Genomic DNA, 72089 nt, shown 5'->3' on the forward strand with positions numbered 1-72089 from the left:
TTGGAGGTCAGAAAGGAACCATCTGCAAAACCAGAGCTTTTTTATTAATACGCCTTTTACTCTGAGGTGTTTTACTACCTTGTCAGGTCAAACACATAAATATTAAATTTTGATTTATTATTTATTTAATACTATAAATATTAGATAGATAGATATCACAGGATACAATCAGTTATCATATGAAGACTGCTATCAAATCAATACATTGGTATCAAACCTCAGACACTGTGGATAGCTTAAATGCCAGTTTTGTCATCTCTTCTATGGTTGTGTCTATACTTTTGCCAACTGTCGTGGTTTAGGCCAAATTGTCCACTGAGGATGTGGGGCACCCCAGATGGGACCAACAGATACTCTGCCCCACCTCTCTTCAAAGAGAGAGGCAGAGGAGGGAAAAAGAGACTGATGAGTTTAGAAGGAACTAAACTACTTTAATGAAATATTAATAATAACATTTTTTTAAAAAAATAAATATATACAAAACCATATCAAGCTCCCAGGATGACAGTCACGACACCAGCTGGCACTGCAGAAGTCCCAGACTGGACTCAGTGACAGACGGGAACTGGATTCCGGATGTAGATTCCAGATCGGGATCAAAGGCAGATGAACAGACAAAGTCCTCCTCAGACGTCGGCCATTGAAGGAAGAGAGCTGACCCTTTGATCCCTCAGCTTTTATACTGAGCATGAGGCAGATGGGATGGAATACCCCGTTGGTCAGTTTTGGGTCACCTGTCCTGTCCGCTCCTCCCTGCAGGTGGGACCCCACTATGCTTTTCCGCTTCCGACCCTCCAACGGGGCAAATAACAAAGTTGGTTGGCCTTGGCTGTTAGAGCAATAAGTATAAGCAGGAGCCTCTCTGCCTACCATGCCTGGGCATCAGCTATAAACATTGGTCTTATCACTCTCAGAGAGAACAGTTTCTGCACAATATGCAGTTAATTTCAGTAGTTAGAAAAGGCCCAGCTAAGAACCTAATTACTGAACAAAATTGGTCCTGTTTTACCTCAAACCAGGACACCAACACAAAAGAACAGAGATAATCTGAGCAGGCTTTGAACCATGGCACTTCAGATGCTTTAGCAACCTCATAATAACTGCAAAATTGGCTGCAGCTTGAACATTTCTCTGGAGTATCATTACGCAGTGACGCTGTTGCTCTGCTGTACCCGTAAATGCACGGGTAGCAGTGTGGGGAGGAAAGGAATTTCTTTTGGGAAATGAGGGAAAACTGAAGACCGGGTCTTTTATCATCGTTGCGTGTGTGAAATTTTCATCAGACGAGGAACACTGCGGACGAGACCTGCTTGAGACTTCTCAGAAGTGCTTACAGGAACAGAGCTATTAGCTCACCGTACTGATAAGGTCAAATTCCCGTTTCTTATGGTTTTATGTCACTCTGTTTTCCAATGGAGAAGTGACAAATCACACCACTGGTCCTTTCTCCTGCCTCAGCAGTTCTCCCTGCCACAACTGTCTGCTCCCACCTGAAAAGGCACATAAAAAATATTGCGGTGGGGAGGGCACTTTTTGTTTTTTCTCTTTCTGTGATATTCAGGAAGATGTTTCAGTTTTGCAAACTGCCCACCTGCCAGCAACAGAAATCTCATCGAGGCCCAGTGTGGTCACTCATCGACATCAAAAGAAAGGATTTTGGGACTGGATTTTCTAACTGTTTAACCTGATGGTGCATGAGCCAGAACAGGATGCAGATCTTCCACCTCTAGATTTGAGCACGACACTTCAAAAAACCAAATTGAAACAATTATAGGGAGGATAGGGGATACCTACAAAGCGTTTGGACGGGACTTCATCCGGTTGCTGGGAAGCATTAAAAATGTCAGGTGAGGTTCGCCCTCCACTGCGTGCTGAGCAGCGTGCCGGCACAGCCTCGGTGGTGCTGGGCGAGGGCGACCTCAGCTCTCCGCTCACGTAAATAACAGAGGGCTTCAGCTTCTGTAGTTTCCCAAGCTTCGTCTTTAAAGCCTAAAGACGCGGGTAAGCATGGTGCTCTGTGTGAAATGCTGACCTGGGCTTTGCAATGGTTTTGGCCGTCACCTTATTTTGTTTGTCACTTCAAAGCGCTGCAAATTTGCTGCGGGCAGGGAACTAAAATATGCCAATGTACATTTTGGCTGCCTCGGGCAGTTGGAAGGACTAATAACTCTCTTCTCTGGTTCTTTTTCCCATCTAGTTAAGAGATTTATAGACGTGCACACAAGTATTATGGTATAAATGCTTTAACCCACAATTCCTCTCACATTAGAAATATTTCTAAAGAGTTCAGGGGCATAATAGCTCTTGCTTCTCAAGTAAGAGGAAAAAAGTATTCAATTACTTGTGAAAGAACACATTAAAATGTGCTTCATGGTATACTTCTTGAAACTTGAGGTAGCTAAAGTTTGCGAGGTCATGTGTTTTGTGTTTCTATAATATTGGAACCCAAGGCAGTCATGGTAATGGAGTTATTTAAAATTCAAAGGAAAAAGATTCATTAATTAATAAAAGGTGTTTGATCATGGGGAATGAAAAATTAAGGGTTTTTTTTTGAAAAGAGACATACATTGTTCCTGTTCTAATGTATAGTTATTTTTTATTTAATGTGTTTATTATTCTGACTTTCTAATTTTGCCATCTAAAGATGCCAATGATTTCCTGACGTTCTCCTGAAAATAAGCTCTCCAAGTTGTCCTTGTGACTAAAATTCAGTATTTCATTCCCTAGGAAGATGCCCCCTCTGAAGTGCAGACTGAGGTGTGAATCCCTCGTCTCTCAGTGCGTGACTGATGGCATCCTTTCCAAAATCACACAAGCAATTTGCAGGCTTTACAAATTTTAAAAGTATTTATCTCTCTCCCTTAAAAATCAGTAAGAGTTGAGCATGATGAGTCTTTTCAAGACATGCTCGTCTGCAAAATATAAGGAGTAAAACCAGATACAGTGCTTAACACCTCTGGCCAAAAAAAAAAACCCCACCAAACCCAGAAAACCTCTCATCCCAGCGATTTTGAAAATGGGACTTCAATTTAGGAATCCCTGCCATGATTTTTAACATTTTGCTCCAAAACTGAGCATGAGAGATTTATAAGACCAGCAGTTATTTATTTCTTTCTGTTGCTACTAGGTCAGTACGAGCAGGTGCGTGTCGGACTTTATGCAAGTGTATATCCTCATGTAATGTTCACTCTTCGTGATGAGGTTTAACAGCGCCGGCTCAAAGAAATGCAAAGTAAATGTTGATTGAATTCAAAGTGTCAACTAGCAACCTCATTTACTACTGATCTCTCAAGGTCATGCGATTAACTTTCTTGTAAATAATTGATCTGAAAATAATTCAAACAAATTATTGGCTTGTGAACTGAATAAAATATTGCCTCTTAACGTAAAGATTATAGACTGTAATATTTTATCTACTGAGAAATTAATCTCTTTTGAATTGTAGATCATTGTTGAATATATTTGATGTCTTTAAAGCCGATCAAGCTGGAAAATGTGTATGTGTGGGTATGTATATTTGTATACATATATAACCTTCAAAGTATGAGCTCTGTAACAAGTGATACTCCTTAGGAAAAATATATTTCTGTATAGATTATGCTTTAAAAATCCCACAGAGGGGTGAATGAAATAATGCAATAAATGAGGGGTTAAACACAAGTCTGTGAAAAGTGGCTTTGAAGACCAGTGAAACGAGCTGCAACTGGAGCCCACAGGTTTTCAGCAGAGAGCTAAACCCAATATGTATGCAGAAGCCCCGGTGGAAGAAAAAGTATGAACACGTATGAGACACAAAGATGCCCTCTGGTTTGCTCTCATTTTCATTGCTTTTTGCTCTCTGGCCACATCTGTCGGCTGGGTGGGCGAAAAAGGACAGAAATGCTCCCGGCAAACTTTCCTTCTGTTTATAATCTCCTAAAGGTTCAATACTTTATTGTTTTGGCAGTTTTATTGCTTTAAGTCCGCACAGTGTGTGTGACAAAAACATAAGGAAATTAAGTTTTAAAAAAGGTAGCTTGTGGAACATCCATTCTTGAAATCTGCAGGGGGAGGCACACTTCTCTTTTGCAGCTTATGTCTTCCCAGCAAGCGAGAAGGATGCTCTTTTAGACCTGTGATTTGTGATCCTGTCTCTGCCTGATCCCTTGAAGCGTCAAAGGATGTGATCCCTGGGACAATGGCAGACAGGCTCCGCTGTGTTACTCGGCTGGAAAGAGATTGTTTAGTGTCATTTTTCCACAATATTCCCCCCACCACTAAGAATTTGCAGTGCTGGGACCATCTGAGGCAGAGATGGGTGTCAGTGAAATAACTAGAACCTGGAAGTTTACTTATTTAAGCATCAAGTAACCACTGACAGATGTTGTCCTCCTAAAGGCTCTTTATGCGGGGCGTGAGAACAAAATCTGCTGACAAACAGACTTCTGGCCTTCCCAAATCTCTTCCTCCAGCTCTTGTGTTTTTCCCCAAATCCTTACCCTGCTCAGAAGAGGAAGAACAGAGGATATGAATCTTGAGGAGTGCACAACACCTTTACAGCACTTCTCTCGCTGACAGGCTTGTCAGTGTGAGAATAAGTGTACGGTGACCACCTGCTTCCCTATGGCCTATATTGATGGCTGTAATGCTTTTAATTAGGTAAACCACCATGAGGACTTTCTGAGAGCATCCTGACCACAAGCCCTGGCTGCCTTATTGACTCATCCGCTTACAGACTGAGTCCTCTGCATCACTTGGATGCAGACATCCGCCGACTTCCACAAACTGTAAGAGCCAACTATCTGTCCCACCATAGAAAGCACTCAGATATTTTTATTTTGAGGAGCAAGTTGAGCAGAACAATTGTGAAGACCGTGGCCGATGGGTTTGAAACTGGCCATTGCACATGAAGAGTGATGGTTGATCTTTCTTGTTATTTGTGTTAAATACTTACTTACATTTATCACAATATAGTGCCCCGAGTACCACTAGCAACTACTTCGAGATCAAAAATAGCTGGATGTCTCAAATATAATGTGAAAGATGGTAATTTTTGAGGTACATAGAGAAAAATCTGTTTATTGTATACAAAGATCCGCAATATCAAAAGTGGCAATTTTACAGGCACTTAACAGAAGCAAGATTTTCGATTAATATGTGCTTGTGCTAAAAAAGACCCAGTTTACACACCTGGAAATGGACTCTCAAAGTCACTCATATTATTGGTAAATTCAAGGCAGTGGAACTGGATGGAGGTAAAACAAGGAGACACCCGTGTCTGTACCCACAGCTGCGAGAACAGTGCAGCCTTGGGCTCCCCATCCACTGAAAGAGGATGACAGCTCTAACTCAGCTGTAGTAATTGAGAGTCAAGTAATTGTGCCATAACTCAGCCTAATTATTCTAGTTTTCAACAATGTCTTGTCAAAAATAGGCACATTTTAATTTTCCGTAATGAATGGCATGCAAGTACTTTCCTGTCAGAAATCCCCAACTCATACGGTCATCAGTCTTGTGCTCATTTGGCTATAGGCATAGCTTCCCGCTCAATCAAATTGATATGTCCAGAAAATGAAAAGGTTCTTTTTTTTTTTTTTCTTTATTATTTACTTAGCGATGCTGAAATGCTGCAGACAGAGTTGCTGGCGGGGTAAGTTTAGGTTGGACCTAAGTGAGCAAAGCAGGAAGGAAAGAAGAAGAGATGGGAATTTTCATGACTTCTTGCGTGTGGGAACTGAGAAAAGGCTTGAGCTCAATTAAGTGAGAAGAATTTTACGTATATTACTATGTAAGTAGAAGTTCCTGTCCAAGTAGGAGCCTTGGTATTATGCATACAGGTACAGGCATGCGTGCCTGCATACATACCACCACAACCCCAACCATCAGAGCTCTCATACGTGGTAACTCAGCAACCACCTCACTGTTTTATAACCTTTGCCTTTTTAACTTTTCACTTCCTCTCTTCCTCTTCATTTCCTTCCTCCATTAAGTCTAAATATAGGCTGTAAAATGATCAGAAAGGCTACTGTGTTTCCTACTGTTTTTTTAAAGGCACTGAACAAATCTTCAGGATTCAAAATCAATTTCTCATTATGCATTCAGTAGTAGCATGCACTCATGTAGCTAATTCCCTCAAGCAATGTGATGGAAGAGATTTTTTTTCCAATAGCATTTACAAGGCAAGAGGTAGGCAAACAGATTTCTGAAGGAAGTTTCAGGTAAATTGGAAAGAGGAAATTAAGGTGGCGATGGAAGGAGGACACAGAACAGACTATTGAAGCTGACGTCGCTAGCAAGGCAGAATTAACAGGAAGGCAAACACATCCCAGTGTCAGAGCACACAGTATCACAGTATGCTAGGGATTGGAAGGGACCTCAAAAGATCATCTAGTCCAATCCCCCTGTCGGAGCAGGAACACCTAGATGAGGTTGCACAGGAAGGCATCCAGGCGAGTTTTGAATGTCTCCAGAGAAGGAGACTCCACAGCCTCCCTGGGCAGCCTGTTCCAGTGCTCTGTCACCCTCACTGAGAAGAAGTTTCTTCTCAAATTTAAGTGGAACCTCTTGTGTTCCAGCTTGAATCCATTACCCCTTGTCCTATCATTGGTTGCTACTGAGAAGAGCCTGGCTCCATCCTCATGACATTCCCCCTTTATATATTTATAAACGCTAATAAGATCACCTCTCAGTCTCCTCCAAACTAAAGAGACCCAGCTCCCTCAGTCTTTCCTCATAAGGGAGATGCTCCACTCCCTTAATCATCTTAGTTGCCCTACGCTGGACTCTCTCCAGCAGCTCTCTGTCCTTCTTGAACTGAGGGGCCCAGAACTGGACACAATATTCCAGATGCGGTCTCACCAGGGCAGAGTAGAGGGGAAGGAGGACCTCTCTCGATCTACTAACCACCCCCCTTCTAATACAGTCCGGGATGCCATTGGCCTTCTTGGCCACAAGGGCACAGTGCTGGCTCATGGTCATCCTGCTGTCCACCAGGACCCCCAGGTCCCTTTCCTCTACACTGAGGAGCAAGCTACCAGAGCTACCAGAGCAAGGAAATGATACAAGGCTCTGAAAGCAAACATGGGATGCCGACATAGTTGACCTTACCCTGTTTAATATTTCATCCAGTTTATTGCTACCTGTATTTTATTCCAGAAATTTTACATTACAGTGATGTCAGCTTTGGTCCTTTCTCTGTTGTTTGAGTGGAGTGTTGGTCCAGTGGAAGGTGCAGCAGATGTGCAAACAGTGATGCTACTGCAAAGCAGCTTTGAGACCTCAATTTACAACATCTCACTCAACGCATCTGTCAGCGTTCTTTAAAAATATGTGCTAAATTTTGAAATGAAAAATGTTAATAGGAGTATGAGCCAGTGAAAACAAGAACACAGGGATGAGCTGAGCTTTAGAAGAAACATTTTATTTGGTAAAAAATAAAAGTAATAAATTATTTCAAGACAATTTTTGGTTTGTATCTGTACATACATAGTATATCCATAACATAGCTGCTATGTAATCCAGGAATTCCATCTGAGAAAAAGGATTTACTTATCAAGTAACAATTTTAAATGAAACCCACACAGTCTTTTACATCTGTCAGTACTGAAACCAACTTGATGGAATTCCTTTTTTTTTTTTTTCTTTCTGCAGATATTACCCAGTAATATCTATTCTGGGTCTTGTGTGTTCATAGCACCCCTCATGCTTGTTTTGCACCATCTAGATCAGTGTTTCTCAGCTTTTTTAATCAAAGAGCACTTGATTAATATTTTTTTTTCCTGCAGCATTGGTGTACCAGCTTTCATTTTCAACTGGTAGAAAGTACATTATGAACGTTCAATTACAAATTTGTCTTCTGATTTTACTGGCTTCCTTTGCTGTATGTAGTAATATGCATAAATGTTTCTCTGTTTGGTCTGGTTGCATTTTTTAGTCACCTGAATTCACCTCCACGTCATGTTTTGAAATCTTATGGATCACCAAGGATCCATAGACCCTGCACTAAGGAAGATTGATCTCAACTCTCAAACCAGAATACTGATATTTTAACAGCAGCATATGTGACATTTGGAAGAAACATGCCAGACACGATGCCAAAACATGGAGTTGCCATGGGTCAAAATTAGACGTGGCCCAATGAAAACAATGAAACTATATATTCAACAGTTTCCCAAAATACACCAGCTAGGACTATGCTTAGATTTGGACTACACCAAATATTTAATGCCTCTTTGGATCGGTTCTTTGCAGTATTATTCAGGGGCTTGGGAAGCTGTAGAAAATCAGTCTGAATTTTGAGCATGTTAATTGCTAAATGAGGCAGGAACAGACAATGTACAACAGATGTGTAAGAGTCCTGTATTTGAATGCTAATAAATGAGTTGCAATAATTTCTCAAACACAATAAAATATTGCCCCCGGTGCTTAGGCTTTAAAATATTTCTGCTTCAACTGTCATAAATTTTGTCCATTTTGGAGAGAAAAGAAGCATTTTTTTCCCAGCTGTATTTACATACGGAAGCAAGACTATCAAAATAAACATGTATCACGGGCCTTTTATCAGAAACAGTTGTTTTTCTCTCCAACTATCTTTTGCACTTATCCATTGAATTCTTAGTTAGTGTAACACACATGGTGGGAGAAAGATGCATAGTCTTCACAGAAGCTTCTTCTGAAGGGATGTCCAGTCATTTTTAGATTCTCTTCCAGAAATATGCAAAGATATTTTCAAGATATACAAAGATTTGGGAATCTAGCCCTCTATAACCCCCTGGATTTTCAGAAATAGGACTCGACCACTTTTAAAAGTGTTACATATATGAAAATTTCTTTTAAATACTGACCTGGGGGGGACCACTCTGAGCAAGAAGGAGGTTAAGGGGATGAAAACTTAACGAGTCAACATTGCTAAAGTAGAAATCCGCACTAGTAGCTTTGCTAAACATCAAAGCAGCTCTGTTCTGAGCTCTCCAAGAGCACATGTTTTCTTCCATCCTGTTTCTCAATACAGCAAACAGCTCTCAGAACATGCAACGTGTCTTGGGCATCATGTCAAAATGTGAAAAATTGAGACCTAACTGGAACTCTCAGCTTCAAGTTGAAAATGATGAAAAATTTCAGACCCTATAGAAAGTTACCAAGGCATCTGTAAGCACCTGTATAAAATAAAGAATGAAATGGCAAGACGGCCTTTTGAGCATTGCAGTCTTCTCTCTTGTCAGCGGGGTGCTAATGGAATATGTACTCATGCAAGCGAAGACAAAATGGAAGTAACATGTCTCAATTACCCGTGAACTACGGCAGCTTTATGTTGCTCTAACTCTCCTGACTTAAATGAAAACAAACTAAAAAAAACCCCAATACTGTACTGTGCAGAACAATATTGATATGGGGAATATATTACAGTAAGTACCACAGTAACCATACTGATCTCTCTGCATTACACAGCTCAAAATCTACTTGGTTGTACAGCTTATTCCACCTAATGCTACAAATAAAATATATATATATTTATTGTACAGCTTAATGGGGCCATTTTAAATTTTATTTTTAAATTTTATTTTTACATTGTCTTGCAACAGATTTTGGTATTATTTTTCTTATGACTTCTTTTATAAACCACAACATTTCCTAATACATTTCAGAAAGCTGAAAAATTATCATTTTTTTCTCTAAATAGTAATTTTTCACCTACCAACACACAAACATCTATTGCCTGATAAACTTTTTGTTTCTCTCAAGGTTTGTAACAAATACAATTACCCCCACGTATTAGACAGCTGGAAATTTAAATTTTTCTTAATTCTTAACCTCTCCTTACACCTAGCTCATGTTTGTTAGCATGAATAAAGAGTGCAGTGCAAGCTCATTAATAAGAGAAGAACCAACATTTTGCAATCTGAGAGGCGGTAAAAATTGTTTATTACAAGGCTGAAGAAATGAAGCAATTTATTCACTGGGTGTTATGAATGGGTAGAGGAGGTTTATTTACGATGTGAATGGAATGGGCAGCGCATGAGGAGCCTGTATCTCTCAGCTGCTCTGCCCTACGTCGCTGACGGTGCTCCGAAGGGCCACGCTCAGCATTGCATCACTCCGATCAGCTTTTGCACGACCACCCTACCGGATCTATTACGGTGCTAATGGAGTTTTATTTAATGTGGAAACGACACGCCGCTTTTTATGGGTTTCACAACTCCCAAGCCATTTGGCCAAACGACCATCGTGCACGGCAACAGCTATTACTTCACAGCCTTACAAAACTGGGAGTGCATTGGGTGTGTGGGGGGTGTAACAAACTTGCAATGCGCATTTAGGACACATTGCATCTCCTTGGTAAAGCAGAAACACCAAGACCAGCTCTGGGAAAAGGAAGTTCAAAAATGTAAACTCTAAAATGCGCAGATCCCTTTTTCTTTGCTGATGCAAAGAGCAAGTATCTCCTCCCCCCCCCCCCCCCCCAATATTTTTCCTTTCTGTTTTATGAAACAGCGAGGTTCCCACAGAGACATGAGGCAAATCAGAGAGGACTGGATGAGCATTGTTTTCCCACCTTATGACAAAATCCTGGAGGGAAGAAAATAAGTTGGTCCTTGCGCCACCTATGGAGCTCCCCAGTGTGCTCCTCCACCTCCACAGCTGCAGTGGCAGACAGGGCATCCGGCTGCTCCCCCCGAGGTGCCAGAGCCCCGTGCTCCCCAAATAGCATTCCCTCTTGTAACTTTTCTAAAATAGTGGTGTCAGTTCATTAACTGTCTGATCCTACTTCCACTGGGGTCCGTGGTGGTCTTTTGCATTCATTTCAGTTAACCTCGGATCAGGCCTCAATGTAGCAACGTTCCTATGCGGGGCCTCTGAGGAGAGGTCTGAAACTGAAAAAAAAGCTAATTCTACTGAGAATATTTTTTTGCATTGTTAAGTCTATGAGCAGGCTCCTCACTGAAGGCTCTCGATCTTCTGTGTAGGTACAAAATAGCAGTATATACCTATAAACATAGATGAATTGGTAAGTTAAGATACCTGCCTTCTCAGGACTCTCTAATTAGCAATCTACTTTGAAAAACACAATAAAATATTTCCAAACTGCAGCAAAATAGATTTCCCAAAGTTTACTACAAAATGGAGAGCACTGTCACTTCAAAACTTGCCCCAAGACCCTTGTTGTTCCCCTGTAATTTCCTTTCCAAATAATAGTACTGCCTACAAGTGTTATGTCAGAGCTCATAAGAGCAAAAGGAAAAACTAAAGATCCTCCTAAAAACTACCCATGCTGTTTTTAGCACCACCTGCATCTTGATGAAGTTCCCTTGCTGCACTGTTAATTCAGGCGCTGTTAATTCAGAATAACTGTCTGCCCTGCTAAAAAATACTAAATGTTATAAAAAGTACAGTATTGCACTGCTGTTTGCTGTGGAAGTATGTTGTGCCTTTATTGAAAATAGGCCTGAAGCACTAAGGAGACACTCCTTGCCTTGGGTCTGAAAATGCCACCTCTGTCCAGACAGAATATTTCAGTATAAGTGTTCATTTGGGAAAAATACCAACGATGGCGTTTCAGCAAGGAGTGAACAAAGTGACCAGTGCTCATCGAGAAGTTTGCGAAGTCTCTTCCGCGGTCACAGGTGAAGGGGAGACTGAAACTTCCAGCAGACTGAGATGCAAGACTTTGCCACGCTGATGAATAAATACCGTCCCCGCAGTGAAACAGTTACCGCTATGACGCATCAACCTAATAAGGTCGCCTGAGAAACAGTTTGAACAAAAAGCTGACACCGCTTCACTGAAATCCCTCATAACTATGGTGAGTTCACAGGAGCTAGAGCAGATTCTCGGTGAGAAGCAGATTTCCATATAAAATCTCTTCCCAGGGCAACAGGTAGGAGAGACAAATGAACTCAATCTAGCTAGTGCATGAAATGCCTCGTTGGTGTTTCTTCCTAAAGAAGAAAGCCAAGACCTTCCTACTAGGACTGTAGGACCTTTCAGACCTAAGAGTGAAGTGCTCTCCTAAAACATGCTCCTGAAACATGAAGACCCTGCGTAAGGATTATAAGCTTTCAGCAATGAATTTTCCTGAATTTCTGAATTTGGAACAAAACTGTTGCAGAGCATCTCACAGCTAAATGGTTATGGCATTCACCTAAAAGGCAAACTCCACATTCAGGAGGGTGTGAGCCAGATGGATGTTCTGGCTGCACGTTGCAGACGAGAAGTGGATGCCATGTTGCTGCCCAAACACCCTGCCTTTGTTTTTTGTAAACACTAACCTGGCATAGGCACGTAATATGAGGAAATTTTTTATGACTGAGAGGCTCGGACGAACAAAAATGTGTCTCTTAGACAGCAGTTTGGTGCCTAAATACCTCCATTAAGGTTAAACACTTGCTACTATCACCCTTGACTGACACTTTCTTTGGCTTAGGAGAGGTGCCTTATTGTTTGACATGGTGACTTTTATGAATCTCATTTTTGGGTGCCTAATTGTAATACTCATATGTGCATAAGGCAGCATTGCAGGGTTGAGCTTACAATCCTCCTCACATGCCCAGTCTGAGCACTTGCAACCTTATTTTAAAAACTACGTTATCAAAGCCAGAGTTGCAAATACGTCTGGCAACATTTGAAACAGACTGTTGCGTGTGAAACTCAAAAACTTACCTGAGAGATGTAAGTCCACGGACAACTTTTTTTTTTTTTTTTTTGAAGCACCAAATAGAAAAATGTAAAAAAAAGCTATTTTTAGAATACATTACAGAATACTGGCATGTTATAAAAATGTTATTAACCCATAGAAATTTAAACTAGTGGTAAGTTATGTTCAAGGCATCTTTGTTATAAATAGCTTTTTAACTTTCATCCTACATTCACACTAGTTTAACCATGTAAACAAGTCTGTGAAAGCTCAGATTAAGGTCACTTTAAGATCTGTGTGCTGAATACTTTAGAAAAAATATCATGTTACATGGAAAATTCAATAAAGTAAGACAGATCCATCTGCTGCCCAAACAGTTTGATAGATGCTATGGGGTAAATTATTATCAAGATAAAGCCTAAAAGAGGTTTTAAAAAATTAGTTTAAAGATAAGTAACATGCAATGCATTAACATTCGTGTTTATCATTTGAAAATGTACATAAATGCTGAAAAAAATGCAAGCCACTATTCCTAGTGCTATCCTATTTTAAAAGGGAAAATCTTTGGAAACAGTATTATTTGAAGTTTAAAAACATCCTCCATCTTTTTTTCCCCACGCTTAATCTTTCAATATGCTAGTGCATACTTTCTTCACAAGGAAAATGTATAAAATTAATCTTACAATATAAACACTATAAACAACTCCCTTGAGACATCTTCTGGACACAGAACCTCTGTAAAGACTTAAGTATAACAATTCTAGGATAATTATGTAAAAATATGTACATTCGTTCCAATATCCTAGACCCAAGAAGAAACCCAAGTAAGCTCTACAAAAGTTGTGTCAGTCTTGTCCAGTTAAGATTATGTCCAGCTTTGCCTCTCTTGCTGTATTTCAACACAATCAACAAAAGTTTTACTTGCTTTTGTGTAGGAAGTTCCCAAACTTTTGCATAAAACCTCTCAGCTTATTTTCATTAGGCTGCAATGGATGGTAAGCAGTTGAGTTGTAGCCGACCATGTGATTACTCCTGCTGTAATTATTCCCTAAGGTCTTGCTTTTGATATCTGAGAGATGTGAACTGCTGTTGGGTGCATTTCCTGCAGGTTGGCTAGGATTTTCCATCTTACAGAATGGCTCAAAGCGACTATAAACACGCCTTTCACTCAAACGCGGTCTTAGCTCCTCTTGGCGTTTTGAGCTTGCCAGCTGCGGTGTCACCGAACTCGCTCTTTGAAGAGCAGAAACAGGGGCACTTTCAGGAGTAGTATTTGTGGTGATTTCCTTTACGTCTTGATACTGAATCTGTTCTGTATTAAATCTTGGGGTAGATGCATCTCCTGCAGTTTCTATGAACTTACTTTCAAGGGGGCACAAGAGAGGACATTTTTTACTGTTTTCATCGGATGGAGGTTTTTGAGGTTTTGGTGACTTCGGAGACTTTGGAGACTTTTTTGGGCTCCCAGTGACATCTTCTTTACTTCTGTTCAAGCTACCTTGAGAATTTGATGATGTGTTTCTCTTTCTCCTTGGGGAAGAATCTGTCTTATTCTCAGAAATCTTTGGTTTTTGATTCTCTTCTTCAGAAACCAACGTATCAGAACTACTACACATTCTGTAAAAGGCAGTACCTTTGTTTTTTGACAAGCTTTCCTTCTTGTCTGGTGTGAGATTAAGAAGTGACCGCAATTTCTGGGACCCTTTCTTTAGAAAACTTGGGGAATTCTTACTTTCTTTCTTTGATGTGCAATCCTTACAAGACTCCTCTTTGCTAGCTTCAGTGAGAGCAGCCATAGAGATTGCCTTGCTAGCGGTCGGGCTCTTCAGCTCCCCTTTGAGGTTCTTTTCCTCCTGTGGCAAGTGGTTGGTCACACTGTGCAAACTTTTAGAGCTCTTCAGCGTGTCTTCTGGAAGTTTTGGACTAACTGGTTGCTTAAGTCTATGCCTAGTCAGTGTGCTGTAAACGTAACTGGATGCATGTTTGTTGGCACCAGGGTCTAATATGGACTTCGAATTAAACATAGGAAAACTTCTCCTTTTTAGCATATTTTCATTTTGAAGGTTCTTCAGATTTTCTGCATGTTTGTCTGCACACAGTGTTGTGTACAAGTAGAGAGATGAGTCGCCTGTTGCATTTGAATTTACACTAGGTTTCGTGTTGTCTGCAATATGAATTCTGTGGTTTTTTGGTGCATCTGATTTAAGTGGGATGTTTGTGCTAAGCTCTTCTAAAATATTATCTGTTCCATTTTCCACACTCGGAGCATGATTAGATGTCCCTTTAGGTGTTGCGCTTCCTTCTGACCCAATTATAGTTGAATTTGAAGAACTTGCACAACTGCTTACTTCCTGCTGTTCAGGTAAAGTTGGCTGAAACACCAGTGATGATCGTAAGCGAGAATGAGAATACAGCGCATGAGCTTTAATATTTTCAGCTGTGTCATAGCTATCATATCTGTCACCCAAGGCCGACCCATTAGACTCTACTGGATAGTCTGACTGATCATTCAAATATGACTTAATTCGCCAGTTACGTAGGAATGATTTTGTTGTGTGTTCAAGGGTCGGCATCCTTTGCTGCAGATGGCGGATATGATTATCTGTCCCATTAAAAGACCTCCGTACAATTGAATTTCTTTCTGCAAGATTTACCTTTGGTCGTGAAAACTGATCTGCAAAACTTTGCTGGGGTGTATTGTAGTTATTTGCATATCCTCCTCGTAATGAAGACACAATACTAAGGCTATCAGATGGCATTTTCCAAGTATTTGATGGATTGTTGGCTCTATTAATAGCTCTGTTGAGCAATAGGTAAGGTGTCCTTTCTGGCTTCTCCCCAGCATAACTATGTCTCTTCCAGTGCTCATTTTTTTCACTAGGCTGATACTGCTGGATTGGATTTTGCATATTAAAACCTGGATGAAATGGTTGTTTATTATAGGCTTGATTTCTCAACCCATATTTATCTATTTCATTTACTGCATATCTTCCACGAGTTTTCCAACAAACAGGATCTATCTTGTGAACCTTGTCTTGCCTACCAAAAAGGTTTCTTTGGCTAGAAACTGAAGCCAAGGAAGACACCGAGTGTTGGTATGTATCATTATCCCAGAGTGTCCTTCGACTGTTGACCCGCACTAATTCTGGGGCAAATGAACTAGGAACAGAAGAACGGGCATACAGCGTCCTGAACTCTTCATCAAAGGATTCAACCAGCTGTCCTGTGATAACTTGAACCATACTGAGGTTGGTTTTTTCAAATGACCACATAAAGCTGAAAGAAGAACAAATGACCATTAGAAACAGTTCTTTTGAACTAACGTATTACACTGGTCCTTCCTGATAAGAAAGCTTTCACACAAACCTGGGTTTTGTACAAATACTTTCTAAATAAAGAAAGAAAGAAAGAAATTGTAGGCATGATGCATGTAATTTGGATCGGGAAGTTCTAATCTAATACCAGTTGAATTCAGCTGGAGACTTTCCACTGTTTTCAGTGGGAGCAGGAATTAGTCTATAACTACTTAATTGCCCTTATAAAAAGTGGATATTGCAAAAAAGTATTCAGAAATGTAGAACAGTGGAGTAAAAACACCTAACGGCGCAAAATTACCTCTACAAAGACTAAGCCAGGATTGACTAGAGCCACTGAGTCAGAGAATGTTAATGTGTGGTTATGTTGTGAAACAAATACATTTTCAAATAATACGCAGAACTGCTTCAACAGTTCTGAATGAACTTCACTCTAAACACATTTTCAAAAAAATGCACCTCAGAATTGTTAAAATGTTTACGTTTTTTACTATGCTCATCAGATTGGATATGAACTTTTAATTGAAATGATGATATTCTGATGAAGGAAACTTTCCTTTTTTCTATTGTACTTAGAAAGGCTGAACACATGCTCAAAGCTAAGTAGCCATAGCTACTTTACAGGTACAAAATGGGATAAAATACATTAACGTGTACATTAAGGATGTTTCAACAAGCCTAATAGCATGGTGTCAAAAGCATGCAATTTGTAGATTACAACAAGAAAAAAAAACTGTTTTGCAATCCTATTTTAATGAAAAACAAGTGAAAAAAATAAATCAAATCAATGAATTTACTTGCATTTGTCTTCTGGATGTTAAAAAACAGGCCTATTGTATTCACGCAAATAGCTTGCTGATTTAATTTTGTTTGGTTTGTTAGTTTTGTATTTTTCAGGAAATAATAGTGTGCTGAGATTAAATTAAATCACGATGCATACATTTTTTTCTATTTATTTTCAAAATTAAGAATAACATATTTTGTAATATTTGAAAAAAAACTTACACTTTAAATTGAGTTCAGAGAGCAAGAATTCAGAAAGACTCATCTTTCCTGTTATAAGTCACTGGATTCTTTTACAAAGCAAGCTTAATTTTTACAGAAATTGATGACTCCAGTCCCTGTGGTTCTAGGTCTTCAAGCAGTGTTATTTTTCAAAATGAAATGAGAAAAACTATCACATTCTCACAGACTCCAACACTGTGTGTAGATGTCAAAGCAGGCAGACTCTCCCTGGACTCTCTTACACCGATTCATTTATGAACTTGTCACTTACCTCACCACCATTTATATACATCAGTCTGAATTTGGGGCTGGCTGAGTCTCAGAGGAAATAAAAAGCCAGATTTTAGAAAGCTTACTGTGGTGGAAATCTATGAAAGTCAGTGGCTGTGGATCTGGCACCCAGGCACTATGTTGGCAGAAACTAATTCAGTAGGCCAAAGGAGAGATGTGTAGCATGAAAAGAAGGAAAATATTTAATAATGTGTGAGATAAAACTGTCCCTGCTTTAACTTGTTTTTTTCCAGCTCTGCAAAGCTGTAAGTTCTTCCAGCCTATGCTTTGCATACATACACTGGAAATGAAATGGAAAGTAGAATAAAGAAACTTAGACAAATATGCAGAGAGACTATGTCAACTTGAGCAATTCTGAACTTGTCCATGATACACTACAGAGTTCCATAGAATAGGTCTATAATGTTCACTTTAGAAGATCATTGTGAGGAGGAACTCTTCAAGAGAGCTTATGAAGTAATTTTGGCAGCTTTTTCTGGAGTGAATGTTAAACAAGAATAATTCAGACATTATAAGACAAATCAGGATTTTTCTCTCTTTTTAGCAAGCCTTTAGCTGTAGCAAAAGCTGTATCCTTTATTTCTTATTTGTGAAAAACCAACAGAGGATCTCAAAATTTGTCTCTGTGTTAGTCTAGATAGCCTAGATTATATACTATTATAACTTGTTAAATCACAGAAAAGATAATAAAATTTGCCCATGGAGTTTCCTGGAAGAATTTTTAGAAACAGGAAAAAAAAAAATGCAGTAGGAGAGGTACTGAGATGACAGGTTTTCTACAGACACCTCAGTCATTGATCTTACCTGTAAGAACCATATATGACTTTCTTACAGTCAACAAGAATAAATTTTTGTTCCATTTTTCCATGGAATTTTGCTCCTGTTTTAGAATAGTAATCTTGTCCTTTTACTGTCCGCACCCTCATGTTCTGAAAAAGACAATTGAAATACTTTAATTGGTGTACTATATTCCATATTTAGCATCTGGGGGCTTAAAAGTCAGAGGTACAGCAGGAAAAGAGTTATATTATTGCATATTAATAACGTCTGCAGGGATGTAAACTGTGATCAAACTTGTCCCCTAGGGACCCAAAAAGGCAAGTTACTGCTTTGTCTTGAAGACTGATGAGATTCCCTAGGCCACAAAAAAATGAAATTCTGCTTTTCCATAGACACCACTCCCAGAAATGAGGTTCTGGCACAGGAAGTCTTCAACAAGAGAAACAGGTTTTGTACTGTAAAGAAATAATTCTTTTCATCATCTGATGTACAACATTTAGAAGATTTCCAAGCACCTCGGCTAATCAGAGACAACACCTAAAGAGCCAGGCTCACTTCTCTTTTAATGGAATAAGGCTGCTATATCTACAAACACAGATACCCCGCTCTGAGATGATCCGTTGAGTCCAGCTGGCACCAGAATCGCTTGCAGTTTTACCACCGGTAAGATTTCTCAATCAGCTTTGCACCACGGGATCAATCATCGCATTTCTAAATTCAGCGGTGCTATCACAACATGCATAGGTAACTCTCTGCAGCAGCTTAATTTGAATTCTATTAAGCAGCTTTATGGTTTACTCATGCAAACTCAGGAAATTGCACTTGGGGAAATTTTCCATGTTGGATGTCAAAAATGTGGTCAATTTTTCTCCCAGACTGTGGAAGGAAGAAATTGATTTAGCTAAGCCAGTGTCTTTTTTTTTCTCTCCTTCTACTGTCGCTTTTTTTTTTAAGCTCGTAGAAATAAAATAATTCAAAAGAAGTGTTACAACACCTTGTGGACTGTACTAATAATGATTTTCAAAAAGTTCTTACCTGGACGTAGGGGAAAAAATCAAAAAGCATTTATCAGAAATTGTTACAGAAAAGTGCTTATTTTTAGTAAAAATAAAATTTATATTCAACGCAAACCAACCTACAGCATCTACCTCATGTGGCTGTGAGATACAAAATGCTTCACAAGACATAAAAATAGCTTGGAATATAGCCGTGAATGATCACAATATTTACTGTACTTTCTAGCCTTGCAATATTTGTTCCAGCAATGCCAATTTGTGGTAATTTACAAGTATCCCAGTGGGAGTGAAATCCATAGTTTAGCATTGGCAGTAAGAAAACAGAATCTATATGATAAGTAAATAGACTTCATATACAGAAATAGTGGCATATAAGACTTGTTAATACAAAAGAATGTCTTGCTTCATGGGACTGCTACAAGGACAGTCGAAAATCACAGCAGACGTTCTACGTAAAGGCCAGGTACAGACGGATTGGGGCTGTTCATGAAACAAAGTGAATAAGATTGGGTACAGGGTGATTAGAATAGAATAGAATAGAATAGAATAGAATAGAATAGAATAGAATAGAATAGAATATTTCAGTTAGAAGGGACTGACAACGATCATCTGGTCAAACTGCCTGATCAATTCAGGGCTGACCAAAAGCTAAAGCACGTTGTTAAGGGCATTGTCCAAATGCCTCTTAAACACTGACAAGCTTGGGGCACGGACCACCTCACTAGGAAGCCTGTTCCAGTGTTTGACCATCCTCTGGTTACAGAAATGCTTCCTGATGTCCAATTTAAACCTCCCCTGGTGCAGCTTTGAACCATTCCCACACATGTTATCACTGGATACCAGGCAGAAGAGCTCTCCACGTTCCCTCCTCAGGAAGCTGTAGAGGTATTTAAACTTACAGAAGTATTTAAGACTCCAGTCTATAAAGTACAACTTGAGTTTGCAATACAGTTACATAAACCTTTACTGTCTATGGGAGCACTTACACATTTACCTAAAACATACAAAGCTGTATGAGATAGAGGTTGTAGGATTTTTAATGATACAGTGTCTACTACAATCCAATGAACTTTATCTTTCCAAACAGAAATCTCAAAAAAAGGAGAAAATCTCCATGAAATTAAAGCATATTTCCAAATAACACATGCTTTCTTAATCACTATATATTTCATTGTTGGTATCTTAAAACTTTTATCAAAAGAAAAATCAAATCAAAGAAGCAAGAGTTACACTTAAAAGCTGCTGAGCTGGCAAATTATGGTTTCACTCAAGATATCCAAGTTCTTAAAGTTTTATTTATTAGGTGAGTTTTTACTTAGCATTTTTGTCAAGCTCTGTTTGAACAAAAATGCAACTCAATTAAAATGTCCAAAGACAGCATTTAAAAATTACTTTTGTTTGTGACCTAAATGTTTCGTAAATGTTCTAGAAACATAAACGTTATCAGCTAATTTGGCATATCAAATTGATTAAATAAAAGAAGTATTATCTAGAAGTACTGAAAAATTTTAAATGGTAAAAATTTTAAAAATGAAAGTACAGGTGGATGCTTATGTCTATTTTCAGAAACAGCTAAAAAAGAATCAATAACAGTAACAACCCAATTTGCATTACTGAACGGGAGGTTAACGTAATTTTGCATCTCTAACTTCTAATCACTTTTGACAATCTAGCATTGTGTCTTTCAAGTTTTCTGCACTCTGATTAGAAGTTTTCTTATCAATGGAAGTAAATTTTCCTGCTTTCTGAGGTTTTTGTTGAACTTTGAACAAGCGAATCCCACTGAAGAAAATTATAATTTCTCCAGCAGCTACTCAAGCTTTAAGCAAAAGTAATTTAATAAAAACCTGTTATTTGAAAATTAAATAGTGTGGAAAAAGTAATTCCTGAAAAAGAAAGAAAGAAAAAATGTGAATTTACCCCTTCTAAAGTTTATCAGAATAGCAAACCCTTATTTACTATAAAATAAAATTTTGTGAATTAGTAATGAAATTTGCATTTACTTCAATGACTGTTTTACCCATTTATATATACCATTATATTTGTATGTCAGCTTTATATTTAACTATATTAAATTAGATTTATATCATTGTAATTTGAAAAAGGTAACTTGAGAGGCAGCTTATACATTTTCAAATGTAACAAGTAATGCTGGCCTAAAGACATGCCAGTTGAACACATCAAATCTTACTGAGATAAGGCCTGATCAGTATTGGACAGGATATCACTTGGGGATCTGGAATGCTGGAGGCACAAGCAAGGTTAATGGCTTGCAAAATTACCATAGTATATAAAAAAAACCTTTGCCTTAGGTACTCATAAGTTGAAATACAACTTCAAGGAGGCATATCTAAAGAAAAGGAATAAAATTTACATCAAATTGCTGTTTTTTTTAATAAATCGTAGTCACTGCTTCCTCTGTTCTGCTTTTTCTTTTCCTTCTCTTCAGTATTATTCCTCCTGCAGCTTTTCTACCCTGCTTCCTTAATTCTGCCAACTCTTTCCCTGTCTCGGTAGGTCTTCCGCTCAAAGATGGAACATGGCAGCATTACAAAGGCATGGGCCAGGCATCCCGCTCACCTTTCTCACATAACACTTGCTTTTCCTCCACAGTTCATCTGGCATTTTTCACCTACTTCAAGCCCTCTAATTAGGTTCCAGGGATGCATACTTTGAGTAATCACCCAAAATACGGACAATATTTGAAGATATATTCTATATATATATATTTAACAGTGCATTCCTCTTAGGATTAGAAGCAGTAAATATATATGTACTGAATTGCAAGCCCCATTTGGTCTGAAATGCTGGGCTTCACCTTCCTACTTGGCTTCACCCTCAGGCTACAGGACTCCCCTGCTAACAGCGCTAACAGTAGCGTGTCACTGATCGCTGGAGAAGCGTTATGCATCACTGTGGGTAAAGCAATAATTCCTTTATGAATCCGGAGAGGAAAATCATGGGCAAACCATAAACCACACACCGTGAAGGAACCCTGCTAGCCCAACAGGACATGCAAAAGTACGTAAGATTGCTAATGGATGCATATGGAAGAATAGTTTAACCAAGGACATGATGTTTTAGGGGATTTTTGAAGCCAGACAGAGGGTCTTCTCCCTCTTCCAAGACCAGGCTGTAGGACACTCAGGGACGTTTGAAACATCCAGTGGCTTCAGCTTAAGGGTGGTTATGAGGGCTATCCAGTTAAATGACATCCAACTGATGAACAGGAAACAAGCTCTAACTACCCTTTATATGTATGACTGCACCACTGTCTTCCCAGAGAGAGACACATAAGCGTGATTTAAAATTTGTAATTCAACATTACACATTCATTTCATCAGTAAAACTCCTCCAATGCGATAGATGAGTACAGTGAATATAGCGGTCTCAAACATTTCCCTTCAGCTCTTTTTATTTGTTGAGTCCGGTTTTATCAGTGTTCAATTACTCACCCTGCACTCCCCGTCAAGAACAGGCACAAAGAAGAAAACGGATGCCTACCTAATACTTAGTCTAACAGCTTTAAAGAAAAAAAAGAAGTCACCTTTCTCATATTGTTCATCATTACTAATGTTATTTATTATCCTAGGTCTTTCTTCTTACCAAGAGATAACAGTTGCTGTACAAATACTAACTAGTTTTCAAGTTTGCTTCTATTCTGACTTTGAATCCAATCCAAGGACCACTGAAGACAAAATATCAATGACTTCACTGGAGTCTGGGATCCCTTAGCACAGAAGTTTGCTCGCAGGTATGACACCAAGCTGTACATGCCTATTTAAGAACCAAATTTGACTTATACTTGGAAGCACTGGAAAACTTTTGGTGATTATGAGAACACTGATGAGAAATAACAGACTGCAATCAGGTCTCAAGAGCAGCTCCCACTATGCATTTAAGCCTGCATATCTGCGAGTAGACTTCAAAAGAGAAAAGTAAAATCAATTAATTAGTGGTTCTATTTTCTCACTCCTGCAATTCACTAAAAATACTAAAAGGAGTATCAGGGCAAAAACAGTTCCTGCCAAATTGCTTTCAATATCCCCCTGCAGCAAGATGATTCTTTGTTATTGCCAGAGAAGTAAAAATAGGTTTCTACAGAGCACGGAACTTCTGCCACATTCCTCACCTCATATCAAATAAAACACAAAGATCTACCATCAGCTGAGGACCTTAGTTGATTTCTTGGGCATTAAAACATAGCCTAGATCGGTTCTTTGTTTCTAATTCAAAAATAAATTACTGCATCGAGCATTCTGGTGGTACTGGGGATTGCTGTCTTGGTGCTGCATTTTGCACTGCAAATCGATTGCATAGTTTGCTGCAGCACCTGTCAGTAGCAGGGGGAAAAAAAAAAGGCATCTCTCAACAAATTTAGCTATTAGTTTTCAAAAAATCACCTGAAAAAAGTCTGAATCTGTAACAACTCTTCATCTTTCTATGCAAAGGAATTGATGACTGAACAACTCAGACCCGTGACAAAGTTAATCAAAAGCAGCTTAGGTAGAGAGGAGGAAAAAAAGCAGCACATTACTTACTGAGGAAAAATGTAGGACAGTCAGGAAACAGATGAATGAAACGGGGGAAAGAGAAATGGGGAAGTATACAAAAAGAACTGTTTATTGAGGTTGAGTTCCACTGGTGATATTAAGGGGAACATTCAGTAAAAACCAAACCACAAGAAATGCTGTAAGAAAGATTGAAAAAGCTCCTAGTAAACCCCTGATGTCATATTCTCCTATACGGAATTCACAAAATAATCACAGAATACTGAGGCTATCCATTTTTTCAGTTATATCTTTCACTAAAGAGGCAAACATGCCCTGATACGCAGTCAGACTACAGATGAGGAAAACTGTCTGCACGGACATTTAATGTAGATTTATGAATAAAATCCTCTTTTTTCCACGCAGAAGACTACTGAATTGTAAATCTGAATTAAAGAATACAGTTTCGCTCATCACTGTATCTCATTTTTTACTGATTCAAAGGAAGAGAAAAAGAGCCAGAGAAGGTGTTCAGTCAGAAAAGCTTTACAGAAACACCTCACCATGAGCATGTGGCACGAGGAGCACCTGCCATAGCCATATTCCTCCAAGACCGAACCAAATCATGCCGGAGAATTACAAAACCAGTGCTGCTGGTGCTACACGCTGAGGAAAAGAAATGTACATCTTTGTCCTTTTCCTGCTTTCACTGTACAGAAGTGGAGGGGCAAAAGCCGAGAGCACAAGTTAAAGGTTGTTTGTTTTTTGTGAACCTTGAGGCAATGGGAAAAAAAGAAAGGGAGAAAACTTCTCCAAAGTTCTTTCATAGTCACCAGCAGCTTCTCTTCATTCTCAAGAAAGGCACAGGAGAATTACTGTGGGAGTAGCAAGCTTCTACTCCCAGAGCAACAGTCACTGGGAGTAGCACTTGGATGACAAGACCATTAATTTGAAGAGATTTATTACAAGCTAAACTGGAAACCCAGCACACAACTCTCCTTGGCTTATATTTTTCATTTTCTGATAAACCTTGAAGTATTCTAAGTAAACCTTGCAGAGTAAAGATGTATTTTATTTCTCCCATCATTAAAAAACTGAAACATATAATACATAATGTCACTGAAGAGGCCAAGTCTGAACTTCTCCAACCCACACTAATCCATACAAAATCCACTCTAATGTATATGCATTAATTCTTTCAGCCACAGTATAAATGCCTCTAGGTCTATAAAACCACATTGAAAAAACAACTTCGAACCCACCCAAAAGAAGTAAAGCTTTCAAAACAGTTGTAGTAACACATTGCACAGAATTAATTTGAAAATGCGTACTATGGCATTTTTTGAGATATCACTTGAAATGCATGCTCCTAATTTCTTTCATTTTGGGAAGACAAAATTCATGCCATAAAAAGACATACACCATTTTTGGCAACCTCTATGGTATAGTTAACCCAAGTAATCAGCAAAGGGTGGTGTCTCAAGCTCCAGAGTATGAAAATATTGCCAAATACTGAGTTCATGAAGGCAATCGTGACCGGTGTTTACAGACCCACAACACATTTTTAATGTTTTCTATCCAAAAGTTCCCATAGATCTGTGTATTAGGCCACCAGAGGGCAATCCCACACACTCATACACAAGAAACAAGTATGGAAAGTGGTGTGGGAATAATTTTAAGGACCTAAGTCAACACTCCAGAGCAACAGCTGGTATAAAATACAGGTTTGCTCCAAAATTCTAACGAAAAGCTTTCTTTATCCTCACGCTTCTATCTGATTTTTGGACTGGGTTCTTAAAATGCATGCTGCTAAGAAGAGCTTTCATAATATTTTTGCCAGGAGCAGACATAGCCTAACTAGTTACAGAAATAAAGAATCACAAATGGAACTATACAGCAGTTCAGCAGCAGTTCAGCAGCAGCAGTGCTCAGAGCTTTGCAAAGAAAGTCTGCCAATGTCCTTGAAACTTTTTCAGTGTTATCTACACAGTAAAACTACAAGTATTTATGAAGCATTTACGTCAGGTCAGTGCAGCTCATGGTTTGTATTCTTCTAATCCCTGTTAAACGTTAGTGTGGTATAGGACATCTTATGAAAAATGTAAACGTTAGTCTTGTTATCTTTCCTAGAGGATAAAATTGCATATTTCACGTATAAAAGTAATACTCTTAAGACATGATGCAGACACACATGATGTCGTGGTTTAGGCCAATGATAATACAGATTTCAGGAAAACAGCAATAAAAGAGAATCTTGGGCCTTTTAAAGTATTTTAATAGATACTAACTTTAAAGAAAGATCATAAAATGAAGTATACAATTTATTAATTCACATAAGCTTTATGACTCTATTTGCAGGTTACTTCAAGAGAAATGAAAAAGAAGCTAAGGTTTTTCAAATGATGAATCAAATGATGATCTTAAAGATCATCTAGTTCCACGCCCCCTGCCATGGGCAGGGACACCTCCCACCAGACCAGGAATAGTCCCTTTTCAGTAGGTGTGGAGGAATGAGTAGTGAATGTTCATGCACAGGAACACAGGCAGCCTTACCCTGAGCCTCTGAACTTGACAGCCTTGTTTCTCCGTCATTTTCAGAAAGTGACTGAAGTTTGACTCATCAAGCAGGAGATATACTGCAATCCCTCTAGCAGATGCCTCCACAATTTCTCTAAAGATATCCACATCTGTAAACATATCCATAACAATGGCAATGACCTGAATAAAACAGAAAAGACACAAATTATTGTATTGTATAAACAAATATATAAAACTCTTCACTGAAGCTTGCACTGGGCCGCTAACACACTGCTATTTTTTCCACATCAAAAAGTTCTAATATTTTCCATGTGGTACCACTTAACATGGAAGGCTTTTCAAGAACACTGGATCTTCTTTTTGAGAAATCAGGTGATTGCTTGTGTGACATTTGTCACAAGTACCAAAGCCTGTCAAAAGTTGTGATGTGGGTGTGTGTAGCGATTGCTTATGTGAGGAAAAGGAAATCCAGTGGAAGAGAAGGGAAACAGCAATATGAATACAGTGGGAAAAAATAAACCATCAAAATATAACTGCAGTGTGCATAAAAAAAAAAATCAGATAACGTTTTTGTACAAGGGGCTTGTTCATATTTCATCATATTCTCTAAAGCTAATGGCTCAAGAGCTTGAAGTAGTCAATATGCAAGACGTTGAAGATCTGCACGAGTTGAGGACTTCAGGATCTGTACTGATTCAGCACTCTTGCTGGGATGAAACTTCCACAGCTTGTGGGAACTTGGTTCAAGAGGATTAGAGTGCTGAACACCAGCTACTGATGCTCTTCAACCTACGGGGATAAAGTAAGTATTTCCGATTGGGAAAAGCAGTGTCCCACTAATGGTATTTTTGAGATTATTTACTATTGACATCTCATTAGCAATTTGGGAAGAACTAGCACTGAAGCGTTAGGGGAAATAATAGAGGAAGAACAGGCATCTGTGTAACTTTTAAAGATAATATTCTTATCCACTAGAGTCCACATGGAAAGTTCCAATGAGATGTCTCAGGTGCAAATTCAAATTAAATAAAGCATTTCACAGGTACCAGAGCAGGCTTGATAATGAGCATGCTTTACCATTTTCACTAATCTTTAAACTATCTGTACCTCAACTTTAATGGGGTAATTTTTAAGTCACAATAACTCATCTTATTCCAGAACTGAAACATTTCCTTCACGCACAACATCTGGGAAGTGCTGTTGCACCTGCCCAGGTAAACACTGTGTCTCCTGTCAGTCATCTTTGAATCCTATCTGCTTAGAACTGAAAGACTCACTTATGCCAAACATGTACCTAAACCACGAGAAACATTGAGAGCTGACCTACAAAAAATAAAAGTAAAATAACAATGTCATTAGGAAAGGTAAAAAACCAGCTCCTGAAGTAGTAAAAATGAAAGGACTCGGCCTTACCATGATGTGTCACCCAGCAATAAAGACACTCTTTACAAATCCACCAGTCAGACAGGAACTTGAATAGCATGAAATAATTCAATTCTTTCAAAAATCTTAGGTAATATGCCCATGCACTACCTCATTCATTTTATTGGCTTCTTGAAAATAAAACCTAAATGTGATTTTTAACAGTACAAAGTATATTTCTTTATCTAAATTTGAAAGGAAAGACTGAAAACCATAAAAGTTTATCTTAACTCTAAGGACCTGATTGCTTTCAGACGGCGCCTTCTGCTTGGTCTTGTTTCTGAGATACACAACGTTAACTGAACGTGGCAACCCTATTTGTTCATCTGTCTTGTTTCACTTATGTCTGAGCAAAAATCTGCCAAGACAGATCAAGTGTGTAAGGTAAAAGCCCAAAGAAGAAAGCCCGTTCTCAAGCAGCTCTGTGTCATTGCCTGTGTCCCCTTCCCTCTGAACTCCCTAATTCCTTCTTAACCTTTCCTTTTCTTCAGATCTTTTAGAAATAGGTGCTCATTACATTCAAGGATCTATTTAAATGTAAGAGTGAAATCCTGAATGGATTCATTACTGTACACTGACATGAATACATGAAATATTCAAAATCAACAGTACAGCCTTCAAAAATCATTCTACCACTTTCCTATGGCAGATATCTAACATGCTCATTTGTTTGCAGTGTCTGTGGTTGCAAAGACTAATATACTGGAAACATACAGAGAAGAAAAAAACAAGAATGAGTAATAAAAACTAAAACGCAACGCTGACTAGAATGGCCACGTCTATCCTTATGAAGAGGGAAGGAATAAACACATAAGCAAGCAAGCCAGGAAGTTGTTGGCGTGGCAGGGATGCATGGGCACCACTACGCAGATATTTTGTAACTCAGGAATGAACAGGGAAACCCTCTTTTGTCTTCACTAGCAGAATTGTTCTCAAACCATTTAGCTTATTAATTTTGGAGTTATTTCTGCAAAGCATCAAAGCAGTCTTGCAAGAAAAAGTAGGTTTCACTTCCAGAGCTGGAACAGGGATTACATTTTGAAACCTTAAGCTTGTGCTAGCTGCAAAATCCTCACCAGATTTAAGGACATGTATGCAAATCCACAGTCATGATCTGACAACCAACTGGACATCCATTTTCGCATTCCCTGGAAACCAAAGATGACTCTTGTTTTATGCCCTCATTAGCCTGCCCATTCACTCTTAGCAACACTCAATTAATCTAGTCAACACAAACATAATTAGGCTCAATTGCTGGAGGAAGAAGAGTGCCATATTTGAACAATGGCAACCCTATTTGTTCATCTGTCTTGTTTCACTTATGTCTGAGCAAAAATCTACACAATATACACTGATAAGTAAAAAGTCCTTTACAGAGATAAGGTAATTTCTGTATAGTGATGTCTATTAATCAGACTTTGTTTGAACAGAATGGTTTGATCATAAACTATAGATTTTGATGCAGAAAGAGTGGATTCCATAAACATCATAGAATATTCTGGCTTTAAATGTACTAAACTTCCTTTTTTTTTGGGGGGGGGGGGGGGGGGGGGGCAGGGCAAGCTGTGGGGTGTTACATTTCCTTATACATTTGCCTACTTTGCAGCAGAAGGGAGTACTGAGCTTAGGGAAAGAAAAAGCCAGTATGGTTTTCATGATTTTGATTAATTAAGGAGACCAAGACTAGGCAGTTACTTCAAAAGAGGTATTCTTTAATGTGTATCTATCTTTAATTAAAGATGTAATAACAACTGCAGGATTAGTTACTTACTGCATCATTTTGGAAGAAAATATTTCACTCCCGTGTTTTTGCATTGGTTTTTGCAATTGCAGAGCTAATTTCCATCTTGATACTTCTAAGAAGCCGCCACATAACAGCGAAATCCAGCAAGGAAGAAGAAACTACTAGACTCAAAATTGCAGAAAGTAGGTCAAAAAGTTGCCTATTCCACAAATTCTGTTTCTTTGTGCGTAACAACGCTATCCTCCTATGTCAAGAAAATCCTCCAAGGCAGAACACTCCAGTGTCATACAATAGGCTTCCTTATAAACTGCCATTTTCCTTCCAAAGCATATTTGTTTTCCAAAATGCAGAGGTCTTCTCAGAAGCAAGCACCAATGCTTTTATAAGAAGTACAAAGGGCATCCAACCAGGCAGGGGAAACCAGATGGGTGCAGCAGTTTTCAGCTGAAAGCACCAGAATTCTGGGAGAACTTTCCAAACCTTGAGAAACTGATTATGACCCTGATCAAAAATGACCCTCAGCTGGGAATAATGAAACGTTTTACACTTCCGGGGAAGATAAAATAGTTGACAGAGCAGAAGCACTGATATTATGCACAGCGAGAGTGAACTACCACCACCTGATTCAGTGACAGAAGAACACATTTCAGTGATCAGCTGAAGTGGAGCCAGTGCAGAAAACAATTGTTACGCTAGTTTTCTTCACCCCAAATTAAATTCAAATAATCTTAGATTGTTGCTACTAATATTTTCATCTTATCTGACAAATCTTTTTTTAAAGTGGTGAATGCTTTTTAAGGTTCAAATTCGGTTTTCATGGCATCCATAGAGCAGAAGAAAATCTGCTGAAGTCAATAAGCACAGAATTACTCCTAATAAAGCTGATAGTTTCACCAACTTAAATGAAGGCACCAATAGAGCCATATTCTGTTATTCTTACTAGTATCTTGACACCAAGAATATGGCTTGCAATAGAAGAGTAAAGCTTCACGCATTATTCTAACATTTTAGAAACATTTAAGTATAGGCAGAAAAGTATAATTTTGTTGAATAGCACTATTTTTATGCAAATATTTTAAAACACACTTTTTTCCGGTAAGCTGATGTATTTTATTTAAATTGCACAATATCGAGCAAAGTAGCATTTAAAAACTCATTATCTCTAAAGTAGCAGATCATTTTAATACAAAGATCTTTTGATTCTTTAAAAGTTTTTAATAATCTCCAAGTTCAGGAAATGACTCACTCCACCTCAAAATACTAGTGACAAGATTCATGAAAGACAGACACATGTATTATTTTGAAGGTTAAAAAAAACAGCTATAGATGAAATTTCCTGCAAAATTATGCAGATTCTTGCAAAACAGGAGTTTAAGTACACAGTGACATGACACCACACTGGATATTATATGACTGTAAATGGAGGACGATGCTCAGTTCTGTTGATCTCTCCTGTTATAGGGCCAGGCGTTGTTCCGAGGAGTCGCAAGTTTGGGCCCATTCACATGTGTTCTATTTGCTTAAATAGTTCTTACCTTCAGAAACTCATTCCATTCAAAGGCTTCTATCAAAAGTAGTTGCACAGGCCAATACCAACAGCGCAAATACATCTATCACTAAATTTCTCCCGACCAAGTCCAGGGGAGGGGCACGGAGATGGCCAGGGCTGGAGTGCTTTCCCTGTGAAGAGCACATGAAGGAGCTTGGCTTGTTTAGTCTAGAGCAAAGGTGGCTTCAGGGAATCTTAAAGCAGTCTTCACAGGGAAGGTCTCGAGGAGATGAAGCCAGGTTCTTCACAGTGGTGGCAGGATAAGAGACAGTGGTCAAACTGAAACAAGAGCAGTTCTGGCTGGATATAGGGAAGACTCCTTATTCCTACAAGGACAGCCCAGCAGTAGAGCAGGCTGCCCAGAGAGGTTGTCCAGTCTCCATCCTTGGAGGTTTTTAAGACCCAACTGGGCAAAGCCCTGAGCAACCTGGTCAGATCCTATCGCTAGCCCTCCTGTAAGCAAGACGTTGGACTGGAGACCTCCTGAGGTCCCTTCCACCTGACTGAGTCTGCAATTCAGTGATTCAGAGATCTCCACTCCCATCATTGTCAAAATCCAAGCAAATTGTGCCACGTTTGGTAGTAATTATAAAATTTGCTGTGAGAAAACAGAGACTATAAAAGACTATTAAAAGACTATTAAAGACAGAGACAATAAAAGACTATTAAAGAAAACAGAGACTATACATAAATTTATATAAATTTATAAATAAAGAATACTGAGAAGTAAAGGAGTTTTTCTGCTTTACTTCTCCCATTTTTGGTAAGAATTTTGGTAAGAAAAATCAATGGGTTTTAATCTTCATAGCTCAGTTTTAGCACATTAAAATCAATCCTTTTAATGGGTGTGTACTGAAATTAAGGCACAGATGTAATGGAAGGCCTTTACTACTAGTGCTCTGTAAGTCTACTTTGTGAACAACTGACAGTTTTATTATCCCAGTATCTTCATTCCTTTCACAAGCACTAATTATAATTCTTTAAGGGATATCTTGCAGAGTGTGTCATTTAACACCTCCTTTACTATAAACGGTAAAAAAGAGGAATCCTCTAATGCAACTGCTTCCTTAGGTCAGGCTTTACTAAAAAGACACCTACCATTATATCAATAACCTAGTAGGGAATAATGCTAAAGACCTACCCTACGCTGCAAGAGTATCGATTCCTTGTAACCTACGTGAGGCTTCCTTTGGGCATGCTGTGACAAAAATCCATATTGCTGTGCAGTGCTTTTGAACGCCTCCACCCTTCCAAACCCCAAGACCAAAGAACTACTTTTCGGGTAGGAATGTTCACTCTTATTTTCGTTGACCTTTTTCCCTGGTACTACAGTCGAATTCTTTTTCACAGATCTCTTTTTTGGAGAGAACCTCCTTGTGGCGCAGGCTCAGTGCTGTCTGAATCTGGCCCTTCTCAGAGAGCAGGCAGGTCGTGATGGTCGCAACAGTGCAGAAAGAAGATGTGGTACTGCATACCTTGCTGTTAGCAACAGGAGGCAGGCAGCAAATTGACTGGGTGGGTTTCAGGCACCATAAAAGAAAGACAGACAAATTTTGCGATCAATGCAGATAGCCTTCCCACTAATAAGCTATATAATACATCCCACAAATTATTGCGTTTGTTTTTTTTTTAATTATGTTATGCTGTTGTTTATGGTTGATCCAGCCTATGCTTGCTGCAATTCGTGTTAGCAGCATCCTAATAAATCATCTGATACCCGCACTTTATGGCACTGTTGCTAACACCAGGGTGCTTCTAAGATGATACTTCATTAATTTTGTATTAATTTTCAAAATTAAACACAGCTCTGAAATGCTTTGCACAACACATCCTTCCATTGCAAAACATACTTTGAAACTACCTGAGTATCTCAGGTCACCTTCAGGTTGGCTGAATTGCTGAGTTCTCTCATAGCAACTGTAGCACATAAAAAGCCTTGAGATTAAGAGTCAAAGAGCAGTATAATGGGGGGAGTCCTCCTCTATAAACAGAGTCTAGATAGAATAATACAAATAGTAATCAAACATCTGAGTAGGATCCATTCTCCTACAATTACTGTAGCAATGTAATGGAACAAATACCCAGATGATTTACATTTTTGCAACTTCCATTAAGTTAATGTCACTACTTGTAGTATATTATCACCAAAATTGGCTCCCTGAGATCATATTTAATTTATTTAACTTGGCTCTGCATTGAGAGAGCAATAGAACATAACCATGCAATGTACTTCAAAATGTTCTTCCATTATTGCATTCTTTAAAAGCAATTTAATTATCTACAGGGTGAAGTCTAGCACTCCACTAACAAGCAGATACACTGCCTGGGATGAAGCTCTCCTAACCCTCACTGTCCTCTTTTTCCTGCTCCAGAAGAACACTTTCACCATCAATTCTGAGGATACACAAAGCGGACCGCTCAGAACTGAATACAGCTTCTGTTCTGATCACCAAGCTTCAGTTTATCATGTCACATACCACCAACACAACATAAGCATTTTAAGGTGAAAACTAAGTTTAAATGGAATAAAAATTAACTTCAACATGTACATTATCAGTAGTCAATAACCTCAACAACTTCTCTCTGGAACAGGGTGTCAGACATACTCAACATCAATGAAAATTCCTAAGAAAAGAGTCACTGTCCAGAAAACAAAAGGTAAACTAAAATTCTGGAAATCTCCTGCAAAACTATACGGAAAACCAATGCAAGCCATTCTCAGAAAATTACGAATGCAGGGAAGCACATAAAGTGCTACATAAATAGTTCAACTGTGTTTAACTGTATAGTCCACATGGTGAAGCTTTATCTGTTCTGTCCAAGACATGTAAGAAAGAAGTGCAGTAGGGGAACTTTCCAGCCATCTGTAATGGGGAAAAACGTTCTGATTCTGGCAGCAAAGAATGATACGGCAGCAAACCCAGCAGCTCTGAAAAAGGATGTGATTTAACTTTGAAATACACTGGGAAAATCCATTTTTTGCAATGTACCATCTCCTTATAACTACCTGACAATTCTGCCCTTTGCTCAATTTGGCAACTTTTGTGCAGCTTACCACGTCTCTAAAAAAAGCAGATCAGAAGATCAGGTTTAGCTCTTCTACAAATGAAACTAAAACCAACACAAAAGAAAATTTCTCTGAAGCACAGATAAGATTGTTTTCTTTGAAAAGTGAACGCACAGTAGTCTTCTGCATTACCTTTCAGAAAGCTATTGCAGGCCGAGCTAGCAAGTCATACAAGTACCATCTTAAAACGACTCCTTCAGCACTACCTCCTCAAATTCACGCAACGGGGAATTTTACAGGTATCTTGCAAAACCTATGGGAGTGAGCTACATTAATTCTATAAATGCGATGTGTATCTATGGGTTTGGTAGTTGTTATTCTGGCTGAAGGATTAGTAAGAACTCAGCTCGAGCTGACCGAATTACAGGAGACACCACCTCGCTGCGGCCGGCAGCAGAGGCAATAATTCCTCTGAAGCTTTACCTCCGCTCATGCAGAATCGAGTTTTGGCAAGTCAGGGAGACAAGAGGAGGGCAGGGGATATTCTGGGGATTCTTTGTGGGGACTTTCCAAGAAGCTTTTATAAACCTAACCCTTGGAAGAAAGGAACTGCAAAGAAACAGCTGCTGCCCAGCGACTGGCACAGCAGAGACAAGAAAAGCTTTACTTAAATCTGCAAAGCACTGTCATGCATGAATAAAGCAACAAGCATTCACAACGTTCACTTTTAACACTTCCCCTTCTGTTTGCAATGCTCCCATCAATAACTAAACCACTTTTGTATTTAACAAGCAAGCGGTGTTCTGTCACCGCGAACAGAAGCGGGGAGAGGTCCTAGAGAGAAGCACGTAAGGCGGCACAGAAAACCCTTGGCATGATGGAGGGAACATGTTTGGGGGCTTACTCTGCCCTTTCATCTCTTGCCATTGATGTTGCTGCTCTGTTCTCAGTGCCATGTGTGCTGCAGCTGGTTGGGTAGCAGGATTTTAATATTTGTATTTAGCTCTTCAGAATGTTCTTATTCAGTCGTTATTTTGGGAAGCTGCCAAGCTTTTCCTGAGGAAAGCAAACAGAAAGGAAATGCCAGGATTTTCTGACAGCCTACGACTAAGCTATACCAGAATGGAAATTCATGGCAAAAATAAAAGGTACTTCTCTAGCCGCCGGCTTTCTCTATGATGAATTTCAAAGACTTGCTCCTTCAGAAATAATTTTTATTTAAGACTATTAACAGCTTTAATATGTGGGTTCTCACCGGATCCCTTAATATTTAGGGAATGTTCAGGCTATTTGAATTAATATTATAATGTTATACTTTTTATTTTAAATTTGTTTGTAAGTAGAAATACTTGTTTATTCATGTGTGCATTACTTAGCGACTGCCCAAAAACAAACAATTTGCAACCATGTGATAAGCCTTAATTATTTTTTTTTAAAGTGCCAATAGTAATTAGAACTAAACTCCTAATAAATTTTACTTTTTGATCTGCTGTGCAGGATTGAAAGCCTCATCCGACAACCTCAGAGACCAGTCTCAGTTTTGAGACCTCTGCCAAATAATTGGAATACTACTAAGAGCAGTAGATGCTCCTGACTAGCTTCTACCTGGCCAAGGGAAGTCTGAGTTGACTACCATGCAGTTAAGAACTTTTTCAGTACTTGAAACTATGAATGGCTGCCATGCCTTGCCATACACAACTAGGAACATGGAAAAAGAGCCATCTTAAACTCGGAGGTGGGGGGTGGGGAGAAATGCAAAGGGACAAAAACATTTTAAAAAAATGTACTAAAATTGTCCATTCGAATAGCTCTTGTTTACAGACATTCTTCATGCCAAGGTAAACTAGACTGGATGCCAACACTTCTGAGGGCTCTTTCTGACATTTCCTTCAAGAAATCTTAAAATAATTTGGTGCTTATGAGAGTCAAAGTAAATATCTGAGACTTCAGCTACCCTGGATAACAATTCTTGAAAAGATTGGGGGATTTTGCCACCTTTAAGAGTACACTTTGGTGGGGTTTCTCAGAATGGAATGAAGTTCTGAGTCGGTCTGCCTTCCCACTGCTCCACTCAGTTTCCTCAAGAATCCTGTATATACACGCTGTCAACACCGAACCCCACTTCCTGAGCATATACATATTTAAAAACGCTAGACAATGTATAGAAAACCACAACATTAATGAACACTTACAGGCTGTAGACTTTAAACTATAAAAACAAGCACCATTTCTTTAAAGTAGACAACTTTGCTGGCATTTGTTAATTAGACACTTGGAAACAATGAAAGATTCTCTTAGTCAAAGACAGATTTATAGGAAGAAGAGATGATTCAGACCCACTTTTCTAGACTGGGAAGAATAATTTTACTTTTAAGTTTGCATATGCAAGAGCTGTGCACTGTTTTTCATCTTTGAGACCTTAAGAGTAAACATATTTCTGAAATTAAATGGGAAGAGCTGAATACATAATATTCATATTTTATAAATAAAAAACATATTTACAATGTCCTAAACAGGGTTCAATGCTGCTGCTAGTATATATGTAATTCAGATTAAAAATTTCCAATAAAATGCAACTACATTGTTCAATTGTATAATACTGCCTGAAATCCCTTGTTGTTACTTACTGGAATGAATATGAACTACAGGTACATTAAGCATATAAGAAAAGAATAAAAAAATATAGGCAGGGGCTTAATACAGAGCTGGAAACAGTGCTTACATAGTAGATCCTGGAAAATAATGGAGGTAGATGAAAATAAGTGATTCAAAAGCATGAAACGCTTATTTTTGAAGTGCAGGGAGAGTTCGGTGGATCCAAGTCAGCTCACAAACCTGATGTGTTTCAGAGTTGCGTATGACTCAGAAAGCCACTTTCAAATGCCTATATGCAGTATGTTAACCACAGTCCACAAGGATGTCCTGATGATGGCCTATCAAACATTTTTAGTATGTGGAAAAATAAAAACACAGAGTTGTGGAGGACTTGTAAGCCATGCACCGGTAAGTCCAGGAGCCTTATTCCAGGGGGACCTTGCAGCAAGCAACAGAACTTCATTAGCAGATTTATTATTCTCTAACACAAAAGACATTGCAACCAAGAGAAAACAAATCTATTTTGGATGTCAGTGCCCAATTAAAAAAAAAGATTTAATTGACGAATTTCAAATTAGTGGAAACCTACAGAGCAGTCAGCATGACCTGATTATACTTAATACTGAGAAACAAGTCCTAATTATACCATTAGTTGTTGGAGTTTACACCTCTATAGACACTTAAAATTTGTTCTTCCAAAAGGGAAATTTCATAATCCTGAGGAACACTGCTAGTGAAAGTGTCTCAGAAACGTAGAAGAAAAAGAGGAATAAAAAATCAGAAGTCCTTGCAGAAGACATTGTTAAATGTTGTTGTGGTTTAACCTGGCAGGCAGCTGAACACCACACAGCCCTTCGTTCACCGCCACCCCAGCAGTGGGATGGGGGAGAGAATTGGGGAAAAAAGGTAAAACTCATGGGTTGACATAAAGACAGTTTAATAGGACAGAACGGGAAGGGAAAATAATAATAATAATAATAATAATAATAATAATAATAATAATAATAATAATAATAATAATAATAATATTCAGAACAAGTGATGCATAATGCAATTGCTCGCCACCCGCTGACCGATGCCCGGCCAGTCCCTGAGCACCAGCCGCCACCCTCCAGCCAGCTCCCTCCAGTTTTACTGTTCAGCATGCCATCATATGGTATGGGATATCCCTTTGGCCAGTTGGGGCCAGCTGTCCTGGCTGTGTCCCCTCCAGCTTCTTGTGCGCCCCCAGCCTCCTTGCTGGCAGGGCAGTGTGAGAAGCTGAAAAGTCCTTAATTTAGTGTTAGCTCTGCTCAGCAACAACTAAAACATCAGTGCGTTATCAACATTATTCTCATCCTAAATCCACAACACAGCTAATAGGAAGAAAATTATTCCAGCCGAAACAAGGACAGGTGTCCACTGAACACCAGCTGAGACTAGAAGCAATTCTGGTTAAAAACCTCCTCTAGTTTACAGTATAGTGAAGGTAATGCCAAAGTGGAAAAAGCCATCCTCAACAGAGGCTCCTGGTACTATTTAGGAAGAAGGGGGATGATCTCCTTATCTTACAAGGTTAGGAAGGAATGCTACAGTCCACTGCAATAGAGTAATATTTTTTACAATAACTGCCATTGGCAGACCTGGATAGTTTATACCCAAGACAGCAAAGGAAATCCCTTGCTCTGCTGTTGGTCATTTTTAATTAAACTTTCGGTATCAGGGAAAAAGTGCTCATGCTCAGTGTTCAAAACCAGCTTGATGACCAACTGGGTTGCTCAACCCGAATTCTGAAAGGAAAAGTAACACAAGAGTCAATGAGTACAAAAATAAGGGCTAATCATATATTCAGGGAAGAATAAGTGGGAAAAAACATCTTTTCAAATATTGCTTGTTTCACCCTTTTTCAAGATTACAGCTTTTGTATTCAGCTTCATGCATGTGATTGGACTAGATGATCTCCAGAGGTCCCTTCCAACCCTATGATTCTATGATTAAGAGTCAGAAATAGATACTTGAGGTATATACATGTAACGACTGGTTAATGGACAGATGTTTAAAGCAGTTGTCCTGTGAAAACATTTTGATTACATGTGAATATTTCTAGCAGCTTCTAGGACTCAATGATATTAAAGATTTTCATACTGCTGTCACAAAACTGCAAGCAAACCCAGATTATTACGGTCTACTTCTCTTATGCTCCTCCCTCCCTTCTCTCACTGCCTTCCCTTTCCTCCTCTGCTCCCTCCTTTCCTTCTCCCCCTTAATTCTCCCCTTCTCCCTTCCTGTCCCTCTGCCTCTCTTTCCAGAACTTCAAACTCAGTTAAATTTGGGATTGGAAAAAAAAATAATCTGATTTTGGATACTGAATGTGGGATTCAAATGGGGTTTTACACATTTTATGCAAACTTTAAAATATGTGACTTTTTATTGCACATTCCATGACCATATCTTTATGATATTCACAATGACGTGAATCACAATACAGATGCTATTTATTTCACTGCCACTAATTTCAAACCCTATAGATGTACCTAAGTCTGTTTAAGGAGCTCAATCCAAGCAGTGATATGGTTAGGGTAAACCAGAAAAGTACACAATTCAGGCTGTTTAAAATTACCGGTCACAGGTCAGTGATGACAATGAAAATTTTCCTCAGGGTTAAACTCTGACAAATTCTCTGTTTAAAATTTTTCCAGTTTAGCTATATGACATAGTAAAATGCCTTTATAAGTAAAAATACCGTGCCTGGACAAATACCTGTAGCAACATCTATGCTGCTAACAAAAGCAACAGCAATGATGTCAGATCACCATTCTGCAATACATATTACAGACATAACGTATGCCTTCATACGACCGTATGGCACGTAATTACATCTGAACACCAGGTAAACAACCCAACCAGATGATTTTAACTATTTATTTTTTTTAAACACGGTGCCACTTGAGCAGGAACCTTCACTGATACTTGAGAGAAGTGGATTACACCACCTGCTTCTACAGCAGCTACAGCTAATGATGCAAAATGTTGCTAATGACTGCGTGCTGGCAGGCTGCATTTCAATTTCACCTCTTTTAAAGACAGCTTGTGAAACCAATTAATTAATTATTTTCTGCAAATAAAGTTGAGATCCCCAGGTGAAATCCATTACCCTGGCATGCTAGATTATTTATTACAGATTAGATGAAAAAGGAAAAAATAATTATGGGCTAGTCTGAAAGCATCAGCAGAATGTCCTAAAGATAAGAAAAGATTAATCTAGTTAATGAGTAATTATGTTCAGCTTTTCAGGAAGTAAACAAATTCAAATTTTTATGCACATTACCATATGGAGGGAGATGTCTGAAATAGTAGGGAAGTAATTAAAAAAACACCCTGCTCAAACCTGCTGTGGAGCAAACTGAAATGAAGCAGATAAGTAATTCTACAATTCTCATAGACCCCAGTGGAGTAGATAGTGAATTAGAACTAAATACAGTAGTAAACAAAAATTTAATTCCTGAAGCAAGCGCAGCACTTGAAAGAAATAAAAAAGGAGAGGAATTACAAGTAAAATTATTAGTTGTTGAATTTCAGTAGCAATATTATACTTTAAAATATTGTATTTTTAAAAAAATATTTCAATTTTGAAACACTCTAAAAGCTTTTTAATAGAAAACTGACAGTTCTTGTTCAAAGGTGAATCTTCCATGGATAGTGAGGCATTTGAGGGAGTAGCAAGTCAATAGATAAGAAAGGAATCAATAGAAACAAGTTTAAAAAATTAAAAGAAACATTTCATTCTTATTTCTTTCTGCCAAGTTTTTGCTAAATTGATGTTTTAGTCTTTATGTGAGCTGAATTTTGAATAACCATCTCTGTCGGACAACAAGAAGTCATACAGCTTTAGAATGATCTTGGTGACACTTTATTTTTCTGTACATCAGCTTTCATTGATCTCCATACAGCTCCTCAACAAGGCCACAAGAGAAGTATTAATTCATCAGTTGCAATCTGATACTGCAATTACGCAAAATCACAGGAAAGATTATTTGGTCTTTGCGATACAGTCAGATCAGATAGTCACAATGCTCCGTCTTCGATATAGAATAGCCTTTCCATTTAAATTTAAAAAATTATTTTTAATGTTTAAGAGTTCATTCAGTGTATCCATAAGATTTTCTTAAATCAGAGTCCACTCCCAGGATGAGCAGACACATGGCTGGGCTGCAGGACGGAGTTCTGTGATCCAGACTCCATCGCCTCAGCCACAGACAGGCACTCTCGTCCCATGCTCATGGTCTGCTCCCCTCCTTTTTCTCATCCTCACAAGGATAATGTGAAGCACTCATTCATCAATGAATAAAATGAACAGTTAGTCAAAGAAATGAGTTATCAGTGTGCAAGTAACTGAACCCTTTATAGTCAATTGAGCTAGTGACCAACATGGCAAGTTAATAGGTTTTATTAATGGGTAGAAGAGAAAGATGTTATCACAAGTCTTCCATTGTACAACTTCATGTATGTGAGATCATTCCCCTTTCTACAAAATATTCCTCCTGATGTGCATTGCATGCCAATTCACACCCCACCCCCCAATTTGGGTAATGATAATCAGAGATCAAATCATAAAGCATTCTGAACACCTGCAAGAAATGCAAACCTCTGGCTAGGGCAAGGGGGTCTCTTCCAAAACACGATGGCAGATACCTTGATTTAAGAATGGAAGAAGAAGAAAATCAGTCTCCATGGCACCTACTGCAGCTCTTCAGTAGCTTGCTTTGAGAGATTTGCTGCCTATTTGCGCCAGTGAGGTCCTTGTAGCCACAAAACATCCCTGTGCTGAACAGCTGGATGCCTCAGGGGTATATATGCTAGCAAATGTGAGGGGTAGAGGAAAACTCACTTGTTTTGCTCTCGAGAACAGAACCTGTCTAATCGTAAGGAACAAAAGCAGAAACACCACTGACCAAACTACCCATGGACTTACATTAAGCCACATTCTGTTGGAAAGTTTGCTCTTGAAAAACGTGCCAAGCATGCTAATAGCTTAATATACTAGATGACTTGAGTTGCTTGAAATAAGGATGGAGATGAGAACCTGCGATACTGCTGTGGAGGAGAGGTGAACGTTTTACTCCAAGTACACCTTGGAAAAGAACTGCTTTTTGATGCAAACTAGTGCCTTTCAAATAAATATTTGTTCTTATGAAGTACCTCTCTGATCTCAGGAAAGATCTTCCCTTGAGTAACCTGCCCACTCCAAATTCACGCCAATAAGGCTCTCCATACCAGACTGCCGTGCATCCTGTGCGTGTGTGCATACCTAAAAGCCACGCTCTCTGTAACACAGCGTGTATGTGCATGTAGAGGATCGCACGCACATGCACGTGCACGGACTGAAAAAGAAATATTCTAATATTTGCCTCTTTCCTTTAGATAAAAAATTTCAAACCAGCATTGTATTGACAGAAGTGTGGAAAAAACAGCACTTGTTTCACATGTAATAACAGCATGGCTTTTATCCTTTTTTCTTGCTCACTTAACAATGTGCATATCTTTTTCTGTTCTTCAGAGTCTTTCCTCGTAATTCTGAACCTGCTCTCAGATGTCGGTGCAGTCTGCACTCACTAGAGAGGTGTGGTGCAGCCGTCAGGAAGGAATTTTTCAGGGGATTTATCATTTTTGGTCAAATATGACCTGTAGTTGGTAATTAAAAGATACTCCAGTCTCTTATCAATCATCAAAAATACAATATACATCATCTTAGTTGGCATGGGAACAATTTTTGCAATGAGACAAGAGTGAGGCATGCAAAAGGTCATGACACTGACATGGGTGACAGAGCATTCGCTGAAATGCAACCTAAATCAGAAACACTACTTCAAGTGAACAATAAAAAAGAAATTTTGGTGTTTCTCACAGCTGCACAGAGGAATACTGTGAGAAAAAAAGTAACAGCAGAACACAGGGAGATAATGGGGAAGTGAACAACTCTCTGCTTCGTATTTGGACATGACTGAAATATTTCTGTTTGAACCCTTTAAAGCAAACAAACAATCTCATGGACATGAACAAATACACAAAAGTTTGATGCAAAACAAAGTTTTATACCATTAGAAGCAGCTGAGAAGCTCGATTGCAGCTTAAGCTCTTCAAACTGTGTTCACTACCCCTAGTACATGAGTACCCCAAAATATGTACATGTCTTCACAAATCACTCTGATATCTATACCCGTAAATATTCACATTTATAGATGAGGAGTCTGTGTTCTATGAGGAATCTGTGTACAAGTCTTCCAAGTCAAAGACCAATGCTTTTAAACACAAGACATCTATATTCAGCAAAACTAAAAACATACAAAGAATAACATTTTAATTTTTTTTAAAGGATGTAAAAGGACTTCTGCATAAAAATGCATGGAACTAGCAAAGCATGTGAATCACTCCAAAAAAGCATTTTATCTAGTTCTAGAAGATATTAACATAGAAATATAAATTTAATAGACTAATGTTATTTACAGCCTTCCAAATCATCCATGGCGTAACTAAAACATTAAAACGTACTGATGTCTGCTACTTCTCTGTCATAAAAGATGCAGAAAAATTACCAGAAAAAAATAAGCAGCTTTTTGAATTCCTATTAAATTACAATGACACTTAAGTACATATGGAAAGCTTTTCATATGTAAAGCACAAACCATTTCATAAATGTGGGAATAAGATTATTACATCTATTTTTATCTGGGAAACTGAAAATATACAGGGTGTGTGCGTGTCACACCGCTGTCCTGCACAGGAACATCTGAGTCAGCCCGTGGCTAATTAGTTTTGTGACTGGAAACAGTCTAGTCACGCTAACATGATGCTCTGGGAAGGTGAAAACGCCCTGCTCCTTGTAAATCTCCTCGCTGCACTTTATACCGTGCCATGCGAACAAATCCTCGGAGGTTAATGGCTTGTTCTTACAGAGAACGTTGAGCATCCCAAAGTCCCTCTGAAAGCAATCCCTGCAGCCACGCAGCAGCCTGAGCCTCACCTCGCCCTCCAGTCCTGCATTTAAAATTCTCTGCACCTTCTCTTTTGGCTGACTGTCACGTTGAGTGATGAGGTACGCCAGCAGAAAGCTCAGGCAGGGTTGGTTGGGGCTTGCAAAACGGGTTTCTTCAAGCAAACTCCATCGTTTAGAGAAAAGTGATTGTACAAAAAAAGATCTGATCTCCTGAGTGATTATGAATTAGTTACCCAGATGTGCTGACTGTAAGGCTAGCACCCAAGTGGGTTAGGGTCAGATTTATTCTTAGTATCTGCTCTTTGAAGACACAACAGTGTCAGGCTTGTGTTGTGCAGGGAGTCAGATTTCATTATCATAATGGCCCCTTCTGGCACCAAAATCTGTGAATCTCTTCCTTTTATCAACCTCAGCTGATTTTGCTGTCTGGAAATGGTTGCAAAGACGAATGGGGCCCAAATCTGGTAACAAACGATGAGTTTTTAAAGGATACAAACATTGATTATTGTTTACCCAGCTATTTTCCAAAATAACTTCCAATAAGATCAACTAGAAAACTCAAAAAAAAAAAAACCTAAAACAGGTCAACTAGAAATCTCAAAAGGAAAGCAAAGACAGGGCCCATGGAGAGGACGGGTGAATACAGAACAAGAAGCAGCAGCATACAATCGAGAAGTAAAGAAGACCGATTTATACAAAAATCGTATTTGTTAAAATATCAGAATCACAGGTAGCCTTGGTGGGGAGAGATCGTGGCTACATGAACGAGCTCAAAGTTAAAGTCTTGCTGCTTGGACTTTGTGGGGAATGAACCTGCAGCCCAGGGAGGCTCACTGGATGCAGTGCTGAAGGCTTATTCCCTGGAAAAGGCCAGGCACAAAGCACCCAAAAGCACGCCTGAAAACAACCAAGCAAGCAAAAACTGCAAATGAAGCACTGAGGAACATTTGGCAACTTGAAAACAAACAAAACGTTTAATTGGAGATTTTGTTGGTTTTGTGGTTTTGAGCAAATTTGAGAAAGGAAGGAAAAAGAGGGTATAGTTTATTAACATTAAAGCCCTTCCCGGCAAACTTACTGACCTTCAAGAGCCAACCAGGTCTTTGAAATCAATTTAAAATGTCCTAAGTGAAATGCCATGCTCAATTTTCATAATGCGTTAATTTAGTTAAAGATGTTAATAATTACCATGAAAGAATTTTCGCATACATCAGATTCATAGGTGTTCTGCATTTCAGCCTGTGTGGTGCAATATTTACTGTGGCAGCTGCTGACAGCAACTTTTTCAATGAAATTCCAAAGTACGTGCTTGTGTGTGTGCACGCATATTTATTTATGTAAATATTATGTAACCTCTTTACATAGATAATTTGAAAATTATTTAATGTCACTTTTTTCCTTTTTCATGGGGAAAGGTATTTCTCCTATTGGGTTTATATAGTTTATAGCCATAAGATTGACCAAGCAAGGCGCTATACATGTTTCAGGCTAAAATCCCATCCAGAGCCACAGATGAGCAATTTAAAACCAAAACCAGAACACATAAATGCTTGTTACTTACATTGAAATTGCTACAGACTTCCTTCATAGCTGTTGATAAATAGATATGCTTTGATACGAAAACATAATTCAGTGTATTTTTACTGTAACTTGGCACTATAGGATTTAGAGTCAATGGAAGATACTAATTCAGAAAAAAAAAAAAAAAATAAAAAGTACTGGATTATGTTTAATCTGTATATTACAGTGCTTCCCATAGTTCCAAAAGTCTCCTCACTAGAGAAATAACTTAAAGCCTGGTCAAACTGATTTCATGTATAATTTCCAAATTTCCAAACAGGTGAATATTTAGCGTACTTATCAGTTACATCAGCACTGTTAGGACAGCAATGGCTCCAATAGGCATCAACAACATGGGCTTTGTACTTCTGTGCCATATGAGGGGTTTTCTTCCTAAAATTCCTAAATGACACACATTCACCCAAGACTGATCAAAAGGCAAAAGGTCTGCCCAAATTTGGATCTACTGAGCAAGGAAAAACTATGCTCAAACCTATTCCACTTCTTTTTCATGCATTACAGTATGGATCCACACACAAACTGTCTGAAAACAAGCAGCTTTGAGCAAGTTCCACTTGGGTTTTTAAACGTAGAAACTCTATGTGAACATCAGGGTGAACTGAAATGCAGCCAACAATGTTATCGTTACTTCTTTAAAACAAGACAGAGAGATTTCTGTATTTGGAATTAAAAAATGCCACAACTTTTTGTTTCTCATTCAGTATAGTATTTCCACAACAGATAATGCTACATGACTGTTTGGCTAGATTTTTTTCAGTCGATGTAATTTGCTGGAAATACCCCAAAATCCTTAAACACCTAGCTTTTTGTTCTCTTTTAAAACTAATTACATTCTATGGAAAAAAGTCTGCCAAAGATCATCTTCTAATGCTGATTTCAGATACTCTGCTCAGCTTGGTAACTTCATGCCTGTATTTAAGTACTATTATTATATATTTCAGATATTAGATCTTTTCCCTTTTCTAAATATCTGTATTTTTGTTACCTGTAATCTATTACCTTAAAAATAGACATCTGGGTTATGGACTAGAAAGGAACATATTAAACTGAAATGCTTTCTTCTGTCACTTTATATCTCAAGAGGGACTACCTTGTATAACTAAATGTGGCAACTCACCTCCTCAGATAGTATAAGCAATATCTCTCCGTAGAATTTAGCAGATTATGAAATTTTGATCCATAGGTTTTTTTGAAACACCACTAACAAAATTCGAAATTAGTATGTCTGTCTGTGTACACACAATTTTGCATCAGCGTAGTGTCATAATTGTCCATGAAACTATTTCTCAAGGTGTTTGGTTTTGGTTTTATTTAATTTAAGAATACGCAGCATTTAAAAAACAAAATCCATGAACTATTTTGGACAGTTCTACCACAACAACTAAATTTCAGATGCTCACTTCTTAGTTTTTTTCTTTCATTTTGCTTGCTTGCATGCCAGCATGCATGAAAAAGTGCACGTGTGCTTTTAATATATATTTTGCAATCATTTCACAAGCCTTAGACTACAAATTGAGAAACTTCTCTATGGAATTTTCCTTGCACTGTGTATGAGATCAGCAAGCATGTGTAATGCAGCAGAAAATGAAGCCTCTATCCTCAGTACAAACTCTTAAGGTTTGCTAGCAGAGGAGTAAATAAAAAAGTTACAGCAGGCTGTTTGGACTCGTGTTATTATTTTTTTTAGTTGCTCACACTGCATGCAATCAACAAGTGTACTGTGGCACGATTTAAGAGAAAGAGATTATTTAAATATTTAAAATCAGATTCTTAATGATATATGGTCAGGTCCCTAGGCGTCAATCTTGCAAACATGTATGCATGTTAAGTTAATGGAACCTCTTGTGTACATATATTAAACTATTTAAATCCTCTCAGGATTAGGGATCTAATTTTGTTTCAAGAAGAAAAAAAAGTTTCTTCTTTGAACAAGTATTATTTTTTCCCCTCTCTGCCCTTTATTAAATACCTATAAAATTTCTTTGCAAGTTTTATTAGATGTATTGCTTGACAAAAGGAGATGAAAATCAATTGTGTGTGCAAGTAATTTTTGTAATTAAATAGGCTATTGTAATTTCTGATACACAAATGCTCTATCTCTAAACTTCATCCTTGTTGCCAAAAACTTTGATTTATTGTGAAATAAAACAGAGGGCAAATAACACAGTCCTATTCAGAAAATATACATCCTCTAATATTTAACCTAGTAGATCTACAATCGATAATAAAGATCATAAGCCTGCCAATAAAATCAAGTTATTTGACCAGCAATTCAAAAGCATCGCTGTATTTCTAACATCATGACTGTGTTTTATCACTGCTTACTGGTAAAGACAGAGGATGGGGAAAAGACTCAAACTCCCTACCGCAAGCACTTGCTTCAGGGGTGCTGACTGGCATCCTCCAAGGCACCCACGTTTCTTTACAGACCTAAGAGGGAGCTCACATTCCCGTGTCACACCAGGAACTGCATTCAAGAAAGATGCCAAAAGTACCTACTCACCTCTGGCTGAGGTGCATGATGAAAGGAGAAAAGGCAGAGAAGAGAGGAAAGAGAGTCCAAGAGGAGTGGCGGGGTGAAGAGGGAGGAGAAGGGAAGAGGGATGTATAGGTTTCCTGTAAGTATGGTCACTTCAGGGGGTGAGAGCAGAAATGTCTGCATATGCATAACTTTCTTGCCTTATTTCCATCCATCTGATACCGATGGAGTGACTTCTGCTCTACACATGACAGCACGGAGCAGAGCCCAAGCTGAATCGAACGCTGTCCCATCTGCATTTGTCTCAAGCTGTCCCCTTCCACATGAGGCTGTAAGACTTAAGTAATCCAAAGCTGCCAGCATTATCACCCTGGGTGCTGGCTCCAGAGTGTTATGGTCCCTCAGGAGGTCTAAACAGTGTTTAGTTGCTGCACTGGTTTCTACTAGGAAGCCTCCCAGCAACTGAAAGGACTGGCAGAGATCCCTGCTCCCCCCACGTGCCTTTCTCGAGTCCCAAAACCAGCACGTTTTTTCCTTCCTTTTTATTCCTCCAAAAAGCAGTCGGAACCCTGGCTTTGCAAAGCTCTCAAATTTACACAAAGGAGTTTCCTGGGCTCTCAAAAGCTCATTGCAAAGACACTGTTTAACTCCCCTGAACTTCAAGTCACAGTACCGAGTCCTTCCTTGGGACAGAAATGCTGTGACAGGAGGTTGCAATCCTGCATCGCAGCACTTCAGAGCTGGACTGCACTTCCATCATTAAATTTGACTTATGCATAAGAAAGCAAATCATCTGACTAATTACCTACTGTCATTCAATAAGCCTAGAATTCACGAACAAATTAGGTGATGATATTACTGCAATCACACAGTGCATCATAAAATCTATCATAAAATACAATATTACTTGTGATCGTATAGCGCTAAGACATGAAATAAGGTGATAGCAAATAAATAAACAAATAGAAGAATCAGTCATAACCCCTGTTTCATCTCTACACTTAGTTTTCTCATTTCAAAAGTATCTCCTTTGAGCAAAATAATATAGTTTTTATTACATTATAAAGCAGCTTTCTGTAGGCTCGTAACAGTACATACTACTGTAAGAGTTGGATCCGTTGATGCTTGATATTTTTAGGCCTATCCTCAGCAAAGACAGGTTACAGATCTCTGTCAAACAGACACTGTGCAGCCACATCTACCTGCCTATTATTTAAAAGAAACCCACACCCTCGACAGTGACTTTTCAGGCAATTATTGTGTGGCTGTGCTAATCCACCGTTAGGCAGCGCCAAGAAATTATCAGAAGAGCTTCAGATATTATTGTGCTCTGTCATGCTGGAGGGAGACCTGGTTGCTTTGACACGCGGTATCCCCCCCGGCACTTGAGGGAAATCAGATTTGCTGGCTGACACTGTCACTTCTGTTCGCTGCCTCCGATGTCTCTGATCAGGAGGTACAGCTCACTAGCAGTGAATTCCACACAGCTTAAAAAGGGCTGTCCCTTGGTGGGCATTTCCTGAGAAAGGTCCCACAGAGAATCAGCGGGGACTTGCTCTTCTTGCGCTGGTTATTTCATCTCATCCTAAATTTTTATTTCTGGCTTATTGAGCATCAAAAGCCGAGCAGGAAAACACTAACTACAGTACCTTCTGGGGGCTGATGCCACTCGGATTCACCTGAATTAGAAGGTGATGTCTAGTGCTTTACCTAGTGCTTAAGCCATAAAGGGAGTTTATTGAGCCGAAGTGCAGGCTGCTCGGCAAAGAGTGCCTGCAGCTCCAGGAAACAGCAGGAAAATAAGGCTGAGATGTTATATTTGCCGTTTGAACTGAAGGCACACCCATCTGGCTACCTGAATGCACAATCCTGCGCTACTGTTCAAGCCCGATTGCTGGTGGATGAAGCAGATATCAAAGTTTTCTTTTCATCTCTAAGAGATACGGTGCATAACTTCTCATATTATCCTATCGCCCAGCTTCATCTCTTACTGTAGGATCGCTGGCAGAAGTGGAAAGGCCTGAGGAGATCTGGTGCTGCAGTTAGCAAAAAAAACTGGATAAAAGACGCACCACAGAAGTTTTCTGAAGGCAGCTTCGTGCCCACACGCCTTGCTGGGGAGAGCAGGGGTCACCGTAGACCTTGTTTTTGAGGTATCTGTTCTGGTTCCCTCAGGTCGCACATCTTCTGGGCAGCCAGTGCAAGCACGCCAGATGAGGAGACAGAGCTGGTTAAGATAATCCGCTCTCAGCTAAGATATGAGAACATGCTGTGTTCTTGAAGATACACCCTCTATATCTGAAGATAAGAAAGGACTTTATGCTTTTACAAATATCTTTGAAAAGTAAGCACTGCAAAGCTACAGTTATACACTAATGTAAACTTTTTTGAACTACTGATGTTCCTCAGAAATTACTTTTCATAACTATACCAGTAAATGCATGACTATGATTTTTTTTTATCAACTAAAACCACAGAGTCAAGAAAATAAAAACTTGTTATCTGACCACTCTCAGGCTTTTGGTTTACAACTATAACTCTTTTTGAATTGTGATATATACTAATTTAATGCTTTTCTGGCTCAGTATTCTCATCTATAAAACTACAAACACTTTGGTCATGTTCTTTGATGGCTAAGGATAAAGGAGAGCATATAAATTCTGAATCTACAATTTGTACTTCAGTAGTGGTACGCCTGTACTTGCTGGCACCAATCAGGAAGACTAAGATGCAAGTAAACTATATTATACACAGACAGGCAGAGAATCATAATGATGTTTACAGCTGCAGAAAACAAACACCCAGGATATGGGAAAAGATGTCAAACAAAGGCAAAGGAAAGCAGAGATGGCGAGTTTGGTTGCTTCCACGTCTATATTTATAATGCAATCAACACTACTGTAAATTCAACTGGCTCACTGATCAGCAGACTGTGTACTGAAAAATTATTAACTTTGTTGATCAAGCAAGCCATAGCCAGATCTTGCAATTATTTTTTTCTAAACAGCTGTATAGAGGTGAGTCATTTTATGGATGTCTGCAGATCCTACAATAAAGTAGCAAGCTCAACGCCAGTTACGCCCCGTTACTCTTGTGATGGCCACTGCTTCTTTCCTCCCAAAGGTAAATTACGGTAGGATTTTAGAGTAAAAGCCCTCTGAGGTCTCAGGCATGCTGACAGCAATTTTGAAAATGTGGACTTTAACTTTTATTGCACAGAACAGCACCTTCTTATTAGAAAATGGTTATAGGCATACTTTATCAATAGGCTAAAAGGAAAGGTGTGATTGCAGTGATGTTAATGGCAAGGTCTGCGCTTCTTTTAGAGGTAAATACTGAAGTGTTCTTGGACTCCTCTCCCACCTGTGCTGGAATACTTGCAGTACTCCTCAGGGAAAATAACACAGTGTTAACCAAATTGTTCTGAAGTAATTACAAGTGAAGTAGATACTTGTACCCAGATCTGATATATGAGGAAACTTAATACATGTAACTCAGTCACATTCAACCCCGCTCCATCCAAACAGGAGAAAGGGAAATTCTGAACTGGCAGCTCTCCTTGGATTTTTGTGCTTTTTGTTTTTCTCCATGTCAGCAGTTCTCCACTTTCCATGTAGTTTCTATCATACTGTATTACACAAATACTGCTGCAGTATTGCAGATATCTGGATACCAAGATATGCTCATTTAAAATTCTGTCACAGATAGTATAATATTTTAGTTTCCAAACTCTGATACAAAACAAGCAAATTTAAAGTTTAAAATTGACCAAAATGTGTCCCCCATCCCTCAGAGCATCACTTTCTATGTTGGAAAGCTATTAGAGATCAAAAGCTCTGCTAAAACTGCAAGAGATCAAAAAAGGCCTACGGCAATAGGAATGTGAAGTGATTAAGCCTATAGTTCTTCAGGCAAGATTGTTCCCTGGCTGAAAGAAATTAGAAAAACTCAGATCTCTTGAGGATAGGAATTCAGAAGAACAAAAAAAGCACTTCAGCATTGTCGGGGTTTTTTGACAAAGGAGAAAAGGAGAGGGACAAAACCCAAATACGCTGGACTAGGCACTGAAAGAAGCATTCTGCCTGGGCAAAATTATTTTAAATCAACAGTTTTGTATTCATAGCATATTTTGACCTATTACTGCTTCAGCACATTGTAGTACAAAGTTATTGCTGAATACGATAAAGAACATTTTAATCTACTGAATGTGCAAAAAGCATAAATGACTTTTTAATAACACTTTTGCTTTGACTAAGATTTATGTCAACGAGAGAAAAGATTTTAATGAAAAAATATTGCTACAAAGCAAATGTGTATGCTTACTGCTTATATATATGTGAATGAGACAGACATTAATAAAGAAATACAGCTGCATGTAAGATCTGGCCTTTAATTTTCCCTATTCCATTTTTTAAATCCATCATGGAGTTGTGATATTTTGATAACACATTACCACAGTTATGACATAAAAATGGCAATACCTAGAAATTAGTTAATTACATCTTTTAATATAAAATATGAATATCAAAGATGTTGAAATTGTCTTGCAAACCTTTGACCTGATAGAAACCTGTGAGTAAAAAATCACTGCAGCCGATTAAAAATTATTTTATCAGATTCCCACTCCTCAGGATAGCTCTAGCCTCTGCTTGCTTCTCAGTTGTGGATCCTTCCCACCTAACGGGAGGGCTATGAGGAAAAACTGTGGGTTTCATGTTTAGAGCAACTGCGTACAAGAAATGCATTTCACAGAAGTCCCAGGCTCTCCTGGTTATAAAAGTGCTTGCAGACGTGTCCCGTCGACGGCAGTCCTCTCCGCATTACAAATTCACTGCTGTGACTGCTCTGGGATTACCCTTACATGGAGGGAGTGGGAGGGTAAGTGGAAAAGGGGACAGGAAAGTAAAATAGTGTGAAGACTCCAAAGGCAAATCCAAGCAGATAAAATACCTGAAAAATGACACCGGGTCACACAATAATAGTACCAAAAGCAAAACACATGTCCTCTTCCAATGCATGGCAGGTGCCCTGTGTGATTAGAAAAGCCGGGACATGACCTCACTCTCTCTAATAAATCTATCAAAAGCTAAAAGTTGTGTTTCACCTGGAAACCATACGCATGACTGCCATGCTGGTTTTCAACTAACAGGGAGTCATTTAACAGAAGGTGAGTAGAAGTGAATGATGAATATACCCTTCAGTGCAGCAGCTGAACCAAACAGCACCTGCTGAAATCCTTGTGGGGTAGAATATTTTGGCAGGGAAAACGTTGCCTATACATCTTCAGCTGGGAACTGAGTCTGTCTACGTGTTACTCTCTGCTTAAAAAAGATACCCACTGTTTATCAGACACTCTACAGATAATACAGAAAACTTCTGAGTGGGATGACTACTGCATTTATCTATTTTTCTCTCCCTGAATTTAGCAGAGTGCTCTAGCTTTTATGAACAACAAAATGCAGCCCCTCTCTCTTGGGACTTGGACTGCTGCAATTAATAAGCTGCGTCCTTAAAGGGGGCCTACATGAAAGGTGAGGAGGAACTCTTTATGAGGGAGTTCAGTGATAAAGATGAGGGGTAAGAGTTTTAAACTGAAAGAAGGTATATCTAGATTAGATATTAGGATGAAATTCTTTACTTGTGAGGATGGCGAGACACTGGATCAGATTGCCCAGGGAAGTTGTGGAAGCTCCATCCCTGGAGGTGTTCAAGGCCAGGCTGGATGGGGCTTTGAGCAACCTGGTCTGGCGGGAGGTGTCCCTGCCCATGGCAGGGGGATGGAACTAGGTGATCTTTAAGGTCCCTTCCAACCCAAACCATTCTATGATTCTATGTAGACAAGCATTGCCACAAGCACAATTCATTATTGTTGTTCCAGTCTGTCTTCAAATTATATTTAAAATAGTTGGCAAAGAGTATTGTTGAGAAGATAAAAAAAGATTGCTCAACACATCCAAGTTTCTTTCAGTATAGAAACATCACTCTTCATCCAGGCATGTAAAGAATTTCATTTTCTTTCGTACTAGAATGCAGCCAGTACTAGATCCTTTGTACTGTACTATACATGTGACCAAATGAGATCCATAGTGAATAATCATTTTTTCTGTAATACACTTCTCGCTCTCGCCTGAAACAAAACAAACCAAAAAACAACAACAACAAAAAAAACAAAACACAAAAGAAAATCTTTCCTTTTTTATTTGATTGCAAAATGAGTCAACTGTTTTTATTTAACTAGGTCCACTGCTCTAGAAGACAACACAGGCATCATATTTTGTACATAACTCTCTCTTTCTCATGAGAATTCAAGGAAAGTCCTTTTTGACTTACTAAAGGTCTACCGACAGTGGGTCGAGCAAGACATAACAACATGTTACACTCGCTTACATTGTAACTTAATTCTTTCCCAAGGCTCCAAGTTTTTCAACCCTTTCTCACACTAAAAAGCCCCATCATGAGTAATTCAGCAAAAACAACTGCCTTTTTTGAGTTTCCAAAATGATAACACACTAACCATCTAAATTCCTAGTTAAGCTTCTAAAAACAAGTAAGATTTTAAAAGTCTCACAACTGTCACTGATTTTGTGAACCCAGGGCTAAGACTGCTAGTCTACTTGAATAAAATAAAATCAGTGAAAAGTACTGCATATTTATCAAATAGCGTGCAGCTTCTTGCATTCCATCAGAAATTCCCTCAAGTACGTCAGGGAAGTCTTTCAGTGTTCTCTGGCTTGTGCTGCAAACCAGCAATCCTTGGGTTGTCTAAACAACATGGTTCTTTAAAAAACAGGTTTGAATTCTCTCCAGGAAGAGTTGATCCTTATTTGGATATCAATCTAAAAGACTCAGAGCTATGCATTCTCTCTACAACTATGTAGGAATGTCTGGGTGGTGGAGAGAGGAATCCAGTTAATGAAGTAAGAGAAAAAACACACTGCCAGAAGGACCCTTTGGTGCTCTGTCCTGTCCTTTCCCTGTTGCCTCACCCTGTCAATCACACCTGAGAAGATAGTAAGAGCTGCTGCTTGCACACATGTACAAGCCTCATAACTGATGGGTTTGAGGCAACTCTTATGAAAAGTCATATAGTGAGAGGACACTTCATTATTGAAGTCTCTGTGTTACTTTATAGGAAGAGAAGGAAGTTTCACATTAACCTGACACAGATGAGTAATCATCTTGATACCATTTCCCAGATGAATAATCATCTCAGGAAAAACTGCTAAACGTTATCAGTTGCGGTTCAGACAGCCCAGTCAGGGTGAGTCAGGCTGTAGAAGCACCTCAAGCTTCAGAGAAGCCGGAAACCTGCCAATGATTAAAGGCAGAAGCCTCCAAAACACACAAGAAATAAGGCTACTGGCTTGTTTGCAAAAGTCTGTCCATCATTAAGGTCAGACAGACTTTGCAGTGCCATTTCCCCACGTGGTTATACCAACATCTGAAAAAGACTGGTGTCTCCCCAGTTGACGCGGTCACGCCAAACAGCCTCCTTGTATGAACACAGGTTATGTTGACAGAGGTGGGTGGTTGGCGCGTTGTATCATTGGGAGATGAGGTCTTGTTACACCAACAGTAAACCCATTTTGTTGACATGTTAGGTTTGACCTAAGGCACTCTGCTAACATCATTCTGACAGCACATCTCTCCCGCAGAAGTGCTGTAGTACAGATGTAATGTAATGTATGATACAGTGCCCCTACTCTAATGTAGGTTAAGAAACATATATCACAAGCATGGATTCATCTCCTTAAAATGGTTAAAATGGTTAGCTCGTTTTTCTAGGATTTAATAATATTGATCATTTTCTGTAAGAAAAACTCCATTATTATATTGCCTATACTTACCATGAAGGTGATGTGCATAATTTTTATGCAGATTATGCATTTAAGAAACACGTAAGTCACAAGATTTTCTTACAACACTTTTTCATAGTCACTGTTTTTAGTCGTGTAGCACAGCCTTATAAATGATTTTCCTCTTTAGTCAGGAAAAATCACTGTCAGCAAGCAAGTTGCTTAATGTTGTTTACAACATACCGTAAGGTCAAAATTAACATATGTAATGATCATTTTAAGGAGTGACACTGTGATGCATCAAGCATGAAAGAGGTCAAGAGTAAGTCCACTAATAATGTCATCTTATCCTTATATATCTCCAAATATTCAAAAGAATCTAGGTTTCAACTGGCTCAGTCACCTTCATGAGTTTTTGGGCTAGTTTATATATATAAATATATATTGAATGGATTCCTTCATGAGGTGCATTAGTGCAGAAACATTCTCTGCCTTTGTAGGAGCTGGTTTCCTACTGCCCCAAGTGTTCAGGTAGCCCAGGGAAATCAGTGCCTGAACTCAGGTACTTGGATTTGGTGCTGGAAGTTTGGTGGTATGAATATGCCTGTCTCCAACAGTCTGTTTATTTTCCCACAGAAGTTTGGTGAAATTCCCATAGATTTTGCTTAGAGCTGTATTGGTTTAATGTGATTTGCTGAAGAACTTTTTTATTCTTTACAGGTGTCTGTTTTTCATGTGTAACCTTTTCCTATTTCCTTTGAATATTCTCATATGACTACACATCTCCACTACTACATAACAAAGAATCCTGTTTAATATAACTATATTTTTATAAGTGGCTTAGGAGAAGTAGGTTAGCCTGTTTACAAAGTGTTTGCCTGCTGTAGGCATGTCTTAAATACCTTACTTTACCTTACTTAGAAATCCTTTAAATTTTTCTATGTCTCTTCTGCAGACAGAAGAGGCTGAACAACACTATGCCTTTTAGATTTAATTGCTGCTTCCTGAAGCTACCAACCCATATCACGGTATCAAAAGTGTTATGTTTGTTGCTGTTGAGGTTGTGCTGATCAACTAAACAAACCTTTCAGCTGTCAGATTTGACAGTGACACATGCATAACATCATCTTTACGAAGGGGAAGAGCCACAAGCACATCAGAGAGCCAATATACTATGCCCTCGACCTTTTTCCAAAGCAGGGTAAGAATCGCACCTAATTTTTCCTCTACAGCTGCATGCAGAGTAGTCATACTCCTTAAAATGGCATTTTACAAGGCAGCACCACCACCTAAGAGAACTGTTGAAAAGAGACTGGATTGCAAACAGCCAGCCAGATAGGCACAAAAAGCAGGGCAACTAACGAGAAACAGCCTTTCTTCATGGCATTTCAAGACCTTCTAGCAAAACTGAACTAGTCTTGCCAATAGAGTTAACTGTGTTTTTGTGGTTTCCCTTACAGTGGATATGTTGGTAGCTCAGGAGCTGCAGTTGAGAAGGATCACAGAGTATCTTGGGCAAATCACGGTCAAGCCTCACTACATACAAAAGCAGAAAACACCAAATCTCATTCTGAAAGGGACTAAGAGGGAGAGAAGCAATTAATTCTCCTCTTCTTTGGGCATACAGTCATTCTAGACTGTAAACTGCAGGATAAAAGGCCTAGTGACAACTCTATTATGGCAACAAGTTATATGCTTTATCTAAATAGAGTAGAGAGATTGTAGAATGACGTCGCCCTTCCCTGCCCTTTTCAGCCTGTTTCTATTGCACACACTTACATGCATATTTCAGCCACTGAAGTGTTTACAGATGCACTCAAGCTAGAGCCCGTCCTACTGATTTAAAGCCCACAGAGTAAAGCAGAACCCAATTATTTCGCATGGTAGAAAGAAGCGCATGATATACTTGCTAGGGATACTTCTGAAACCTTATCACATCTGTTAAAAGTGGTAACATGGCCCAGGGTCAAGCAGAACTGCATTCTAAGACATCTTTTGGTTTTGGTTTGTTTTTTTTTTAAGCTTGACACTGGGAAGCAACAGGTAGTTTGTACATGCAGCACCCTGTCACCAAAGTGTAAGATGGGTGTACCTTAGGAAACTCAGGATGCAAGTGTCGCTAAGTGGAGACAAGTACATTTGGAGACGTGTCCACATTTCTTATAAATTACTCATTACTCAGAAATCAAGGTAAGGTACCCAACTAAACTCCATTTCCTTGTTGCCTAAACCTCTTTTTTTTTTCCCTTCTGACCTCTCTTTAATACTTTCTGACTAATTTCTGCAAGGACAGTTGGCATGCAAAATGACAAAACCTGAGACTCTCAAGGTACACAAGCTGCGTGTACACCAAGGTGTTATTTTCTTCTAACAAATGGCTACCATGCCCAACTGATGCATGTTCCCACTGACGCAAGAGAGAAACCTTAGGATATATCCTGAAGTTAGACAGAATTGCATCACTTGAGGGATATTCAACTGAGGTCAAAGAAAAGGTGTGCTGATTATCTACCAATTTCTCACGGACTGGTCAGCATTACAGTAAAATGCTAATTATGCTTCATTAATCCCTGCAATTAATCACTGATCCCTTGCAAATAAGGTTAATAACATCAGCGCATGCGATACCAAGGGACTGATCTCAGTCTGTGAAAACCTTTCTGTTTGACTTGTTAGCAGCTAGACCATATTTTCCTGCCAGAAGAAAAAGAAAGCCTCTAGTAAAACACCAGCTAGATTACTATTGCCACTTTTTTTTTTTTTCCAATAATATTTTTCATGTTTACCTTTCTTGCATCTCGTATCATCTTCCGAACAGTTTCCTTTATGGTGTAAGGCTGTGCTCGTGGTGGATGAAAAAGCAGATCAATATTCGTGCTACCAGAAATTCCAGGCATCAGGTAGGGCCAACCTAAGTCGAGATTTGGAGCTTCCACATCTGATTCAATAGGCCAGTATGTTCCCGAGGAAGAGGTGTCATCAACGGCATGGTTAGAGGAATAAATTGTGTTTTGGGGAAGTTTGTGAACATTGTTCAAAATGTAATCAATTTCCTCATCTGCTAGGAACTCTGAGCATCTCTCTTTGGAAAGAAATTCTTTGTAGGCTTCTAAACCTCCTTCAATTAAAGCATCAATAGCTACCCGGTACCATTCCTTGTAGTGAGGTTCAATATAGTTGTCCGATCTGCATTCGTCATGTAAGGATGACAGCAAAGATGAAGTTTCCATTTTCACGTATATTTTGTATAGCGTCTCTTAAACTTCCATTCGCGAGCGGATGAAATATATCTGTAAAGACAGGAAAGTAAGAAAACAATCAGAATATTTGTAGTGATCTATAACACGCACACAGATATTATTCAAAATACTTTTCTGGTAATATTGCTGTAAGTTTTTCTTTTATTAAAGAGCTAGATAAAGAGCCTCTTCCACAAAAGGCAAAACTAAACGCATGTGAAATTAAGGGATTTGTTGAAGTTTTTCTAATAAAAGCTACAGCAGCGCTCATAATACACTGAAGATCTGTGCTGGTAACAGCAATACATACCCAATGCATGTTTCAATACGCTACTGTAGGTTGTGTTTTGAAGCTGTCTTTGTAACAAGTGGCAGAGTAGTGTTCAGAAACACTTCAGAAATCAATTCTATTTCCTACTTTTTGATGCATTAATCTTTCTCTGGAATACATACCTTTTCTCTGGCTTCTTTGAAACCACAGTCATTCAGGTCCTTCTCCTTATCTATCTGTTCTCCCATGCTGATCTAATCCATTTGTTGCTCCCAAGCAGGACCAGCCTACCTCATTTCAGTGAGTTATGAGGAACTCCAGAAAGATTTCTCTTCCCACATCTGGGATCAAACTCTGAATCAGCAATCTCATGTCTAGTTTCCACCCTGCACATTCCCTTTGCCAAAAGGAGCGGCTGCTTTAATCTTACCTTTTATTTTTTTTTCCCCAAAACATTAATAATAAGTTGTTTACTGCTGATGATTTATAAATTCATTCTTACCATCTTTTAATTTCATTTAACGAGGGCTGAGAGGGTTGGTTTCTGCTGCAACAATTTGGGATGTAAGGTAGAGACAGGACAAATGGTCAACGTTTCTTCTTTCATGTCTGTGCAACCCTACGGGACTCCAGCAACTTCACCATTTGCCTAAAACCTAAACTGCAATGAATTTCTGCACTGGGCAGGTAAGCCACAAAAAAAAAAAAAAAAAAAAAAAAAAAGAAAGAAAGAAAGTGAAGAAAGTGGGAGGTGGATTTTCCTGAGAGTGGCACCAGTATGGCCATGTAAAATAGAAAGATGATACATGGTAGCACTGTTTCATCTTTCAGGGCTGGAGCATGAAGCTTAAGAGAAAGACAGCAGAAATAGGAAGGACATCCAAAAAAGGCAGAATAGTTACAAAAAGCATATACAAAGTATAGGCTGAAAGTTAACATTGCGTTTCCCTACAAGCCTAGTTAATAGTATAGCAGTATAATAGCAAGGAATAGTTGTACGGAGTTCTGGTTGCATTTACTGGCATATAAACGTAACACAGTTCTCTCTTCAAATCAAGACCTTTCAGATAGTTTTGCAAACAGTGCATTTGCTTTCCACTGTCTGCTAGGAACAGTTTAAATCTTCTTGAAAGGAAATATAAATCAGCTATATTAACCTAAAGGAATAAAAATCAAAATCTCCACACACTACTGATACGCCAAAGTCCAATTAAATGTTCAATCAAACCAAGATTTCTGAGGAACTTGGGAAGTCAGAGGTTAAAAAAGACCAAGAAAGAAAAATCCAGATCTGAGGCTGGCATCAGCATGTCATATGAAATAATTCCATTTGAATCCTGTCTCTCAGCCAAGTAGCAGGGTAGATCTTCCCAGATAGGATTGCTTTCGAGCCTGGGGGAAAGGAGTGTTTCTGGCTGCTTCCAGAGTAGCTCTTTGTGGTGAACTGGAAAGCAGCAAGCGAAAGGGATCCGATTGCCCTCCCCTGATCGAGAATTACATGTATTCCCGTGACAGATATTCAGGGCTTCGTTCTACACTGCTCTCACAGGTAGAAACAAAACATTATAAACCAGGAGTGATACCAGTTCCCTTTGCCCAGATGCAGGCGCAGCCTGTGGTGTAAAGTGATGGAGAACCGACCACGCGGTACAGACAAGACAGACCCATTCAAAGGTCAACCTCTGACAATATTGCATGGTGTCAGTGTCCCACGGAAGCCAATCATCTGGAACAGGTTTTCAAGATATTTTAGATGAAGAAGGAAAAACTACCGAGAGCACAAAATGCAGAGTTACTCAGTTGAGTTGTTCTGAAGAGTCTGAACACTAATGCAGGTGACTTTCTCAATAAAGTAATACACCTCTCTTGTAGGGCCCTCCAGGACACATAACTCTCCAAACAGTGCAGTAAAACAGTGTAGTCTCATTATTAGTCTTATTTAAGACTAAATCTAATTTTACAATGGCAAATGAAAGACAGTTCTAAAATTCTTATTACTTTGGAATGGATATACTTCAAAAATAGGAATTTTGCCACCAATTGCATATATATGGTTGAGAAAGACATGTTTACTTCAAAAGCTTGTCTAAATCCCTTTTTTATTCTTCTCACCCTTTCCTTTGAAAATAATATATGGGAACAGGGCTATACTTAATATGTAAAGTTGTGCAATATAGAATATTGAATGTTGTGAACAAATAAAAGGCAAAAAATTACTGTATGTGTGTGCTGGCTCGTGTGTGTTTTTTGTTTGGTTTGGTTCTTTTGATTTGTTTTTTTGTAATATTGTGTGACTTGTCATTGAAAACAATGAATTAATTAATTGTTGCATAGGTCAAATGCAGTAACTTATGCTCAGACTTAAAGCAGGGTATAAATATACCACAGTCGTGGAAAGGTGAGACTTCCAGTGCAGTGTCTTCCAAACAAGAATGGTTATTCTACAGTGAACATCTTTGATGTTGATCTTTGACTTACAAGTGCTGTTTATAAAAGAAGCTTAAAGCAGCACACATTTAAGAAATTAAATGTAAAATCCATCTGCATGGAAATAAATCACAGTACTGATGAGACAAATGAAAAAATTCTAATTCTGGTTTTTGGAATTAAGGACTTCAGCATGTGATACATTCATGAGAAGAAACAAAAGAAAATTCCCAAATTAAAATGATGGCTTCAGGTGTATTTGACAAAAGCTCTAGATGTCTTGACACAGGTATTTTCCTTCTTAGAAGGTAAGAGCTATTTTGTAGGAAATGTACCCATGAAACTGATGTAATTTCGGATAGAGAGACAGGTTTAGACAAAATTCTAAAATAAACTTTTTGGTGTCTTCTTCAAACATGTATAATGATTTCCGTATAATCAACTCGATTCTTCAAAGATTCTCCTCAGGTCAACAATTCTATTAGCAAGGTTGTGCAGAGCAGAATGAGGCCCATCTCTGGCAGCTTCCAGAGCTCTATCAGACTTCACGTACATGATTACAAATTTTACCAGCATGAGGAAAGCTGTTGTTCATCCTCTGAGAAATAACCTTGGCTGTTAATCCCACCTCAGCGTACCAGCCATCTTCTCTGCTTGGACACAGGGATCAATTACTTAAAACTTTTTTATTAAGTGCCATTAATGGTCTTAAATTGAATGCAAACTCCAACGCAGCCCTTAAAACTGAATCTTTTGCTGAAGAACACAAATTCTGAATCCTGCACTAATGTGATCATCTTGTCCTTATATCAAAAACACGCTCTGTCCTTTCCAGTGCCATTACGAGGAACCCAGCAAGAAGAGGGCTTTTTCTTTGAAAGAAAAGTAACCGTGCCCTTTTGCAGAAAGATACAGAGTATCCCAGCTTCCACAAAAGCAGCAGATGACAAATGCCCACTGAAGAAAATGACGCAACACTCTTGTGGTGGTTCCAGGAGCAGAGTCCTCCAGGCTAGAGCTAAAGACAAGTAACTTCCCTGCCTTACTAATATTCTCAGGATTTGAAAAATTTCCTATTCAGCAACTTTGGGGAGCAGCTCTAACCTCAGGCTCGTACAGCCGGTCCTCGGCAAGGCCCTGGCCATGGTGCTCTCCTCGGGATGTCCTTATTTCTTTTCCAAAGGAAAAGCGATCGCTTTGACAGTTTCTGCATGAAGTTTCAAGCTTGCCGCCCCATTTAATGGAAATTTAAACCACGGGAACATCTTGTCTCAGGTCCCTCCTCCTCAGGTATGGCTTTTGGGGCACCCACCTGAGCACCTCTGACCCGCGGCTCTGCTGAGGAGCCTCCCCGCTGCTTCGGGGCCTGCTGTGCCCAGCCTTTAACACGATAAACAGGAGTTTTACGACAGCTGCCTTCCACCGACCTTCATATTACAGACTTGTATCAGGAACAAATAATAATTACCTACATTAAGCAGTGACAGGCAATTATTCCACTATAAACGAAATTACAGTATTTTCCGTGGATACAAAGGGCATCGAATTCAAGTGAAAAAACACCACCCCAAGCGTTACTGCTTCTTTAACAAAAAAAAAAAAAAAATCAACACCAAAAAACCCAAAACAAAACACAAACAAAAACCAACAAAACAAAACAAAACAAAACAAAAAAACAACAAACAAAACAACAACAACAACAAAACCACCAAAAAAAACAACCCAGAAAGTTTAACTTTTCGGGCAAAACGGAGTGCAACCGGCCCTCCCGCCGGCACCGCCACGTGCTCGGCCGCGCCTCAGCCTTGAGGACACCCCACGCGTGTCACCCACCCCCGGACACGGCGGGACCCCGGCCTCGCCCCGCCGGCCCTGTGGGCCGCCCGCCCCGCCCGCCGCCTCCCGTCCCCCCTTCCCTCCGCCCCGCCGCTCGGCGCCGGTTCCCCTCAGGTGCCCCCGGCCGGTACCGCGCCGCCGCCTCCGTTTCTGGGTCCCCGCTCCCCCCGTTCCCCGCGGCTCCGCGGCGGGGGGCGGGGGAGGGGGGGGGGGGGAAGCGGGGGCAGCCCCTTGCCCGCTCCGTGGAAGGCGGGGAGGGGGGGTGGGGGGAGACCCACTTACTTGTCCCGGTGCCCCGCGGTGGGGTCTCGCCTGCGGAGCGGCGGGGACGGCTTGGAGCCGCGACTGCTGCGATCGCGGCGGCGAGTCAAGGCGGCGCAGGGCTCATGGCAGGTTACTTCCCGTCGCTCTCAGGCGCGGTGGGTGTGGAAACCAGTTACAACATGTCAAGACGGTGTCGCACCAAACCCGCCGCCGCGGGAGCGGGGCAAGGGCTTGTCTGAACTGGGTGAAGCCCGGCCCTCCCGCGGAGCCATGGGCAGCGCCTTCCCAGGGGCGCGGCGGGCCTCCCCCTCCCGGTCCCGGCCCGTCCCCGTCCCATCCCGGCCCGCCCTTGCCCGCCGGTCGGCAGCCGCGGGCGCCCCACGGTCCCGCGGGGCAGGGGCCGACCCCGGCCGCGCACAAGGGCGGCCCCGCGGGGGAAGGCGGGGGAGGGGAGGGGGGTGGGTGGGGGGAGGCGGGTGTGCGTGTGGGTGGGAGATAAAACTCAAAGCAAACGTCGGCTTGAGGAAAAATTAAACCCGTCAGCCTCGAGTCACAGTTTCCAGGTTAAGTCCCCGGGAGCAAGTCACGGCGAGGGAGCGGTACTCGTCGGAGACCTTTAAAGGCGGTTATGTGGATGAGCGCCCTTTCCACGGCGCAGTTACTTCAAAATGCTCTTCTTTCGCTCGCGATGGCTCAGGTCAGAGAAGGGGACCCAAAGGCAGAGGCCCCATCCTGGCTGGGGTACCGGCCAGGCCTTCCTCCTGCCAGCCTCCTCCTCCTCCTCGCCTTCCCGCAGGCTGGGCACGCCGACGCGGCCACCTCGCCTTTGGAAACCTTTGGGAGCCCTCTCTGAAAGGCTCTTCCAAAACGCGATCGTCATCTTGGTAGGATCGTGCAACTGCCAACACATCAGCACGTCACGCGTGTGCATGACTTACACGCTGACGCTGGAGCGCACCAAGTTTTCTTTGTCAGTCTAAATTAATGGCAAGAGAGAGGAAAGTTTTTGTAGGCTTCCTCCGTATCATACCCTGTGGTGCATAACTGCAGGCAGCTTTTTCATGAGCCGTTTAAGACAATGCAGTGTAACCCTGATAATTATGCTTCATCAGCAATAATTCAGCCAGTCTGACTTTAAGCACAAACTTTTTTTCTAACCGTTACTGCCCAATAGTAAGTGCAGGGTATATCCTATTCCTGAAGCTAAGTGTGATTCTACCATGACTTTTTAAAGCAGTTACCTGAGAGGAAAAAAAAAAAAGTAAAAATATGCAATATCTATACAGCAATATATGTTTATAAATGTGTAAGTCTGCAGTGACTTTTTCTGTAGTTAATTCAGGTAATGGAATGCACAAGAGGAAATAGCTGGTGTCAATATACTCATGGGCTACCCTTTACAGACATAGGATCTGGATTAAATTATTAGATTCTTATGACACCCAAATAATAATTTCCCTGGTTTTCATGAAAAATAAAGGGTAAAAATTGCTGTAAAAAATAAACAAACAAGCTTTTAAAATGTACTTAGTACTTTATAGTTAGTTAGTACACAGCACTTTTTATCCCATGAAAATGTGTGGTCAGGAAGGGAAATGTGTTTCTGTGGAAACTTGTCCATAAAAAGGTGGGGTCATGTAAATTTTTAGAAGAGCAGATCTATTTTCTAAAATTATTTTTGAAAGGGTAGGAACGTAGACCGATGATCACAAAAGTGTTTTTGACCTTGACTGAATTAGTTGGACTTTTATAAAATAAAGTTTACAAGTATTACTGAGTCTTTCTTTTAGAGAAATCAGTGGTTGAGTACCAGCTTAGCATAAACAAAAAGTTGTAATGAGACTAATGAGACCAGTAATAGCTTTATAAATAAGGAAATCTGCATGAAAAAAGGACCTTTTTTTTTTCTTTTTTTTTTTTTTTGCTACATTAGTATCTGCACCAGAAAAGTTTTTTTTCTGTGCCTTTACAGTGCCCACCTCAGTGGGAAACTGATCTAATACTGAGATCTTAAGCAACATGCATGCACACATGCAATACAAATGAACAATACCGTATAAAACAGCAACAATAATATCAGTAATAATAAGGCATCATTATTGCTGTTGTTGCTAAGGAGAACGATGCGCTCTCTAAATAGCCAGTACACTGTGCCAAAGTTAAAATTAACGGGTAAACAAAGTGATGAGGAGAGATGAACAAAACTCAAACAGATCTTTTTAAGTACTAAGAAAGCTTTTGCATAGAAGATAGAAAAAGGTGGTGGCAAATGATGTTGGAGATTTTTGCACGCAGTTGGGGGCTCCCTGAGTTTATCAACTGAAGCCCTCCAGTAGCTATACCAGACCAGATGTTTCACAAAACCGAGCCTAGATAATGTGTTTTGGAAACCAGCTATCCATAGTCAACTGTCAAAGAATATTTTTACTCTGCAGGTAGTAAACTTCTGGGTGTTGCAGCCCCAGGAGGCAGTGGAGGCAGACAGTATGAGCAAGCTCAATAAGCGGTAAGACAAATTCTTAAACAATAAGTATAAAACTGAATTCTAAATGGATGAGGCAAGGATATGCCCTTCAGCACTTTTACTCCTAGAGTTGTGGAGCTGCAGCAGTGTGAGAGGAATGGACTGCAGAAACTGGCCAGGCTCTCATTTACCTAAACAACCTTTCATTTTACTGTTGAAAACATAATATTGAGCAAGACCAGTTGAAGCATCGTATTGATTGGAATAATTTCATTGGAATCCCACTGATTCATGAAGCCTCAAAACTACAAAAAAAGTTCTTATTGTAGATATAGCTTGTTCATGGGCAAAAAGAATCAACTCTGTAAGGTTGATACCACCATCTTGAGAACACGTAATCAGAAAGAAAACTGTCCTAAATGACATGAGTACTCTGGCGATGGTGCTAATGGATGATCATCTCTGTGACTTCCATCCAGTTTCCAGTTGTCAATTTTGAGACTTTTTTTTTTGTATTGACAGATCATCTTGCCATGTACAGGTCTAGCTGAATGCAAGCAGAAGATAAAAGATTGTTATCACATATACAATGACAACAGTCCATAAGTTTATGATATGAATAATTATTAAGGATAAATATTTATATGAATGATACTTATATTCCTACTGCATGCTTACTAAGATTTAATTTAGATTTACTAAAGGGGACATTGATTTGGGAGCAATGGGTGTTTATACAAGTCATGACATCTGAGTTGCGCTTTATTAGATTTTAAACAGATGAAGAAAGAGTACAGTCCTGAAAATTCATACTATTTACAAATCAAAGGCCATCTCATCTAAGCGTAAGCACAGAGACTTCACACACTAATCTTAGAATTAGAGGAAATGTGCTATTACAGATATGGATGTAAAAGGAGCTGTACTGCATTTATACAAAGCTTGATGAGTACTGATATGAAACCCTCACCTTTTATAAAGTAGCAGAGAGAAAAATGACACAGAAAAGTACAAATTAATACGCAAAAGCAGGTGTCCTACTCTCAGTACATGCTTTTTCAAGTTAAATAATCATAACCTACTCTATTTGGTATCATATTCTTAAATCAGAGATACATTAATTTGGTAATAGTGACCTAATGGAAATACTGGGGAATGTCCAAACACCAATTAGTTCACCAATTACTCCCATAGCTTCTATCAAGAAATGGCCAATAGTTGAAACACAAAGAATTAAACCAAGATCGTTCACTGAGAGAGTTCCTAACCCATATATGGTGGCCTGGGTATATATGCTATATACTATATGGTAGATTTTTTCCTAGGACAGGTCCTGTGTCAAAACCTTGCGCAAACCTACTCAAATTACTTCAGGAAGTTCAACTGTGAAGAGAATCTGAGGGTTTCCTTTAAGGAATATGTGATAAGGAAGATGAATAAAATTATGCAAAAAACATTTTTGAGACATAAGAAAATAATAAAAATCCACCAGTCTTTATTTTCTCCTGCCAATATGTATAACTTAGAGATGGGGTAAAAGAGCAAGGTGAGAGGGTTGATCAAAGGTGAAGAACAGCTTCCATCTGAGGAAGAGTCATGCAGACTGGGACTCTTCAAGCTGGGAATGGAGTTGGTGACTGAGGCTGCCTGATGTGGTTTATTGCATAATGTGTAGCTCTGCTCTTAAACAGGGAGGAAACCCCCTGCTACAATATGAAGACATCACCTCTGGCTCAGGAAGCTCTGAGACAAGAAGTTCCAAACTGATGGAGGATGACGAAGTATTCTCCACCCCTATGCTTCATTCCTCTCCTTTTCCTCTTCACCGCAAGTCTATATGCGCTGCTGGTTATTGAAGGGTAGACACAGGGCTACGTGGACATTTGCTCTGACTTCATACAGCTGTTCTTGTATTCCTTCGGAACGTGCTAAGGCCCATGTATAAAAAAGGGGGAGGAGTGCAGTTCCCTTACTTCAAATTAACTTCCCTCTGTGGGTCAGGGAGGCAGTTCCTCTTGATCTTCGTACAGCCTCCTAGACCTCCATGCATGCCGTTGAACATGGTTCCATCCCTGCCCCTGGGGAAGGACGTCTGCACAGCTAGCAGCAGGTAGCCCAGTTTCTCTGTTTTCTTCATGGCTTGTCAAGTTTTTTAGTGACACAGTTAGGTACCTTCTTCAAGCTGACCTAAACTTTCATATTTTCTGAGGTCTTCTGCAATTTTATATGTCCTTGTGATTCAGACGCAATCTTGGAAAGCTTTTTTGCCCAGGTGGTATCCATGTGGTTGTTGTAACTTCCAAAATACGTACTTCATGCTGATGCTTGTCATTATTTTTTCTGTTCTCACTTGCCCTTACTTTAACATCCACCTTTGCCTTACTTTGGAAATAGTAATCATTGTACTATTACTACTGCAGGTAGGCAGTAATACCAAATCAACCAGAAAATAAAGCAAAAAAATAAATATACCCATTTTTCCAGTTGGTTGAAAACCTCTCCTATCTTGCTCTCCACCTCCCAGGAAACTAAACTTTTGGAGCATCTTTCTTACTGGGCTTAACCTGTCCTTCTCATCACATTTTCCCATGGGCTGGTACACTGCTGGAGTCTGAATGACAAAATCTTAACCATGTATTTTGAGATCCAGATTCAGGGCTTAAGGCTTTAGAGATAAGGGAGGAATATGCTTGTCTCTCGAAGTGAGACATACTTTGGGGTAAAGCAGAGATCAATAATGAAGTCTGTATATTAATATAGTAAAAAGTAAACTTACAGAGAATTTTGTATAATAAACATTTTTAATATTAGAGAAACTATTGCATACAACTTTTCATTTTGTATAAGTAAGAATCAAATTATTAAAAGCTAGCCTTATACCTAGGATACACCAATTTGACCAAGGTTTTGAGTACATTAAAGTCCAATTTACTGTTGATACTGGAAAATATCTCTTCCTGTTTAAGCTGTGTCTCCTCCGTATAGATTCCATGACCCCATAGCAAGGGAGAATATTTCCCTTATGGCATGGCAAGCTCTCTGCTGTTGTTTGGTCTTAATTTTTTTAATGAACTGCAGACCCAAATCCTGCATTAAGCCATGGCCAGGGACCTGAAACAAGTACGCTGGGTTCATGTAGATGCTCGCTACATAGCCATAAGGACCTTCTAGTCAAAAGGAGAATTCACGGCTCCTAGGTTGCTTCTGACTGAGAAAAAAAGGTGAGCCCTGTAAATAAACGCATGGAAAGAGAGAAATTAAACAGGGCTAGAGGGAACAAATTGTTGCTCGATTTGCACATGGTTTCTTTTCAAAGCTATAACCACTTTGACAGGCCTGTGTTGGCACTTACAAGGACCCGCTTTTGGCCTAGTGTTCACCTCTCTGCTTGGAGGTGAGGTTGGCAAAAGGATGAAAGGTCTTTGTCTCCTTCCAATCCCAGAAGTGCCTGAAGCTAGTTTTCCTCCCAGTGCTGGTTACAGTGGATGCTTGGAGCCTTCAATGATACCTTAGTGTTTACTTGGGTGCTTGTGGTCCTAATGAGCTTTGTAAACCCAAACCCAATCTCTTGTAACTTTTTTCTAATGCTAAAATTCAAGAGGGATTAAAGGTTTCACAATGCATTTGGGAGGTCTCTGGCAATCAATCGTAATACTGGCAGAAGTAGGAGGGAAAAAGAAACCAGGGAATAGAGCAACCTCTATCAAATAATAAAATCACATGAAAGTCTCAGCAGCATAGAAAGTTATATTAATGTTCCAAAGTATCAATAACATTGTAAGTCTGAATGCAGTTGCTAGAAATGGCAGGCTTCTTATTTTCTGGGTAGATTAATGAACTGCCAAGGAGGTTATGGCCAAGGAAGTTATCAGTGGTATAAGCTGTAAATAAATTCTGAAAATATTCCATCCTTGGAATTCCAATTTTTTCTTGACTGTCCACATACCTGTCCAGAAAACACAACTGACGTATGACTGGGGATTGTTTATTGGCTGAATGATACAAAGCAGATGCAGGAGTCCACACATGAGCTCAATAAATGCTTTCCCATTAATTAGGTGCTTTACGATCAGTGTGTTAACTTACATATGCAATTAATGAAACAAACATAATTTACTCTGCATTTATCAAGCTGTCTTCAGAATTAATGTAGAAGTGGTGTTACTGTGACCATGATAAAGTAAGGATAGAGATGGTACAGAGTTTTAAGTAGAGGTAATGTGTTTCATCAAACCAATTAATACTGTTTTGAAAAGTAGGCAAGCTTATGGATGCTCAAGATTCTCTAGGTCTGAAACAGATGCAACACACTTCAAATGCAAGTACAAATTGAACGATTGCTCTGAGTTGAATTAGAGAAGTTTCAAGTACGGAAGAGAAAGAACATACAAATGCAGGAGTAGATATACTAGGTCCGTCTAATTCAACATGTCTCTGACAGTAAATGGCTAGAACAAAAGATCTGGGCAAGTTTGTAGTCTCTCATCTTCAGCTGCCAGCTCTTTCAGAGGCATAGGCAAGTTGGGGATGATGGATACGGTGTGATGAAAACCCAAACATAACTGAAATCCCAAGTAGAGAAAAGTCAAAGTCACTTGTTTCAATGTAAATGTTTAAAAACTCTTGCTGTGAGGTTGTGGGAGGAAGGAGATACGGTGTGATGGCACTTAGGTAGTGCTCTCTGTGAAAATGATAAAAGAAGGTGCCACAATCACACGTTGCAGCAAGGAAAAATCTAATTGGGTCCTGGCCAAATTCCTCTCTGGGAGGGTGATTAAGCACTGGGATCTGCTTCCCAGACAGCCTGTGGGATCCGCCTCTGTGGAGATTTTCAAAACATGACTGGACAAGACCTTGGCCACCCTCTTCTCATTTTTCAATTAGACTAGCTTGAAGCAGGAGATTGGTCTAGATGACTTCCAGACAACCTTTCCAACCTAATTCTTCCGTGATACTGTGATTCTGTACTTATTCTCCTTCCTGCAACAGCTGTAATTCTGACAGTATACTCCGTCCCTGGAACGGTAAAGTTCTTGCCAGAGTTTTGCTAAAAGGCAATTTTCCTTTATGCTGCTCTCTGGTGTGTGTTAGATTATAGTCCCCAGTCTTTAACTGTAATTATCTGGTGACAATCAAAATTTTGGTTTTACAAGCTTAAGAGTTTTGCATTATCAGCACATAAGAGCACTGAAGGAGTTACCTCTAGGAAACTGAAGGGTTTGCCAATTCATAAGAGAAGCAACTGAGAAATAGTGAGAAGTAATAGCTTAAGATTATGAAATAGCATTATTACCTGATTGTGTCTACTAATATTATCAGCTATGGAGTGGCTAATTTCTCTGATACTTAAATTGGCTTTGGAGTTAAAATAGCAAGAGTAATGGAGACCCTTCACTCCCAACACGGGAGTCTTCAGTAAGCTCTGTTAATGTCTTTAAGGTTTGCCTTGAAATCCTGAAGGCCAGAAATACAAGCTTAGGTCTGAAACCATAATTCCGTGATGCTATATGGATTCCTTATGTATGGAGTATATACAATTATCACTTATGAAACTGCAAGTCAAGCAAAACAAATACTGTGAGATTTTACTGGTTATTACTGGATGATCTCATGTCAGAGAGAAATTTTATGTCAACTGTTTACGAACAAACAAACTGAAAAGTTTATGTACTTTATCAATAACATTGATATGGCTGCAAGATATTGTGTTGTGCAGCAAACCTTGAAATGATTCAACACTTTGAGTCCTCTGTGATATTTAATGGTTAATCTGAAATAGTCAAGTTCCTGAACAGTATCTTGGGCAAAACATACTCATAAATTCAAACATTTGTGGATTCTCTCCATTCCCTTCAGCTATCTGAAATGGAAAATTGTTAACCTGTGTGATAAAGGCCCAGAGGTGGATTTGAGCTATCATCTTATGTTTACCAATTATGAGACATCGTGAGCCTACAAATAATCTTGATCAAACAAATACATAAACTTTTAAGTGGCAATCCTAATCTGACTTGTACTTAATTAGTAAATGAATAAGGGTAATTCAAGTCAGGTCAAAAAGTGCATAGACTAAGGAGTAATTCAGTAAAAGTGCCTGGGTTATGAACATGGAAATTGGCAGTTGCCCCTGCCAAGAATTAAACTTGTTTTAAAATTGAATCATTTATACAGAAAAAAAAATAATAAAAGAAGTGTTTTGAAGCTAGAAAATATCTGTAGTTCAGTCATGCTGAACTATAAATGTATGGCAAGCTAGAATGAGGCTGACTATCATAAACTTGTAATAAGAACCTTCTCAAAATGAAGTCAATGCTATCCTTTCATTTTTTATCAAAGCCTTCTGAATGAAGTAGCCAAAATGATTTCAAGTCTAACAAGGAACTTTGATGACTAATGCA

General features: G+C 39.3%; 1 protein-coding gene across 1 annotated transcript; it reads right to left on the reverse strand.

Moving 5' to 3' along the window:
* Nucleotides 1-13527: 13527 nt before the first annotated feature.
* Nucleotides 13528-58420, reverse strand: FAM83B (family with sequence similarity 83 member B; the record flags this gene model as incomplete). The annotated part of the gene is made up of 4 exons (XM_082480827.1): nucleotides 13528-15886; nucleotides 18025-18149; nucleotides 26060-26224; nucleotides 57977-58420. The coding sequence occupies 4 exons, from the start codon at nucleotides 58418-58420 to the stop codon at nucleotides 13528-13530; spliced, it is 3093 nt and encodes a 1030-aa protein (XP_082336953.1).
* Between the last annotated feature and the right edge of the window lie 13669 nt (nucleotides 58421-72089).

This window comes from Vanellus vanellus, assembly GCF_965231255.1.
Source record: "Vanellus vanellus genome assembly, chromosome: 3".
Classification (NCBI taxonomy): domain Eukaryota; kingdom Metazoa; phylum Chordata; class Aves; order Charadriiformes; family Charadriidae; genus Vanellus; species Vanellus vanellus.